This window comes from Musa acuminata, chromosome BXJ2-5, assembly GCF_036884655.1.
Source record: "Musa acuminata AAA Group cultivar baxijiao chromosome BXJ2-5, Cavendish_Baxijiao_AAA, whole genome shotgun sequence".
NCBI classification, from domain to species: domain Eukaryota; kingdom Viridiplantae; phylum Streptophyta; class Magnoliopsida; order Zingiberales; family Musaceae; genus Musa; species Musa acuminata.
Window position 1 is genome coordinate 27,093,948 of NC_088342.1, and position 72,089 is coordinate 27,166,036.

Here is a 72,089-nt window from a genome sequence, read left to right on the forward strand (position 1 = left end):
GCAGTCTTAAATGGCAGCATTAAGGTACCCAATGCTGGCTCTATTCATATATCACATATAACATTTGCAGATGATTTACTTATCTTTCTCCAAAATGATCCAACTTCAGTAAAGAACCTGGCTACTATTATGAATGACTTTGGTATGGTTTCTGGACTTCAGTTAAATCATGCGAAAAGTAAAGTATATATAAGCCCTTACGTTGAGGATAAGGTCTTTATTGCACAAACTTTGGGGGTTAGTGAGGGAAGCCTGCCAGTTCCTTATTTGGGTCTCCCGCTCATATCCATAGGCATTCACAAAACCCACTGTCAGCCTATCCTGCAAAAAATAAAGAATATAATTTCTTCTTGGAAAAATAGGCTTCTATCAAAAGCAAGACGACTCGAACTCATCCGTTCTGTATTGCACTCCTACTCTATATATTGGTGTAATGCATTTCTTCTGCCTGCTGGACTTCTCCAAGATATTGAACGGTTATTAATGAACTTCTTCTGGAATGACACAAATGATAAGGCAATGCATATGGTAAATTGGGATAGCATTTGCAAACCGAAAGATGAAGGGGGGCTAAACTTGAGAAATACTAGAGATTGGAATCAAGCATGCCTGGTACAACAATTGTGGGATCTTTTGCAAAACAAATGTTCCTTATGGTTACAATGGGTTTCTACTAGGTATCTTTCAAAGGAATCAATCTGGGAAATTTCAACAAGAACATACCACTCTACAGCTTGGAAAGGAATTTTAAAGGCAAGGAATTGGCTAATCAAACACATTTCGTATGTAATCTCTTCTAGAACTAGTACTAATATGTGGTACGATCCTTGGGTGAATGGGAAAAGTATATTTCAATTATATGGCGACAGAATACGAAAAGATCTTGGGGCTCCCAAAGATTGGAAGGTTTCCGAGTTCATTGCTAACGGTACCTAGTGTCTCCCTAATCCTATTTCTCCCGAAATGTTATCACTTTGGCCGACTATCATAGCTATTCCAATCAGGAACAACTCTTCAGATATACTTATTTGGCCTCATGACAATAGCAAATTTAGTGCCACATCCGCATGAAATCAAATTAGGCAAAGAAATAACAAGTGGGTCCCAAGCAGTTGGACATGGGATCGATCGGGATCACAAAGACACTCCTTATGTACATGGCAGGCCCTTCTCAATAAACTACCTACAATAGACAATATGAAAAGAAGAGGTATCTATCATATTAACCGATGCTCCCTTTGTTTGCAACAAGAAGAAACTATTGACCACCTCTATTTTGCTTGTAATTATACAAAATGGATATGGAAGGAGATTCTCCAGCGATTTGAACTCAATAGACTGCCGCAACCAAACTTGCACCAAGAACTAGGCGACCTTATACAATGTTTCTCAAGAAAAGGGCCTCTTACACAACTGGCAAAGGTTACTTTCAGATGCGCTATTTGGTGGATGTGGAAGGAGAGATATAATAGAATCTTTAAACGTCAACACACAAACAATGCTCAGCTCTCGAAAGAGATTATTAGAGACTCAAGATCCTGTATGGAGCATGATCTCAAAACCGAGCACTTCACCCAAAGAGAAAAAGATATTTTTATCAAATTTAATTTTGCTATTAGCTAAAGATCTTGGGAATGATGCCAAATAATGTACCCACAGGTAGTTATAGTCTACAGTATGTGTAGTCATAACTATCGCATTCGCACTCTATGAGTTACTTGGCTTTGTCTATGACTTATATAGATAAAGCTATTTGTAGAAACTTTACACATAATCAATTTACTTTTACTTACCAAAAAATCATGATTTGAAATATTTATGATTTGTATATCGCATGATATGATTGAATCATTATTGTAAAAGAAAAAGGAGATTGTTAGCTTGCACATTGCAAAAGAGAACAAAAAAATATATGCTAGCTTGAATGATAAACATGAGATTATGTTTATAATGTAAATTTATTGTTCTCATAATGTGAAAATTGATGTAAAGGGAAAAAAACTACAAAATTATATTCTTCCCCTCTTTTTGCCAATGACAAAGGGGGAGAAGCTAATGTGCACATCTCAAAGAGAAAGATGCTGGCTTGCACAATTCAAGAATGAAGCAAAATTTGCTAACTTGCGTATCACAAAGAAAAGCAACAGTTGCTAGTTTGCCCATCATAAAGAGAAGCAAAAAGCTTGCTTATCTCAAAAGATGCAAAACTTTGCCAACTTTCATATGTGTAAAATTTGCTAGCTCACAAATTGTAAGGAGAAAATCTTGCAACTTGCATATTTCAAAAGAAAAGCAAACATGCTAAACTGGCACATCTCTAATTACTACTAGCTTGCATGATGTATAACTTGTTATCTTGAACATTTCAAAATTGCTAGCTTGCATGTTTTAAAATATTTTAAAATTATTGCTAGCTTATATGATGATAAAACTAAAGACGACGTTTATTATGCAATGATTTGAACTTGTATGTTTAAACACTTGATAGTGGTATATCTCCTTTTTGTTGATGACAAAGGGGGAGAAGTATGATTTTTGCATAAGTTTATGATAACATGTTGCTTGGATTTTTTAATCCAAGAGTTTCTATCAATATGGCATATTGATAGGAGGAGTTTGTTTAAACTCCGGGAGTTTAGTTAACTCCGTCATCAATTGGTTGTCATCATCAAAAAGGGGAGAGATTGTTTAAATCTCGAATTTTGATGATGAAACCAATTGATGAGTGTTTATGATTTAATTTATGTTTTGAGTGATGCAGGATGCTTCGATCAGGATGAGATAATTAAAGCAGGAAGAATCATGTTGGGTCGGTGGAACATGTTAGAAGATTGAGCGTCGAGCCGAAGGATCGGTCGACGTATCGACAGAAAGCTTTGGGCTAGGAAGAGCGGATATTGCACCAAGGATATCGGAGTTGCGGAGCCAACTGGCCGATTGGGCAATAGGCCACAAGAGAGGATGATGCGCCGAAGAATCGGACGAAGCGTCGAGGGACCAATGACATGCCGGACAACATGATTAATGCTTAGTATTAATTGTCTAGATCGAAGTGTGTTTTTACATGTGTAGGATTAACTACGATAGCAAGGTATAAAGCAAAATGAAGTCCCAGAATCAAGAATATAATTTCATTGGGAGTTCGAGAGTTCGTCGGAAGTCCAAACGTTCATCAGAAGTTCTGTAGGAACCAACTGAGAAGTCTCAAAGCTTGCTAGAGAAGCTCATTAGAACTCACCAAGAAGATCGTCGTGAAGTCTAGGAGCTTGCCGGGAGTCCGCTGGAACATTGTTGAGAGATTATCGGAAGTTCGCTGAAAGATTACCCAAAGCTCACCGAAAGAAACTAGACTTACGGACTTGTTTAGCTTAGAATATGTCTTAAGAATTATAGTTAGTACGTAATTGGGTTTGGATTTGGGCCAACCCAATTAGGAGACAGTTGGGCCCATGTAAGGACTATGTTGGGCCCAATAAAAGGCCCAAATAGTGTTGAACCTCGTATTTTGATGATGAAACCACTTGATATGTGTTTATGTTTTAATCTGCGTTTTGAGTGACGTAGGATGCTTCGATCAAGATGAGACAATTAAAGCAAAATAAATCATGTTGTGCTGGATGAATATGTCAGAAGATTGGACGTCGGGTCGGTGGATTGGTCGATGTATCGGGTATTGTGCCAAGGATATCAGAGTTGCGGGGTCAACTGGTCGATTGGGCAATAGGCCGCAGGAGAGGACAATGCGCCGAAGAATCGGACGAAACATCGAGGGACCAATGACATGCCGGACAACTTGGTTAATTGATTAGGATTAATTGTCTTGATCGAAGTTTTATTTTACATGTGTAGGATCAACTACGATGGAAGAAAGACATGCAGCAAGAGTTGTGCTGGAGTCAAGACCATGATCATGTTGGGGGTTCGAGAGTTCGACGAAAGTCCGGACAATCGTCGGAGGTTCTACGAGAACAAATCCGAGAAGTCCAGGAGCTTACCAAAGAAGCTCGTCGGAACTCGCCAAGTGGATCATCACGAGTCCAGAAGTTTGCCGGAAGTCCGTCGGAGCATCACTGAAGGTTCGTCGGATGTTCGCCGGAAGCTCGTCGGAAGAAGCGATTAACGTAGTAGAACATGTTGCAGTAAATGTCTTAAGAAATATCGCAGTTAGTATGTAGATTAAGTTAGGAATGAGAGGTGATCCTATTAACTTAATCTGGGGGCAATTGAGCCATTGATAGACCCAAATTGGGCCAAATGGATCAATCCATTCGGACTAGAATTCCTGCCAAGCGATGGCACCGCTAGGGTCGGCGGTGGCACCGCCCAAGAGATGGTCTCCTAGAAAACCTGGGTGGTGTAACTGCCCAGGTCAGGAGGTTGCACCGCCTGGGCTCAGTCTCCAAGCGAGACTGGGCGGTGCAACCGCCCTTGTCAGGCGGTGAGCTCTGTCGAGCGGTTGCATCGCCCCAATCAGGAGGTAGTACCGCCAGGACCCCGAAAATCCGGGAAAAGACACTTTTGAGCTCCAAATTCAAACCAGTTTGGGGCCTGTAGAAACCCCACCCTTTCCTGTATGAAAGGGCAACTAAAAGCACCGTAAATCCAATCTTACTCTGTGATTTTTAGAGCTCAAAATTGTTGTAAAGGCTAGAAGTTCTCCTCCCTTTTTTCTTCCAAGTTTTGAGCTTTCAAGAGAGGAGAGAAATTCTGTAAGGGTTGTCTCCTAAGCCCATCAAAATGAGTGAAACTGTAAAAGGGTGATTGGCCTTCACCTATTGAAGGAAGGCCTCTAGTGGACGTCGGTGACCTCGTCGATGGAGGAAGCTAAAAGTGGATGTAGGTCAAGATTGACCGAACCACTCTAAATCTTGGTTTGCATTTACTTTGTGCATCTTATCTTTACTGCAAACCTCCTCAGTATCTTACTGCCTTCTGTTCATTTATGAACGTGTTTCATAGTTAAGTATTTTTCGAATCGGCATTAAGATGGAAATCGATTTTATCGTACGAATGACGTATTCCAGTTTGCTATTACATTATGTTGTCTTTCTTAACTGCAAACTGTCTTTATACATTTGCTTTAACTGCATCTCACTTAATCACAAGTTAAAGTGGTTTACGAATCGACTTTCTTACCAAAATCGCTTTTATCGTACGAATGTAGTTTTAATCATCGAAAGTTTTCCGCTGCACTAATTCACCCCCCCCCCTCTCTTAGTGCTCTTGATCCTAACAATTGGTATCAGAGCATGGTATTTCTCATTTCAGATTTACACCTAAGAGAAATGGTTCTTCATGGCTTTCAAGAGGGCTTATCGGTTGTTCGTCCACCGTTGTTTAATGGATTGGACTACACTTATTGGAAAACTCGAATGAGAGTTTTCTTGATTTCTATAAATTTGGATTTATAGAATATTATTGAAAATGGTTTTCAACTTCCCTCTAAACCGATGAATGAATGGTCGGATTTGGAGAAAATGTATTTTTCTTTAAACGCAAAGGCTATAATTGCCTTATTTTGTGCTTTGGACAAAAATGTGTTCAATCGGATTTCTACGTGCAAAACAGCTTTTGATATTTGGTGAACACTTGAAATCACACACAAGAGAACTAGTAGAGTCAAATACTCGAAAGTTAACATTTTATTGCAAGATTTTGAGCTTTTTCGAATGCAACCAAGTAAGACTATAGTCAACATGTACACCCGTTTCACGGATGTCGTCAATAATCTAAGAGTTCTTGGTAAATCTTTTGAATAATGTTTATTGAGTTTGTTTAGTCCAACCGTTTATTGAGTCGGTTTGGTTCAGTTAGAGTCAAGTAGAGGTTTATTTAATATTTATTTATTATTAGAGTTAAAGTCTTGATGGATTCTGGGTGGAACTCTATAAATAGGGATGTAACTACTTTTTTTCAGTTATCTATGAAAAATACTATTCTGTCTTTTGACAAACCCTAGGAGGCCGATCCCCTCGAAGCAATCAAGGAGGGCCGATCCCCTCGAAGTGATCAAGGAGGGCCGATCCCCTCGAAGTGATCAAAGAGGGCCGATCCCCTTGAAGCGATCATTATCATTCCCTTTTCTCCTCTTTTTTCCACGATAAGACTTTAGGGTCTTATCATTTGGTATCAGAGCGACGATAAGACTTTACGGTCTTATCATTTGGTATCAGAGCCTATAATAAGACTTTAAGGTCTTATCATTTGGTATCAGAGCGGTGATCTTTGGCGTTCTCGTTGTGTTGCCATAGCTATCATTCAAAAAAAAAAAAAAAATTTGTGAGAAAGGGTGAAGCCAGCAGCCCCGCAGGCTGTTCCTTCTCAACCGAGAAGGAACCTTTGCTTCCCTGCGACGACCACCACTGCCTCTTCTCCACTGCCGGCGCTGCTTCCCGGCCGACGACCACCGCCGCCACTACTCCCTACCCAGCGCCCAGCGCCACCGCTACGCCCCGGCCAGCAACCTCCTCTCCTCACTTCCCCATCTCGCCTGAGCAAGAAGGTCGCGACCGCTGTTTCCCAGCCAATGGACCGCTCCTCGTAGCCGTCCGTCGGCGACACTGCCTTACCGGACTGCCACTCGCCTCCCAGTTGCCGCTCCCCCTTGCTCTGCATCTTTTGTAAACGAAACAGGGCAATCACGGGCAACTCACATCTTCTGCCATTGTTTCCAACCGCCGCTATCGCCTCGAGCGCTGTCACCGTCGCCTTCCAACCACTGCTCCCCCGTGCGACGACGACCGCTCACCTCCCAGCCGCTGCTCCCGCTCGCTTCCCAGCCACTACTCCCCCTTGCTCTGCATCCGTGGTGACTGAAACAGGGTAGTTACCACCGTCGTAGTCGCGGGTCCCCTTGCTGCCGCAGTCGCGGATCCCCTTGCTACTACGAACATCGGTTGCCACCACCGTCGCCACTGCTGCCTAGCCAGCGACGATGCCGCTCGCCGCCTAGCCTGCACCTTCGTTGCCTCCTTCTCCACCGCCATCGCTGTGCTCCGGCTAGCAACGACTGCTGCTGCCAGCCACCGCAGCCTTCACCTCAACCCCCTTGATCTGCACCGTTGCTGCAGCCCCCTTGCTCTGCATCTTTGCCACCGCCGCCAGTTGCCACCACTGCAGCTTCAACCCCGGCCACTTCAACGCCACCTCCTTCTTGTTCTGCCTCCGCTGCTGCAGTTGTTGGTTGCCATCACTGTAGCCTTAACCTGGCTGCTCGGCGATTACTTCCTTGGGTCACCACAGTCACAACCGTCGCCTTTCAGCCTCGGCGCTCTCATCGCACACAGAGACAAAAACACAGGGCAGCAACTCTTCCTCCATCGCAGCCACCATAATAGCGAGTCCTTGCCAGCGCTGCCCCCAACCACACCACCATCGCTGCCTCCCAGCCCTCAGTAGCAGCGATCCCTCCACGCAGCAACTATAACAAGCATCGTTGCCTCTCACCAACGCCTCCTTTTGTAGTGTGACAGAAACAGAGCAACGCTGCCTTCTATCCATGCCATCGTAGCCATCACAGCGGTGAGCCCTAGCCGCACCACCATCGTTGCCTCCAAGCCCTCCGCAACAGCAATCCCTCTACGCAGCGACCGCAACAAGCATCGCTGCCTCCCACGCGGCGACCACAGCTACATCCCTGCATCCTCGCAGCAACCCTTCATTCCCATAGTGTTGCCACCGATTGCATCACAACAGCAGCACCAAATAGGGCAGTGATTGATGCCCTTGACCAACACCAAAAATAGGAGTTGAGATTACAGATTTGTAGTCTTACGAAATGGCCACCGATAACTCAGTGAAAGCACAAATGGAAGCATTGAAAATTAGAATTAAGAACCAGTTACAAGAAGTACTTAATGATTTCAAACAGGACTTACTGGGGAGCCTTAGTAAATTTCAACAAGGTGGGAGCTCAAGTTCTACATTACATAGATCTGGAAATACTAGAAAAGGGCTCCAAGATTGTGACACAATCTACTCGTACATGAAGGTGGATGGACAGCTCGCCAAAATTTGTCAGACTTCTATAGTGTTGGAATATCAGAGTAGGTTTGAAAGATTATCAAATCAAGCTAGAGATTGGTCGGAACGATAACTTCTGGATACATTTATTGAAGGGCTTATTCCAGAGATTCGGTGTGAAGTTAAGGCTTGTCAACCCTGTTAGGATCGAAGCGACACTAAGAGGGGGGGGTGAATTAGTGCAGCGGATTAAAACGTTGATTTCGACAAATTTTTCGTACGATAAGAACGGAACTTGAAAAGTTTAACTTGAAAGCGTATTCTTAAAGTTGCGCAGCAAGGGTAATAAGGAACTAAAGCAGTAAGAAAATTTGTAGTAATGTAAATGACAATAATGAAATGCAAACCAGAGATTACGCCGATTTAGAGTGGTTCGGTCAAATGACCTACATCCACTTGCGAGGCCCCTCTTCGATGAGGCTCCCACCTTCCACTAGCAAATCTCTTGAAAGTGAAGGGTGAATACCCCTCTTACAACTTTTACAAGTGGTTCACTCTCTTACAGATTTTCAGCAAGAAAGAAGGAGGTGAACACTAGCAAATTGAAAACAAGACAAGCTAACACTTTTCTAAGGCCTTTCTCTCAAACACTTGCTGCTCAAAAAGTTGTTCTCTCAACTGATATTTGAGGGGTATTTATAGGCCTCAAGAGGATTCAAATTTGGGCTTCAAAATTTGAATTCTCTTTGGGTTCCCGCTGCTGGAGGTGCCACCGCCCAGCCAAGCGTTGCCACCGCCCAGCACTCGGGTGCTGGGCGGTGCCACCGCCTAGCCAGGAGGTGTCACCGCCTAGCTCTCGGGTGCTGGGCGGTGCCACCGCCTAGGCTAAATCAGCTCATTGGTTGGGCTCCAAACTTGGCCCAAACCAGTCCGAACTCGGGTCCAATTGGCCCCTACTTGGGTTATAGGATTAACACCTAATCCTAACCCTAATTAACATGCTAACTACGAATTTAAATACATTTTCTAGGCTATTACAAAGTCCGTAAGTCAAGACTTCTTCCGGCGAGCTTCTGGCGAACTTCCGGCGGTCTTCCGATAAACTCTCGGAAACCATTCTGCGGACTCCCGGCAAGCTCCTAGACTTCACGATTTGATCTTGGCGAGTTCCGATGAGCTTCTTCGGCAAGCTCTGATCTTTCTCGGCGAGCTCCGCGAACTTCCAACGAACCTTCCGGCGAGCTTCCGAAAAACCCTTCGGCGAGCTCCCTACTCATTCTCGGTTAGTTCCGACAGCATTCTCGACGAACCTTCGGACTTCCGTCGAACTCTCGAACTCCCAACGAATCCTTCGCTCTTGACTCCAGCACTTTGTTTTGCTTTATGTCTTTGTCGTTATCGTAGTTAATCCTGCACACACAAGCAAACACTATACTCCGATCTAGACAATTATTATAACGCAAATTGACATTCTGTTGCCCGGCACGTCATTGGTTGGCGCTTCGTCCGATTCTTCGGTGCATCGTCCTCTCTTGCGGCTTGTTGCCCAATCGGCGGTTGACCTCCGCAACCCCGATATCCTTGGCGCAATTTCGCTCTCCTTGGCCCGATGCCCGATGCCCGAAGCCTTCTACCATCCAATATCCTGACGTGATCTCCTCCGACGCAACGTCAATTCCTCCTGCGTTAATTGTCTAATCCTGATCGAGTAGACCTGTATCACTCAAAATGTAGTCAAACATTTAAACACAATCAATTAGTTTCATCATCAAAATTCGAGATTTAACAATCTCCCCCTTTTTGATGATGACAACTAATTCATGACTACTGGAGTTATCCTTAACTCCCCGGAGTTTAACTAAACTCCCCCTATCAATATGCCATTGATAGAACACTTGGATTATCCCAAATCCAAGTAACATTCATCACATGTTATGAAAAACATTTAAACTATCATGCAAATATATAAAATATTTAATTCAATTCATGAAGTCATCAATATACTTCTCCCCCTATGTCATCAACAAAAAGGAGAAGTAGCTCTAGCTATTTTAAAAGATATGCAAGTTTTTGCAACATAAAGCTAGATTTTCATCACAACATATAAGCACAAAAGTATAGCAAGATTCTTAAGTTCAATCATGGCAATTCAACACTTGCTTCTTGTGCAAGATTGCACTTTGCTTTTCTTTGCAATGTGCATGATAGTATTTCTTTGTAATATTCAAAATAGCAAATTGTACATCATGCTAGCTAGCATATTAAAGATGTTCAAGACAGTAAGTTTTTCTTTTCTTTTGAGAAGTGTTATTTTTGCTTCCTTTACAAAGTGCAAGCTAGCAAAGTATTTGAAAAAGTGAGCAAGTTTTGTAACATACAAGCTAGTAAAAATTTCAAAAGCAAATACAAGATAGCTTTCTTGTTGAAGTGTGTAAGCTATCGATTCTTACTTCCTATTGCAATGTGCAGGTTGCAAGTCTTGCTTCCTGAGATGGGCAAGATAATGATGTTCAAGAAGACAACTTTTGCTTCTTGAAATAAGCAAGTTAGCAATCTTTGCTACTTAAGATAGGCAAGCAAGCAATCAAGTTTTTGCATCTTCTTGACTTGTGCAAGCAAGCTATCTCCCCCTTTGTCATTGTCAAAAAGAAGGGAAGACCCATTACATCAATTATGACAAAGGTAAGTATCAATCTTAATTGTGCATCATCATATTTTCAAATTAGAATATGCACATTTTCAAAAACCTTATATTCATTCATGCATGATATTGAATAAATCGATCAACATTATAAGGATATCATACATGATACTAAAATTTTTAACTATTTGTCAACATTTTGATCATGATACCAAATATTCATCATTTAGAGTATTCATGATACAAAACATTAAATCAATATTTATAATACATCATTTTAGCGACAACTCATAGTATTTTAAATCATGATTTACATCATATGTAATACATCACATCATAATTAGAAAGCACAAGTATTGCATATATCATTGCAAATCATAAATGTTTCATATCATGATGGTATCAATTTGTCAAATTATATCCTACCAAAAACTTATCCCCATTTGTATTTCATGCATAATTTCACTTCATCACATTAGGAGTATCAAGAGGAATTAATTGGGTGATGAGATTAATATTTCACGAATACATGGAATTGTATAAAAAATCATATCATAAGTGTTTCATACATTCATATCATCACATGAAGGAATATAAACAAAAATTAGTGATGAGATCTTACTTCATGAATACAATAAAATTCATATAGCATATCATGGTTTATTAGAATTAGTCTTCCTTTTGGTGAATAGCAAAAAGAGTGGTAGGAGAGCAAGATCTCAATTAATGCATATCAAATATTCAATCATCAAAATCATGAACCATCTAGAAAATTCTCCTCTTTAAATATGCAAAGAGAGAATCATGATGAACATTCTTGGTTTACATAAAGTTTCAAAACATAATTGTCAAGATTATGAATACTAAAAGACTATGAAACATTTCGACAAATCTCCTTTTAAATAGAAAAGAAAATGTTGATTCATAAAGGATTTCATGTTATGAATTTCAAGAGATCAAGATTATGATTTCAATAAAAAATTATTCAAATTTAAATCATCAAAATCATTATCAAAATCCAAGAGATTCACAAAGATGATACAAATGGATTCATCAAAATCAATAAGATTGAGCAAAATAATTTTCAAGAATGTTATCCTCTTTTCGATTATTTCAAAACATATGATTTTGTTTCATTTATACCAAATAAAAACATTTATCATGTTTAAAACCGAAAGAGTAAGATTTATTACAACAAAAATCAATAAGGTACTTTCATTATGGTAAAAATCAATGATCCATAAATCGTAAAAGATTCATCATCCATCATTTCGAAATTTATTAAGCATGATCATTATGCATGACACTAAAACATGGTTTCAAAATGTTTAATATTTTCATTGCACAATTTAATCATTATGCATCATCATATTTTCAAATTCGAACATGCACAATTTCAAAACTATATCTTTTATTTTTCATGCATGATACAAATAAATCAATCATCAATATCGGCATATCATACATGATATTCAAGCATTCATGATAAATCATTTTGGCAACATGATCATAGCTATTTAAATGATAGTATCTAAATGTCAAAATTCATTACATCCTATCATGCATGATCATTAACTTCTTATTTGAATTTCATGCATTATTTTGTTTCATCACATAAGGAATATCAAGAAGAGTTATTGGGTGATGAGATAAATATTTCATGAGTACAAGGAATTGCATGAAAATCATATCATGAAAAGATAATAATATAAGACACGTTTTGTTTTGAAAAATCTCCTCTTAAATAATCAAGAAAAAATCTTAGGAGATCATGATATAGATAAAATTCATTCAATCTTAGAATAAGATATTAATTCAAGCATATAAAATTTCTCAATTCATTATGAATCATAAAAAGAATTGTGGTTCCGAAATATCACGATTCATTTAGAAAAATTTTCTCTTTAGTGCACGATAAGAAGAAATATAGCAATGATACCAATCATAATTCATTTGGATAATAGATGCTAAAAAGGAACATTGAGGATACAAGATCTTGATTTTTATAGAGTAAATCTCAAGTTATAAATCTCGAAAAATCAAGATAAAGCTCATTCAAATTCAAATCATCAAATCAAAATCATTTTCAAGATATTCATAAAAAGATGATAAAATAGATTCATCAAACCAAGAATTTTCAAGAAAAATACTTTTATCTATTTAGTTGTTTCATATAAGTATGCCTTTGTCCTTTTTGTGCCAAAAAATATATATATATCATCAATCATTTAGGATCGAAAAACAAATTTCTTCATAACAACCATCAAGATCATTATGTATAACTTTTAAAATCTCATGCATAAAATGGTATTAAAACATTTAATATTTTCATTCCATCATTTTGTATTTTTATTGAACATAATTTTAAATGATTCTTATAGATAACTAAAACCTCTTTAGTTTTAATTTATATGATTAACTTTATCTTAGCATCCTCAAATTTTGTTCATATGTCAAAACCATACATCATGTTTGAAAACCAAAGACAAGGTTAAAAAAAAATCATCAAGCCTTCCATTCAAAAGTCATGCATCGTCATTGAAAATCAATATGGAAATCGTCAAAATACAAATTCTTGCTTCTCAATCACATATATAAGATTAATCTTGCTAGGTGTATAAGCATTAGATTTATATCTAACATTTTACTGCATTAACATAACACATGCAATTTTCAAGAAAATTAATCCTAAACTAAATTAAAAATAACTCAAGAAAGTATTATGTAATATCGAAATAAATTAGTGGGATTTTGATTACCTCATTGTTGTAAGAGGGTGAGGCATAGTTTGCCACCTCGCCTTTCTTGATTTTCTCCTCGTCTTCGGAAGAGCTCAATTCATCCCAACTTTTATTCTTCTTGCGTTCAAAGCAAGTAGTTCCATTCTTTTTGCTTTTTAATTTTTGTTTCATTTGTAGTTTAATTTCACCATCACTTGAGCTTATGCTCGAGTGGTATTCATGCGTTCTATGTCCCAAATCCTTCCTATCATTTGGAAGGTTGTTCTCGAGTTTCTTTTTTGTCACATTGTTCATTTCGTAGGTCATTAGAGACCCAATAAGTTCTTCGAGAGGGAATGTTTTAAGGTCCTTGGCCTCTTGAATGGCCGTAACTTTTGGATCCCAACTTTTTGGAAGGGATCTTAAGATTTTAGTGACTAGTTCAAAATTAGAAAAACTTTTACCAAGAGCTTTGAGTCCATTGATGACATCCGTGAACCGGGTGTACATGTCTCCGATGGACTCACTTGGTTTCATCCGGAAAAGTTCGTAAGAATGCACAAGAATATTAATTTTGGACTCTTTCACTCGACTAGTGCCTTCATGAGTAACCTCTAGAGTTCTCCAAATATCAAAAGCCGAGTCACACATCGAAACACGATTAAATTCATTTTTGTCAAGTGCATAATATAAGGCATTCATAGCCTTTGCATTTAGAGAAAACATCTTCTTCTCCAAATCATTCCAACGATTCATTGGGAGAGAAGACATTTCAAATCCATTTTCGACTATGTGCCATAAATTCAAATCCAAAGAAAGTAAGAAAACTCTCATTCGAGTTTTCCAATAAATGTAGTCCGTCCCATTGAAAAAGGGAGGACAAATGAGAGAGTGACCCTCTTGAAAGCCGTAAAGAGCCATTTCTATTTGGGTGTTAAACCAAGGTAGAAAAACGTGGCTCTGATACCAATTGTTAGGATCAAAGCGGCACTAAGAGGGGGGGGTGAATTAGTGCAGCGGATTAAAACGTTGATTTCGACAAATTTTTCGTACGATAAGAATGGAACGTGAAAAGTTTAACTTGAAAGCATATTCTTAAAGTTGCGCAGCAAGGGTAATAAGGAACTAAAGCAGTAAGAAGATTTGCAGTAATGTAAATGACAATAATGAAATGCAAACCAGAGATTACGCCGATTTAGAGTGGTTCGGTCAAATGACCTACATCCACTTGCGAGGCCCCTCTTCGATGAGGCTCCCACCTTCCACTAGCAAATCTCTTGAAAGTGAAGGGTGAATACCCCTCTTACAACTTTTACAAGTGGTTCACTCTCTTACAGATTTTCAGCAAGAAAGAAGGAGGTGAACACTAGCAAATTGAAAACAAGACAAGCTAACACTTTTCTAAGGCCTTTCTCTCAAACACTTGCTGCTCAAAAAGTTGTTCTCTCAGCTGAGATTTGAGGGGTATTTATAGGACTCAAGAGGATTCAAATTTGGGCTTCAAAATTTGAATTCTCTTTGGGTTCCCGCTGTTGGAGGTGCCACCGCCCAGCCAAGCGGTGCCACCGCCCAGCGCTCGGGTGCTGGGCGGTGCCACCGCCCAGCCAGGAGGTGTCACCGCCCAGCTCTCGGGTGCTGGGCGGTGCCACCGCCCAGCCCAGGCGGTGCCACCGCCTAGGCTAAATCAGCTCACTGGTTGGGCTCCAAACATGGCCCAAACCAGTCCGAACTCGGGTCCAATTGGCCCCTACTTGGGTTATAGGATTAACACCTAATCCTAACCCTAATTAACATGCTAACTACGAATTTAAAGACATTTTCTAAGCTATTACAAAGTCCGTAAGTCAAGACTTCTTCCAACGAGCTTCTGGCGAACTTCCGGCGGTCTTCCGATAAACTCTCGGAAACCATTCTGCGGACTCCCGGCAAGCTCCTAGACTTCACGATTTGATCTTGGCGAGTTCCGATGAGCTTCTTCGGCAAGCTCCGATCTTTCTCGGCGAGCTCCGTGAACTTCCAACGAACCTTCCGGCGAGCTTCCGAAAAACCCTTCGGCAAGCTCCCTACTCATTCTCAGTTAGTTCCGACAGCATTCCCGACGAACCTTCGGACTTCCGTCGAACTCTCGAACTCCCAACGAATCCTTCGCGCTCGACTCCGGCACTTTGTTTTGCTTTATGTCTTTGTCGTTATCATAGTTAATCCTGCACACACAAGCAAACACTCTACTCCGATCTAGACAATTATTATAACGCAAATTGACATTCTGTTGCCCGGCACGTCATTGGTTGGCGCTTCGTCCGATTCTCCGGTGCATCGTCCTCTCTTGCTGCTTGTTGCCCAATCGGCGGTTGACCTCCGCAACCCCAATATCCTTGGCGCAATTTCGCTCTCCTTGGCCCGATGCCCGACGCCCGAAGCCTTCTGCCATCCAATATCCTGACGTGATCTCCTCCGACGCAACGTCAATTCCTCCTGCGTTAATTGTCTAATCCTGATCGAGTAGACCTGTATCACTCAAAATGTAGTCAAACATTTAAACACAATCAATTAGTTTCATCATCAAAATCCGAGATTCAACAAACCCTGCACTATGATAGCTGCGATCTCATTCGCACATCTATATGAGAAAAAAATCAACAGGGAAAATCATGGAAACAGAAGTGACAACAACCGGATGATTAGTAAGCCACTGGCCCCATCTATTACCAACGAAAGCCTTAACACCAAAGACTAACCAAAGAAGAACTCAATGAAAGATTAGCAAAGTGTTTGCACTATGATGAAAAGTGGAGTATGAAGCACCAATGTAAACAAGGGCAACATATGATGATTGAGCCAATTGGAGAGGAACTAAAAGCAGAAGAGTTGGACTCCGATTATGAAGGTGTGAAAACTGATGAAGATATTGAAGCCATCACACATACAGTGCATGCATTGGCTAGCTATGCTAACCCACAAACTATGAAAATCAAAGGAACTTTGAAGCATCAGCCTGTCACTATGTTGATTGATACGTGCAGCACTAATAATTTTATGGACAGGAAAGTTGCAGCCCAATTAGCTTACCGCATTGAAGGCCGTGACAGATTCGAAGTAAAGAGTACTGATGGACAGATTTTAACTTGTGATAGCAAAGGCTAAGAGTTTCTTGCAATGATTACTACACTAAAAGATCGACCTGTTGCTTATACTATCAAAAAGTGGAGACCATACTTACTTGATCAACGGGTTGTGATGTGTTGCAGATAGCTTATGATTGAAGTACTGAAAGAGAAGCTCCCCAAGATTGATGCTGCTCAACCTTGAGGACAAGGCTGATTTGAAGAGGGAGGAACTATTAGAACCCTTTTTCTGAGCTTTAAATAATGTTTATTGAGTGTATTTAGTCCAGTTGTTTATTGAGTCGATTTGGTTCAATTAGAGTCAAGTAGAGGTTTATTTAATATTTATTTATTATTAGAGTTCAAGTCTTGATGGATTCTAGGTGGAACTCTATAAATAGGGATATAACTACTTCTTTTCAGTTATCTATGAAAAATACTATTCTGTCTTTTGACAAACCCTAGGAGGCCGATCCTCTCGAAGCGATCAAGGAGGGCCGATCTCCTCGAAGCGATCAAGGAGGCCGATCCCCTCGAAGTGATCATCCCTTTCTCTTCTTCTTTTTTATGATAAGACTTTAGGGTTTTATCATTTAGTATCAGAGCGACGTTAAGACCTTTAGGGTCTTATCATTTGGTATCAGAGCCACGATAAGACTTTAGGGTCTTAACACTTCCCTTCTTTAGAAAGGGTCTTCCCTTCTTTTTGACAATAACTATGGGGGAGATAGCTAGCTTGCACAATTCAAGAAGAAAGCAAAAATTACACTTCTCAAAAGAGAAGAAATTGCTATCTTGAACATCACCGAGAATTGTTAGCTTGAAATCTTAAAAAAATGAAAAATGTGCTATCGTGCCTATCTCAAGAAAAGCAAATATGCCAACTGTTAGGATCGGAGCGGCACTAAGAGGGGGGGGGTGAATTAGTGCAGCGGATTAAAACTTCGGTTTTAGAAAAATCTTTCGTACGATAAGAACGGAACTTGAAAAGCTTAACTTGAAGGCGTATTCTTGAAGTTGCGCAGCAAGGGTAATAAGGAACTAAAGCAGTAAGAAGATTTGCAGTAATGTAAATGGCAATATTAAAATGCAAACCAGAGATTACGCCGATTTTAGAGTGGTTCGGTCAAATGACCTATATCCACTTGCGAGGCTCCTCTTCGATGAGGCTCCCACCTTCCACTAGCAAATCTCTTGAAATGGAAGGGTAAACACCCTTCTTACAACCTTTTACAAGCAGTTCAACCTCTTACAAATTTTCAATAAGAAAGAAGGAGGAGAACTCTCTAGCAAATTGAAACCAAGACTTGCTAAGACTTTCTAAGACTTTTCTCTCAATCAAATGCTTCTCAAAAGTTGTACTCTCAGCTGAGAATTGAGGGGTATTTATAAGCCTCAAGAGGATTCAAATTTTGGGCTCCAAAATTTGAATTTTCTTAGGGTTCCCGAATGCTGGAGGTGCCACCGCCCAGTGCTCGGGTGCTGGACGATGCAACCGCCCAGCCAAGGAGGTGTCACCGCCCAGCCAGGCGGTGCCACCGCCTGGCTCTCCGGTTCGCTGATTTGGCTTGATTTTAGCCCAAACCAAATCGGACTTTGGGCCTAGTTGGCCCCTAACCAGGACATAGGATTATCTCTTAATCCTAATCCTAATTACAAGTGAACTACATAACAAAACACATCCTAAACAAGTTTTCTACCGCGAACGTCGAGTCTTGTTCCGGCGAGCTTTCCGACGAACTTCTTCCGACGGACTCCCATCAAGCTCCCGAACTTGTGATGACTTTAACGAGTAGCCGAGCCTTCTCGGTGATCTCCGTGAACCTCCGATAATCTCTTCGACGAACTTCCAAAAATTCCGACAGGTTCCCGATTTCTTCTCGGTTGGTTCTGGCAGCATCTCCGACGATTCTTCGGACTCTTAAACTTCCATCGAACTTGACTCCGGAATCCTTGCTTTATATTTTCTGGTTATCGTAGTTAATCCTGCACACTTAACTCAATAATATGGATTAGATCAATTAACCCACCAATTGATTATATCATCAAAATCCGAGATTCAACAATCTCCCCTTTTTTGATGATGACAATCAATTGATGACGGAGTTAAACATAACTCCCCCTATCTATATGCCATATTATGAGAAGATAAAAAAAAAACACTTGAATTCCATCCCATTGGATTCAAGCATAACCCGATAAGTTCTAATCATAGAGCTTATCGTTATCCTCATTAAACAATAGTAAGTACGAAACTTCGATGAAAATCATAAGTTAAATGATAAGGGACGAATTTTGCTATGACAGAAGATAAAGATTTTCCATATAAATTTCATGATATAGATGTAAGGCATGCTTTCAATATAATCAATCTTGTGATATTTTCAATGATTTGCAAGGCATATAAGACATTCATATCACACAAGTTTTTGAAATTTATATAAGTCATGCTATCGTTATGATGTAAGTCATCACTTAGTCATCACTTCTCCCCCTTTGTCATCAACAAAAAGAGACAAGTCAGCTAATTGATGATCATAGAAAAAAGGTTTAGCATTTAACAAAGTTAATCATTCAAATTTGCCAGAAATAGTTTATCCAAAAGACATCATCATTTATGCAGATTAAAACAGTAGTTATCTAAAAGGAAGGATCAGTTTTCGTTCAAACGATGACAAACTTGAACTTGTTGTTAAAAGCAAACAGAACAGAATAAAAAGATACATCAATTTAATCCTTAGGAGGTAATCCACAGTGCTGATACATGATATCTATTTTTTCATTCATCTGTCATAGTGTCTTCAAAATTTCAACTTGTTGATTCTGAATTTGTTCTTGCTGTGATTTGATCTGAGACAATTCCGCCATAATGATATCTTCAGAGGAGGAAATATGAGCTGAAGGTGCTGCGCCAAAGGAACTAGGAGGAGGAAATTCATTTCCCATAAGAATTGGTGTTTCGGGGTGTTCTATTGGTGGAGGAATTGGATCAGTCCTTCTAGGCTGCCTAACCCATATGCCATTGCTAAAAGTGCACCTAAGTCTTTTCAGTAGGTTTTTATTTATTATGTTATATCAATCATTTTGAATAGATTCTTCATCGGGTGGGATGCAAATGTCATAGGCATAAAGAAATCTAGTGATTAACCTCCCATATGGCAATATAGTATCTTTAGCCATAATATCCTACATGTGTTGCCGAATTGAGTACCCAAAACAATTATGCTGACCGGTCATAATCCAATACATGGTACTTATCTCTATTTGACTTGTTTCGTCAAGATGAAATTGTTTTGGGAATATGATGCTTGTGATAATGTGATGAAGGATTTTAGAGTTGAAAGGCAGTAAGTGTTCACAACTCTTAGGTAGGAAGTCAAGGTTTGGATTTGCAAAAATTGTTTCTACGGCTTCGGTATAGGTTGCTCCTATTGTTTTGACGTCCCATTTTCCTTTAAAATAGCATCCCCTATCTTTTTCAGTTATGCCAATTAGCTCACAAATGGTGCTGTCAAATATTCTAATGGGTGTTCCTAGAAGGTAAGTGCTTAGGCTATCATTGTCTTCATATAGGTTGGCATAGAACAATCTCACTAACCGTGAATAGATTGGTTCCTCTATTTGTAGTAGAGGTAGAGCTTCTAGGTGTGCAAACCACCTAATGGGATCTAAGTCCTCTAGTTCATCCAGATCAACGTATTTTCCTTTATGGACACATCGTGTTTCAAATTTTGGAAAGCTAAGGGCTACCTCTTTTGATCTAAAAAGGTCATGGTTATATGAATCTCCTTCAATCCTTTTTCCTTTTGATCTCTTAGGAGCCATTTTCTAGACAAGATGATGATGAAATTGTGAAAAATAAGCAAGAGAAAGAGAAAAGAAAAAAGGGATTTCAAGTGTTACCTTGTGGAAATTATGTTGAGAGATGGAAAGCTTGGACCACCAAGAATCCTTCTCCAATGCTTCTAAGAGTTAGAATGAGGGTTAGAGGGAATGGGAGAGGGTTTTTTGAGAGGTTTTTCTTCGGGTTGGGGGCGGTGTCACCGCCGGCCCTAACCCCTCGGGTTAAAAGGGTCGCTCGGTCAGTGTCATCGCCTGGCGCCCGAGCGCCAGGCGGTGCCACCGCTGGCATCCCGCGGAGGAATAGAAAAAAAATTTTTCTTCCTCCCTTTTGTTTAGCTTCTTCCCTCAAGATTATAAGTTATACTTTAATGGATCATTTTGAATTGAAGAAGAAGGAAGGAAAAGGACGAGTCATTTTTCGTGAAGCTCATTTTAGGGACAATTTAACATGCCTAATTCCCTTCTAATGAATTCAAATTGATGTTCGTTCAAAGCTTTTGTAAATATATCTGCTAATTGATGCTTTGTGTCAATGAATTTTAGAACAACATCATTGTTAAGGACATGATCGCGTATGAAATGATGCCTAACGTCGATGTGCTTAGTTCTAGAGTGCAGAATTGGATTTTTAGTAAGACATATGGCACTAGTATTATCACATTTTATGGGAATATTTTTAAAGTGAATTCCATAGTCTTCTAATGTATTTTTCATCCAAATGACTTGTGCACAACATGCACTTGCAGCAATGTATTCGACTTTTGCCGTAGATAGTGCAACTGAATTTTGTTTCTTGGAAGTCCAAGAAACAAGTGCATGTCCTAAAAATTGGCATGTTCCGGATGTACTTTTTCTATCTATCCTGCATCTGCCAAAATCGGCATCTGCATAAGCTACTAGATCGAATTTTTCAGATTTTGGATACCACAATCCTAAATTTGGAGTTCCTTTAAGATACCTAAATATTCTTTTAACACTCTTCAAATGAGACAATTTAGGATTAGATTGAAATCTAGCGCAAAGTCCTACACTAAACATAATATCTAGTCTAGTCGCGGTGAGGTAGAGTAGACTATCTATCATTCCCCTATATGTTTTTTGATCGAAATTTTCACTATTTTCATCCATATCTAACTTAGTCGCAGTACTCATAGGGGTGTTTATTGCTTTTGAATTATCCATGTTAAAACGTTTTAACAATTCTAATGTATATTTGGATTGGTTAAGAAATATACCATCACTAAGTTGTTTGATTTGTAATCCTAAAAAGAAGGTTAATTCACCCATTAAACTCATTTCAAATTCATGACTCATACATTTGGCAAATGATTCACACAGTGATTCATCCGAAGAGCCAAAAATAATATCGCCAACATAAATTTACATAATAAGAAAATTATTTTCAAAATGTTTAATAAACAATGTAGTATCAACCTTGCCTTTGGTAAAATTATTTAAAATAAGAAAGGAACTAAGCCTTTCATACCAAGCTCTAGGAGCTTGTTTCAAGCCATAGAGAGCTTTAGTCAATTTGAATACATGATTAGGAAGAAGAGAATTTTCAAATCCGGGAGGTTGTTCGACATATACTTCTTCGGAAATAAAACCATTCAAGAAAGCACTTTTGACATCCATTTGAAATAGTTTAAAATTATTACTACTAGCATAGGCAAGGAGCATCCTTATGGCTTCTAATCGAGCCACGGGAGCGAAGGTTTCTTCGTAATCGATACCTTCTTCTTGGTTGAAACCTTTGGCCACTAATCTAGCCTTGTTTCTAACCACGATACCATTTTCGTCTTGCTTGTTTCTAAAGACCCACTTAGTACCTATGACTGAGTGGTCACTTGGTCTAGGAATAAGCTTCCATACCTCATTCCTCTCAAATTGGTGAAATTCTTCTTGCATTGCAATGACCCAAAAATCATCTTTTAAGGCTTCGTCAATGCATTTAGGTTCAATTTGAGAAAGGAAAGCGGCGTTAGCACAAAAATTCTTGAAAGAAGAACGAGTTTGAACCCCTTTTGTTGTATCTCCTATAATTAGCTCCTTTGGATGAGCATCTACATACTTCCATTCTTTGGGTAAAGAAATTTCGGAAGAAGATGCATTCAAATGGCTATTTTGATGAGGGGGTTCGTTTAAATTTAGATTATCAAAACCAAGATCATCATCAAAATCATTTTTCTTTAAATCAGAAATTTCATTAAAAACTACATGAATAGACTCTTCTATTACTAAGGTCCTTTTGTTAAAGACACGAAAGGCCTTAGAAACGGAGGAGTAACCAAGAAAAATGCCTTCATCGAATTTAGCATCAAATTTACCTAGGGCATCCTTTTCATTTAAAATGAAGCATTTACAACCAACAACTTTAAAATAAGAAATGTTTGGTTTTTTGTTATTCCATAATTCATAGGGAGTTTTTGATAGAGATGGTCTTATTAGGACTCTATTGATGATGTAACAAGCCGTATTTACGGCTTCGGCCCAAAAATATTTGGGAAAACTATGTTCATTTAACATAGTTCTTGTCATTTCTTGTAGGTTTTTATTTTTCCTTTCAACTACTCCATTTTGTTGAGGATTTCTTGGAGTTGAGAAGTTGTGATTGTGTAATATCCCCTACTTTTAAAAATGTATTAATAAGGATTTATATGTAAATTGGGGGACCTATATGTAAATATAGAAATTACAAGGACTAAACTGCTAAGTTTATCCCACCGCCTCCCACGGTATTATCCCACCTATATAAAAAAGAAAAGGAAAAATCGAAAATTCGGTATTATCCCACCGCCTTCCAGAAACAGAGAGAGCGGTGGGGCATGAGGAGAAGAAGGAGAGTGGTTGAAGAAAAGAAAGAAGAAGAGGGAAAAGAAGAGAGGAGGAAGAAGAGAAGAAGATGAAGAAGAAGAAGAAGAGGAGGTGGCTGCAGCGAGGGCTGCAGCGAGAAGCTGTGGGGCGTGGGGAGAAGAAGAGAGGAAGAAGAGGGAGAAGAGAAGAAGAAGAAGAAGAAGCAGAAGAAGAAAAGAAGAAGAGAGGATGATAGCTGCGGCAAGGCTGCAGCGAGGAGGTGTGTGGGGTTGGGGAGGAAAAGGGAAGAGGAGAAGAAAAGAAGGAGAAGAAGAGGGAAAAGAGAGGGAAGAGGGAGAGGAGCGAGAGGTGGCAGCAGCTAGGGCTGCAGCACCTCTGTTTCCTGCAGGTGGAAACAGAGGAGAGGTGGGGCGTTCGAAGAGGAGAAGAAGAAGAAGAGGAAGAGAAGAGGAAGAGGAAGCAGGAGAAGAGGTTGTGATACCTCTGTTTCCTGCAGAGGAAACAGAGGAGAGGGTGTGTGTGACGTCGGGGAGAAGAAGGGGAGGAAGGAGAAGAAGAGAAGAAGAAGAAAGGAAGGAGAGGAAGAAGAGAAGGGAAAGGAGGAGCTGCGGCTGCGGCGGTGGCAGCTGCAGCTGGAAGAGAAGGAGAGGAAGAGATGGTGAGGAAGAAGAGAAGAAGTAGAAGCGGGTGAAGAGGCGGCACCTCTGTTTCCTGCAGGAGGAAACAGAGGAAAGGAGGTGCTGTTCGTCGGGGAGAAGAAGGGGGCTGCAGCTGCGGCGATGGCAGCTGCAGCTGGAAGAGAAGAAGAAGAGGAAGATGAGCAGGGGAGGAGGGAGAGGTTGCGGCCGTGGCTGCGGCCGCGACTGCAGCAGTTGCAGCGGGGAGAGAAGAAGAAGAAAGGAAGGAGAAGGAAGAGGAGAAGGGAAAGAAGTAGCTGCGGCTGCGGTTGTGGCAGCTGCAGCTGTCGCAGGGAAAGAGGAAGAGAAAAAGGAAAGGAAGAAGAAGAGAAAGGGAAGGAGAGGAAGAAGAGAGGAAGAGGAGAAGGGGCTGCGGCTGCGGCGATGGCAGCTGCAGCTGTGGCTGGGAAAGAAGAGAAGGAAAGGAAGAAGAAGAGAAAGGGAAGGAGAGGAAGAAGAGAGGAAGAGGAGAAGGGGTGGCAGCTGCGGCAGTGGCAGCTGCAGCTGGAAGAGGAGGAGGAAATAGAGCAGGGGAGGAAGAAGAGGCTGCGCCGTGGCTGCGACTCCGGCTGCGGCTGCGACGTTGGCTGCGGTAGCTGCGGCAGCGGTGGTGGCTGCAGTAGCTGCAGTAGCTGCTTTTGGGAAAGAGAAAGAGTAGGAATGAGAGAAGGGAAGAAGGAAATAGTGCAGTGGATGGGGGCTGCGGTTGTGACCGCAGTTGCGATTGTGGCAGCGGCAGCGGCGGCGGCTGTGGCAGCTGCGTTTGGGAAAGAAAAAGAAGGAATGAGAGTAAGACAGAGCAGGTGACTGTGCCTCGATGTTCGACACGTGATGTAGTTACGAAGAAAGGAAGAAAACGGGAGCACAAAACGAAACAGAGAGAGGACACGGAGGAAAAGTAGAAAGATTGGACTGGCACCTTCCTTAGATATTCAGATCAAAATATTTGAAAGGCAAGTTACCTGATCGTTTCTCCTATAATTGCTCTGATATGTCTTATTGCAAGTTCCCTGATCGTTTCTCCTATAATTGCTCTAATCTTTCATATTGCAAGTATCTTGATCGTTCCTCACTGCCATTTTTCTCTACATTTGCTTTGAATATGAGGAACTCTGAATTGTTCTAGCCTTGCATTTGATATATCTCCTGTTTAGACGTAACGATTCGAATCTGTGCAACTTCTGATATTCTGACCTTTTGATACCGAGTTGCCTATAAGTCTTTGTTGGAAACCCTGATTTGTTCAAAATTGATTTCATTGGAAACTAGACTCGAAGACCTTTCTTTGATATATGGATTGAAAGATTTTGGAATCCAAACACCTGTCCAGCTATCTGTTGAATCTGACATTAGGAATTCTGCCAACAGAGATTTTGTTCTACGACACTTGCTTACCAAATTATTTGTAACTCTCTCTGTTGGACAGTTCAATTCATATGAAGCATGTCTTATCTGAAAGTATTATCCAATGATTATTTCTGAGTAAATTGGAGCACGTTTGATAGTTTGAATCATTTGTTCAATGTGCCTTCTGTATTCTGCCAGAAATCGAGCTTTGGTCGATTTCTCATATTCTGGTTTCATTCCTTTGGAAATTGATATCCTTTAGCTTTCTTATTCAATTGAGCTTTATATTACTGCTTTGAATTCTTGTATGTTCTTGTCCTTAAAGTTATTGCATTCTTGAAAACTGTTGTGTAACGTTTATGCTATATCGTATTGACTCATATAGGCACATGTATATCTTATTGTTCCGCATTTGCTTTCGATATGTGCCTATTCCAGTTTCATTCCTTTGGACATTGAATTCATCAAATCTTCTTATTGAATTGAGTTATATGTGATTGCTTGGATTCCATATGTGCCCTTGGTTTCAATTCCTTTCAAATCTGAATATGCTTGTGAAATATTATTGCTTACTTCGGATTGACTCGTAAAGGCACATGTACGCTTCGTTGTTCCACGTGTGCTTCCGACATATGCTACTTGTTGTTGAAACTGCCCTTTTGTACTCTGGTGTGTGGGATTGTCTGGACCTTTGCCAGAAATGGTAAAGGGTATGCGCTGATTTGCCCGCTTTGTGGGATATTCTGGTATGCGCTTATTTGCCCGCTTTGTGGGGTCCCGCTTTGTGGGATATTGCTTAGAGCCTGCGATGCTCTGCCGGCCCCCTTTGACTTCACCTAGACGTGGGTGGATGGAGCTCCCAGACGTGGGAGACTTTTGTCAGGTGGTCATTCAGAAATGGATGAATCACATTCTGACTGAGATCCCACTACACCCTCTATGTGTTTGATATGACATCCAGAGTTTTGGTGAGTTTGTTTCTGTTCATACTCTGGATAAGATTGATATGATTGCAACGTCAAGGACGACGTTTGAGCTCTTGTACGATATGTGTACTAATATGCTCTGAAAGGCTTCATTCCCTGATGATTTTGTTTCGAAATGTTCCATATGCCGTTGATATGCTTCGGAACATTTTATATGCCATTGATAAGCTTGATATGTTTCCTTTGCTTCTGATATGCTCCAATTACGCTGTGCTCCATTTGCTATGAACTGATATGTTCTTATATGTCCTATTTGCCATTGATATGCTCCAATTACTCTGTGCTCCATTTGCTATGAACTGATATGTTCCGAAATGTCCTATCTGCCATTGATATGCTCCAATTACTCTGTGCTCCATTTGCTATGAACTGATATGTTCTGAAATGTCCTATCTGCTATTGATATGCTTCAATTACTCTATACTCCATTCGTTATGGATCAAATATGTTATGAATGACATGATACGTATGATTTGGTATCTATTGAGATGGTATCCTTGAGAATTCTTGTATTCTGCCTTACATTATGATACCTTACTCGTTTGAATCCGTTCCTTTTGTTCTGAATATGCTTTGTCACTTGCTGAGCCGTTTTTGGCTCACTCCGTTGTTATATAAATCTTTCAGGTCAGCTTGTTACTCTTCGAGATGTTTGATTTGGGCTGAGGCAGTGGATAGCTATTCAGAATGATGGGCAAGTCTGGTTGGTTATTATGATATTGTTGTATAAGTATGTTTTGTATGTAATGAAATGTTGTCGATGTTGAATCTCGGATTTTGATGATATAATCAATTGGTGGGTTAATTGATCTAATCCATATTATTGAGTTAAGTGTGCAGGATTAACTACGATAATCAAAAAAACACAAAGCGAGAATACCGGAGTCACATTTGACCGAACCACTCTAAAAATCGGCGTAATCTCTGGTTTGCTTTTTATTATTGTCATTTACATTACTGCAAATCTTCTTACTGCTTTAGTTCCTTATTACTCTTGCTGCGCAACTTTAAGAATACGCCTTCAAGTTAAATTTCTCAAGTTTCATTCTTAACGTACGAAAGATTTTACTAAAACCGAAGTTTTAATCCGCTGCACTAATTCACCCCCCCCTCTTAGTGCCGCTCCGATCCTAACAAGTGGTATCAGAGCCACGGTTTTCTACTTTGGTTTAACACCCAAATAGAAATGGCTCTTTATGGCTTTCAAGAGGGTCACTCTCTCATTCGTCCTCCCTTTTTCAATGGGACGGACTACACTTGTTGGAAAACTCGAATGAGAGTTTTCTTACTTTCTTTGGATTTGAATTTATGGGACATAGTCGAAAATGGATTTGAAATGTCTTCTCTCCCAATGAACCATTGGAATGATTTGGAGAAGAAGATGTTTTCTTTAAATGCAAAGGCTATGAATGCCTTATATTGTGCACTTGACAAAAGTGAATTTAATCGCGTTTCGATGTGTGACTCGGCTTTTGATATTTGGAGAACTCTAGAGGTCACTCATGAAGGCACTAGCCGAGTGAAAGAGTCCAAAATCAATATTCTTGTGCATTCTTATGAACTTTTCCGGATGAAACCAAGTGAGTCCATCGGAGACATGTACACCCGGTTCACGGATGTCATCAATGGACTCAAAGCTCTTGGTAAAAGTTTTTCTAATTTTGAACTAGTCACTAAAATCTTAAGATCCCTTCCAAAAAGTTGGGATCCAAAAGTTACGGCCATTCAAGAGGCCAAGGACCTTAAAACATTCCCTCTCGAAGAACTTATTGGGTCTCTAATGACCTACGAAATGAACAATGTGGAAAAAAAGAAACTCGAGAACAACCTTCCAAATGATAGGAAGGATTTGGGACATAGAACACATGAATACCACTCGAGCATAAGCTCAAGTGATGGTGAACTTAAACTACAAATGAAACAAAAATTAAAAAGCAAAAAGAATGGAACTACTTGCTTTGAACGCAAGAAGAACAAAAGTTGGGATGAATTGAGCTCTTCCGAAGACGAGGAGAAAATCAAGAAAGGCGAGGTGGCAAACTATGCCTCACCCTCTTTCAACAATGAGGTAATCAAAATCCCACTAATTCATTTCGAAATTACATAATACTTTCTTGAGTTATTTTTAATTTAGTTTAGGATTAATTTTCTTGAAAATTGCTTGTGTTATGTTAATGCAATAAAATGTTAGATATAAATATAATGCTTATACACCTAGTAAGATTAATCTTATATATGTGCTTGAGAAGCAAGAATTTGTACTTTGACGATTTCCATATTGATTTTCAATGTCGATGCATGACTTTTGAATGGAAGGTTTTATGATTTTTTTTATGAACCTTATCTTTGGTTTTCAAACATGATGTATAGTTTTGACATAAGAACAAAAATTTGAAGCATGCTAATATAAAGTCAATCATATAAAGTAAAACTAAAGAAATTTTAAATATCTATAAGAATCATTCAAAATTATGTTCAATAAAACCTTACTTGATGTTGTAATGAAACTATTGAAAGTTTTGATGCTATGATTTGATGATTTTATGCATGAGATTGTAAAGTTATACATGATGATTTTTTGGTCTTGATGGTTTTTATGACAAAATTCATTTTTCGATCCTAAATGTTGATGCACATTTTTATCTAGCATAAATGACATGAATTTAAATAACTAAAAAGAGAAAAGCATTGTTCTTGAAAATTATTTTTCTCTATCTTGTTGATTTATATGAATCCCTTGAAAATGATTTTGGTTTGATGATTTGAATTACAAATGAGTTATATCAAAATCATGATATTGATTTGACTTGAAGTAATGAGTTGAAATCATTTTTTTTTGGAATTATGTGTTGCACTTTTTTATCTTGATGATCTTTGATTTTTTTTTGTTTTAAAACGATGATGCATGGATTTGAAAGAAAAGGAGATGCATGCATGGAATCAATCAATAAGTTGAAACAAAAGGAGGAAAGATTTTTTATTGAAAATTTTCTTTTTCTCTATCTTATTGATTTATACCTAAGAGACCAATAAAATTATTTATGTCATTTTGAATCTCTTGAAAGAAATGTTGAGATTTTGATGATTTAGACGATTTGAATTTGAATGAGTTTTATCTAAAATCATGATCTTGATTCCGTGATATTTACAAATGAAGATTTATTATGAATCAAGATTTTTCATTAATCGATCTCCTAAGATTTTCTTTTGATTATTAATGAGTAGGTTTTTCAAAAAGAAATCATGTCTTCTAGTATTCACATGTTCTAATCCTTCATGATAAAATTTTTATGTAATTCCTTAAATTCATGAAATGTTTATCGCATCACCAATTATTTTCTTCTTGATATTCCTTTTTTGGTGATATAAAATCATGCATGAAATACTCTTGAGATTATTTTGATGCATACAAATGAAAAGTTATGATCATGCATGGTAGGATGCAATTTGACAAATTAATACCATTATGATTTGAAATATTTATAATTTGGAATGATGCATGCAATACTTATGCCTTTTATTATGATAATATATGTGATGTATTGCATATGATGTGAATCATGAATGCTTTAAATGATAAATGTCTTGATATCATGATTGATGATTTTGTTCTATGCATAAGATTTTTAAAATTATGCATAATGAATCTTGTAATTTACAGATTATCGATTTTCTTTTTACCATAATGAAAGTGCCTTATTGATCCTTGTCATAATAAATCTAGCACTTTCGGTTTTAAACATGATACATGTTTTTATTTGACATAAAAAAAAAGGGAGGCATGCTTGAATGAAATAAATTACATGAATTGAAGCAACTAAAAGAGAAGAACATTTTTCTTCTTGAAAATTATTTTTTTCTATATTATTGATTTTGATGAATCTATTTGTATTATTTTTATGAATCTCATAGATTATGAAAATGATTTGAATTTAATGGATTTTATTGAAATCATGATCTTGATTTCTCACAATTTTCTATTGAATGAATCAAGTTTGTTTTCTATTTAAAAGGATATTTATCAAAATTTTCATGGTCTTTTAGTATTCATGATATTGATAATTATATTTTGAAACTCTATGTAAATCAAGATTCTTCATCATGATTCTCTCGTTTTATAAAAGAGGAGATGTTCTATGTGAATCATAAGATTTTATATGCATGAATTGAGATTCTTTTTGCTATTAACTAGCAAGAAACTTGTTTTTGTAAACCATGACATGCTACTTGACATCTTGATAATTTATAACTTGAGTTTTCTTTTTGAATCAAGATTGTTTCCTATCATGTTTTCTATCTACAAAAGAAGAAATTTGTCAAAAATGTTATATGTCTTTTGACATTCATTTTTCATCTTTATTATTTACCCTTATCATGATTTGAATATTATAGTAAAGAGAAATGAATTACATGATTGTATTGTTATTCCCTTCTATTTGACACTGACAAAGGGGGAGCAAAACTTGCTAGATAGCAAATTTGCTAGCTTGCACAATTTGAAAAGAGGCAAAATAGTCCATCTTGCACATCTCAAAAGATGTAAAATTTTGCTAACTTTTTATGTGCAAAAGTTGATAGCTTGTATACTATAAATTTGCATACCAAAAATACAATCTTGTTTATCTCAAGATGCAAAACATACTAACTTGCACTTTGCAACGGAAGCAAAATTGCTAGCTCAAACATTGCAAAGGAAGCAAAAATTTGCTAGCTTACAATTTGCATATTTCAAGAAGCAAGAGTTGCTTTCTTGAACATCTCAATATTGCTAGCTTGCATGATGTAGAACTTGCTATCTTGAACATTACCAAAAGTGCTATCTTATATGCTGTAAAACTTGTATATCTAAAACTTGATAGCTTGAATGTCCCAAGCATGATGCATTACTTGCTAAATTTTCTATCTTCAAAATTGCATGATGATAAAAATTTAATATTATGTTTTTCATGCAATGGTTTGAACCCATATAATAAACACATAAGAGTAGCTACTTCTCCTTTTTGTTGATGACATAGGGGGAGAAGTATATTGATGACTTCATGCATTGAATTAAATATTTTATATATTTGCATGATAGTTTAAATGTTTTTCATAACATGTGATGAATGTTACTTGGATTTGGGATAATCCAAGTGTTCTATCAATGGCATATTGATAGGGGGAGTTTAGTTAAACTCCGGGGAGTTAAGGTTAACTCCGTTAGTCATCAATTAGTTGTCATCATCAAAAAGGGGGAGATTGTTGAATCTCGGATTTTGATGATGAAACTAATTGATTGTGTTTAAATGTTTGACTACATTTTGAGTGATACAGGTCTACTCGATCAGGATTAGACAATTAACGCAGGAGGAATTGACGTTGCGTCGGAGGAGATCACGTCAGGATATTGGATGGCAGAAGGCTTCGGGCGTCGGGCATCGGGCCAAGGAGAGCGAAATTGCGCCAAGGATATCGGGGTTGCGGAGGTCAACCGCCGATTGGGCAACAAGCTGCAAGAGAGGACGATGCACCGAAGAATCGGATGAAGCGCCAACCAATGACGTGCCGGGCAACAGAATGTCAATTTGCGTTATAATAATTGTCTAGATCGGAGTAGAGTGTTTGCTTGTGTGTGCAGGATTAACAAGAATCGGATGAACCGAAATTGATATACTGTGTCAAAGTGTTAGGAGATCTCTCTTATTTGGAGTTTCTGAATGTTAAGCCTAATTTATTATGATATGAACTTGTGGTGAATAGTTGGAGTTCTGATTGTATAAATTATTTAGCTTGTGGATTTATAAATATTGTTCATGTTTGTCAAGTTGGCTTGGGTTGCCATAAACGTGAATTTTTGAGTGATGTGATATATGATTATAACCTGCACAGGTTTTATGGATGTGAATATGAATAGAATGTTTTTTAGTGTCCTCAAACGTTAGTTTGGATCCTGGATTGGTCTGTGATGAAAAATTTTAAAAATCATGGATATTTTGAGGGGCGTGACAGAGGTGGTATCAGAGCATTGCTTGAGGATTACTGAAATATTTGATATGTTGACGTGCAAAATATATTGAGGTCTAATGAACTATAGTGATTGGTGGAAATTTTCTTTGATGTATTTTAGGAATCTGGGATGATGAGGACATTTGGTCCTCCTATTTCATTGTTTCTGATTAATTAAGGGGAATGAAATGATTGTTTGGGGATATTGAATCAGAGTGGCGCAGCGGAATTATGGTGGACCTAATTTCATTGGTGGTAGAAAAATGGATGATGCAAATGGAGAAGATATTTGATATACAAAATTGTTCTAATGATCAAAAGATTTCTTTTGCTACGTTATATTGGAAGTAAAGACTTATTATTGACGGCAACAATGAAAAGAATTTTTGAAGATCAATGGCAAGAATGACAAGAACAAGTTTACCAATAAAAATATGATTGGAAATGAATCAGTAAGTAACAACAAGAGGATCAAGACATTTGGATTTGAAATTGGAGGTCATCATAAAAGACTCAATCATGTGTGAATTATAAGTTAAATTATGAAACAAATTTGTGTTTTCGGATGATTGGAGTATATTTTGTTTGTAGAAAGTTGGATCATAAAATAAAAGACGGCACTCATTCCGGTCCACTCACTTCGTTCGCCCTTATCTCCCTCCATTCGTGGCCCTCCTAGGGCCACTCATTCCGGTCGGTCCCTAATATAGTCCTATCGGGTCGAATTGTCGGTAACCCGTAGGGTTACCTCCAATTCTCTGCTTACTTGAAAAGTAAGAAGAGAATTAGTAAAGACAAAGAATAAAAGAAATATTAAAGAAAAAAGAAATAGAAAGCTTATAAGAGAAGAAAGAAAAAAGAGGGAGGTTGGCTGCCGCCAACCGAACGATGAAAGCCTTAACCCTTTGAACAAAAAGAAAGAGTCACTGCCTCATAAATAATCTGCCCATATCAGAGTGTATGCTATCACTGAATATGATTCTAAAACTTCTGAATTAGTGATCGAAGGTATTATGCATGATTATGAAAGAATGTAAATATTTGTTTGACCATGGGTCCTATCTACGATTTGATTCGTAATATTTTGCTTATCACTTGGGTATGAAACCTAGACCATTGCAATATGAGCTATATGTAAATACAATCATTGGAGATTTTTTTGATAACGAACTTGAATCTGGTCCTCTTGTCTGATTTTTATTGGAGAACTTGAACTTTTGCTGATTTAGTTCTCCTAAAGATTTGGAGTTTTGATATCATACTTGTTATGGATTGACTATCTTCCTATCATACCAGTATGGATTGGTATATAACAAAGGATCACTTTTTGCATATTTGATCAGCCCATCTTTTATTTGAAAGTATTGGATATGATTTTATCTCCTTGCCTAATATATCCCAAGATGACTTGCCTGGATTACCTCCAAATGTGATTTTGCTTTTGATTTGGTCCTTGGGACAATCCCTATATCTAAGCCTCTCTGCAGAATGATATCATTTGAGTAAGTGGAATTAGAAAAACAACTACAACGATTATTAAATGAGGATTTTATTTGGCTTAATATTTTATCATGGGGTGCTCTGGTGTTAGTTAAAAAGATGGATGGAACATGGAGGCTTTGTATTGATTATGCATAGTTGAATCAGGTGATCATCAAAAACGAGTATTTTTTGAAGTAACGATTTGCTTGATTAATTACAGGGTGCGCAAGTATTTTTGAAAGATTGATTGAAGGTCGGGTTTACCATCTATTGAGAATCAAGAAGGAGAATATTTCGGTCACTCTTGGAAAATTGTGTAATTGTATTGAATTGATGAAATTATTTAAGAGTAGGAGGAGGAAATAAAGAAATCATAATCCTCATCTTTTCATCGATTGAGCTATGACCAATTTAGAGGACTAAATTTTCTTTTAAGGGGGGGAGAGTGTAATATCCCCTACTTTTAAAAATGTATTAATAAGGATTTATATGTAAATTGGGGGACCTATATGTAAATATAGAAATTACAAGGACTAAACTGCTAAGTTGCAAAAAGAAAAAAAAAAAGAAAAGGAAAAACCGAAAATTCGGTATTATCCCACCGCCTCCCACGCACTCTGTTTCTTTCCAGAAACAGAGAGAGCGGTGGGGCATGAGGAGAAGAAGGAGAGTGGTTGAAGAAAAGAAGAAGAAGAGGGAAAAGAAGAGAGGAGGAAGAAGAGAGGAAGAAGAGAGGAAGAAGAGGGAGAAGAGAAGAAGATGAAGAAGAAGAAGAAGAGGAGGTGGCTGCAGCGAGGGCTGCAGCGAGAAGCTGTGGGGCGTGGGGAGAAGAAGAGAGGAAGAAGAGGGAGAAGAGAAGAAGAAGAAGAAGAAGCAGAAGAAGAAGAAGAAGAAGAGAGGATGATAGCTGCGGCAAGGCTGCAGCGAGGAGGTGTGTGGGGTTGGGGAGGAAAAGGGAAGAGGAGAAGAAAAGAAGGAGAAGAAGAGGGAAAAGAGAGGGAAGAGGGAGAGGAGCGAGAGGTGGCAGCAGCTAGGGCTGCAGCACCTCTGTTTCCTGCAGGTGGAAACAGAGGAGAGGTGGGGCGTTCGAAGAGGAGAAGAAGAAGAAGAGGAAGAGAAGAGGAAGAGGAAGCAGGAGAAGAGGTTGTGATACCTCTATTTCCTGCAGAGGAAACAGAGGAGAGGGTGTGTGTGACGTCGGGGAGAAGAAGGGGAGGAAGGAGAAGAAGAGAAGAAGAAGAAAGGAAGGAGAGGAAGAAGAGAAGGGAAAGGAGGAGCTGCGGCTGCGGCGGTGGCAGCTGCAGCTGGAAGAGAAGGAGAGGAAGAGATGGTGAGGAAGAAGAGAAGAAGTAGAAGCGGGTGAAGAGGCGGCACCTCTGTTTCCTGCAGGAGGAAACAGAGGAAAGGAGGTGCTGTTCGTCGGGGAGAAGAAGGGGGCTGCAGCTGCGGCGATGGCAGCTGCAGCTGGAAGAGAAGAAGAAGAGGAAGATGAGCAGGGGAGGAGGGAGAGGTTGCGACCGTGGCTGCGGCCGCGACTACAGCAGTTGCAGCGGGGAGAGAAGAAGAAGAAAGGAAGGAGAAGGAAGACGAGAAGGGAAAGAAGTAGCTGCGGCTGCGGTTGTGGCAGCTGCAGCTGTGGCAGGGAAAGAGGAAGAGAAAAAGGAAAGGAAGAAGAAGAGAAAGGGAAGGAGAGGAAGAGGAGAAGGGGCTGCGGCTGCGGCGATGGCAGCTGCAGCTGTGGCTGGGAAAGAAGAGAAGGAAAGGAAGAAGAAGAGAAAGGGAAGGAGAGGAAGAAGAGAGGAAGAGGAGAAGGGGTGGCAGCTGCGGCAGTGGCAGCTGCAGCTGGAAGAGGAGGAGGAAATAGAGCAGGGGAGGAAGAAGAGGCTGCGAGTGTGGTGGCTGCGGCCGTGGTTGCGACTCCGGCTGCGGCTGCGACGTTGGCTGCGGTAGCTGCGGCAGCGGTGGTGGCTGCAGTAGCTGCAGTAGCTGCTTTTGGGAAAGAGAAACAATAGGAACGAGAGAAGGGAAGAAGGAAATAGTGCCGTGGATGGGGGCTGCGGTTGTGACCGCAGTTGCGATTGTGGCAGCGGCAGCGGCGGCGGCTGTGGCAGCTGCGTTTGGGAAAGAAAAAGAAGGAATGAGAGTAAGAGAGAGCAGGTGACTGTGCCTCGATGTTCGACACGTGATGTAGTTACGAAGAAAGGAAGAAAACGGGAGCACAAAACGAAACAGAGAGAGGACACGGAGGAAAAGTAGAAAGATTGGACTGGCACCTTCCTTGGATATTCAGATCAAAATATTTGAAAGGCAAGTTCCCTGATCGTTTCTCCTATAATTGCTCTGATATGTCTTATTGCAAGTTCCCTGATCGTTTCTCCTATAATTGCTCTGATATGTCTTATTGCAAGTTCCCTGATCGTTTCTCCTATAATTGCTCTGATATGTCTTATTGCAAGTTCCCTGATCGTTTCTCCTATAATTGCTCTGATATGTCTTATTGCAAGTTCCCTGATCGTTTCTCCTATAATTGCTCTAATCTTTCCTATTGCAAGTATCTTGATCGTTCCTCACTGCCATTTTTCTCTACATTTGCTTTGAATATGAGGAACTCTGAATTGTTCTAGCCTTGCATTTGATATATCTCCTGTTTAGACGTAACGATTCGAATCTGTGCAACTTTTGATATTCTGACCTTTTGATACCGAGCTGCCTATAAGTCTTTGTTGGAAACTCTGATTTGTTCAAAATTGATTTTATTGGAAACTAGACTCGTAGACCTTTCTTTGATATATGGATTGAAAGATTTTGGAATCCAAACACCTGTCCAGCTATCTGTTGAATCTGACATTAGGAATTCTGCCAACAAAGATTTTGTTCTACGACACTTGCTTACCAAATTATTTGTAACTCTCTCTGTTGGACAGTTCAATTCATATGAAGCATGTCTTATCTGAAAGTATTATCCAATGATTATTTCTGAGTAAATTGGAGCACGTTTGATAGTTTGAATCATTTGTTCAATGTGCCTTCTGTATTCTGCCAGAAATCGAGCTTTGGTCGATTTCTCATATTCTGGTTTCATTCCTTTGGAAATTGATATCCTTTAGCTTTCTTATTCAATTGAGCTTTATATTACTACTTTGAATTCTTGTATGTTCTTGTCCTTAAAGTTATTGCATTCTTGAAAACTGTTGTGTAACGTTTATGCTATATCGTATTGACTCATATAGGCACATGTATATCCTATTGTTCCGCATTTGCTTTCGATATGTGCCTATTCCAGTTTCATTCCTTTGGACATTGAATTCATCAAATCTTCTTATTGAATTGAGTTATATGTGATTGCTTGGATTCCATATGTGCCCTTGGTTTCAATTCCTTTCAAATCTGAATATGCTTGTGAAATATTATTGCTTACTTCGGATTGACTCGTAAAGGCACATGTACGCTTCGTTGTTCCGCGTGTGCTTCCGACATATGCTACTTGTTGTTGAAACTGCCCTTTTGTACTCTGGTGTGTGGGATTGTCTGGACCTTTGCCAGAAATGGTAAAGGGTATACGCTGATTTGCCCGCTTTGTGGGGTCCCGCTTTGTGGGATATTCTGGTATGCGCTTATTTGCCCGCTTTGTGGGGTCCCGCTTTGTGGGATATTGCTTAGAGCCTGCGATGCTCTGCCGGCCCCCTTTGACTTCACCTAGACGTGGGTGGATGGAGCTCCCAGACGTGGGAGACTTTTGTCAGGTGGTCATTCAGAAATGGATGAATCACATTCTGACTGAGATCCCACTACACCCTCTATGTGTTTGATATGACATCCAGAGTTTTGGTGAGTTTGTTTCTGTTCATACTCTGGATAAGATTGATATGATTGCGACGTCAAGGACGACGTTTGAGCTCTTGTACGATATGTGTACCAATATGCTCTGAAAGGCTTCATTCCCTGATGATTTTGTTTCGAAATGCTCCATATGCCGTTGATATGCTTCGGAACATTTTATATGCCATTGATAAGCTTGATATGTTTCCTTTGCTTCTGATATGCTCCAATTACGCTGTGCTCCATTTGCTATGAACTGATATGTTCTTATATGTCATATTTGCCATTGATATGCTCCAATTACTCTGTGCTCCATTTGCTATGAACTGATATGTTCCGAAATGTCCTATCTGCCATTGATATGCTCCAATTACTCTGTGCTCCATTTGCTATGAACTGATATGTTCTGAAATGTCCTATCTGCTATTGATATGCTTCAATTACTCTATGCTCCATTCGTTATGGATCAAATATGTTATGAATGACATGATACGTATGATTTGGTATCTATTGAGATGGTATCCTTGAGAATTCTTGTATTCTGCCTTACATTATGATACCTTACTCGTTTGAATCCGTTCCTTTTGTTCTGAATATGCTTTGTCACTTGCTGAGCCGTTTTTGGCTCACTCCGTTGTTATATAAATCTTTCAGGTCAGCTTGTTACTCTTCGAGATGTTTGATTTGGGCTGAGGCAGTGGATAGCTATTCAGAATGATGGGCAAGTCTGGTTGGTTATTATGATATTGTTGTATAAGTATGTTTTGTATGTAATGAAATGTTGTCGATGAACCGAAATTGATATACTGTGTCAAAGTGTTAGGAGATCTCTCTTATTTGGAGTTTCTGAATGTTAAGCCTAATTTATTATGATATGAACTTGTGGTGAATAGTTGGAGTTCTGATTGTATAAATTATTTAGCTTGTGGATTTATAAATATTGTTCATGTTTGTCAAGTTGGCTTGGGTTGCCATAAACGTGAATTTTTGAGTGATGTGATATATGATTATAAACTGCACAGGTTTTATGGATGTGAATATGAATAGAATGTTTTTCAGTGTCCTCAAACGTTAGTTTGGATCCTGGATTGGTCTGTGATGAAAAATTTTAAAAATCATGGATATTTTGAGGGGCGTGACAGATTGTACCCATTAACTTCGCAAAAATTTTGAAAGTCACGGTTTTGGAATTCACCACCATGATCACTCCGAATTGATGAAATCATGAAGCCTTTTTCGTTTTGAGTGAGTTTACAAAATTTAGAGAAACACTTGAAGCAATCACTTTTGTGAGCTAAGAAATAGGTCCAAGTGTATCTAGAGTAGTCATCCACAATCACAAAAGCATATTTGCTTCCACCTAGACTTGTTGTATCAATTGGTCCAAATAAATCCAAATGGATCAATTGTAATGGTCTAGTGGTGCTAATTTGATTTTTTGGTTTGAAGCTTGTTTTTATTTGTTTGCCTAGTTGACAAGCATCGCATACCTTATCCTTAATAAACTTCATATTCGGAATCCCTCGTACTAGTTCTTGAGATGAGATTTTAGATATTGTTTTCATGCTTGTATGACCTAATCTCCTATGCCAAAGCCAAGCATCATCATTTACGGCGGAGAAACACATTTCATTACTTAGTTCATCAAGATTGATGGTATAGACATTATTTTGTTTTAAAGCAATCATAGTCATGTTATGATTTGGATTTTCAATAATGCACATATTTGATTCAAATCTAACGATATAACCTTTATCGCATAGTTGACTAATACTCAAGAGATTATGTTTCAATCCATCAACTAGTAAAACATTATCAATAGAAAGACTAAATTTGTTACCAAAAGTTCCCTTGCCAATGATTTTGCCTTTGTTGTTGTCTCCAAAGGTGACGTACCCTTCTTCTTTGCTAGTGAGCATAGAGAAATGAGATGGATCTCCAGTCATATGTCTTTAGCATCCACTATCGAGATACCATCTCTTGCTCCTAGCTTGTGGGTTTGTCTACAAAAGAGGATGATTTTTAGGTACCCATTTGATTTTGGATGCCTCAAAAATTGACCCACTAACCTTGTTATTTATTTTTGAATCCTTTATAGTTCCTTTAGGAACCCATATTAATTTTTGTGAACTAATTTTCCTAAATGGACATTTGTAGGCAATATGTCCGGATTTGCAACAGAAGTTGCATTTCATATAAGAGGAAACATATAATGTAAGTCCTTTTATGAAAGTGGTAGGATTTTGATGTAATCATTTTACAAATCCAATTCCATTTCTATTTGAGATGTGACCCTTGTGTGCAAGGATCATATCTAATCCTTTGCTACCAACCTTAAACTTGTTTAAGGTTTCCTTAAGAAGCAAATTTTCGTTTTTTATTGCTTCTAAATGCTCACACTTAGAGCATGGAGAAGTTTGAAGACTATCAAACTTATCTTGTAGCAAAGCATGCTCTTTCTTTAAGATACTTAAGTTCTTGCTAACAGTTCTACATTCATCAAATAATTCATGAAAAGCGATAGAGAGTTCTTCAAAAGATAAATCTTCATTAAGTAAATCACATACCTCTTCTCCTAAAGCCATTAGCGCGTAATGAGCAACTTGCTCGGTGTTGGACTCCTCTTCTTCGGACGCGCTTGAATCATCCCATGTTGCCTTGAGCACCTTCTTCTTTGTTGTCCTCTTTTTGGCTTGAGGACAATAGTTCTTGTAGTGTCCCGGTTTTTTGCATTCATAGCAAATCACTTGGTCCTTCTTTTGTTCAAATTTATTTTTTATATTATTTTTAAATTTGTTCTTTCTTAAATATTTTTTAAATTTTTGAGTCAAAAGTGCAATGTCATTGTCACTGTCCTCATCACTTGATGTTCCTTTCAAGTGGTCTTCTTGTGATTTGAGTGCCATATCCTTCTTGTTCTTTGGAAGGGTGTTCTCGAGCTCGTCATGAGCTTGACATGTCATTTCGTAGGTCATTAGAGACCCAATGAGCTCTTCAAGAGGGAATGCTTTAAGGTCTTTGGCCTCTTGAATGGCCGTAACTTTTGGATCCCAACTTTTAGGGAGGGATCTTAAGATTTTAGTTACTAATTCAAAGTTAGTAAAATCTTTACCAAGAGCTTTGAGTCCATTGATGACATCCGTAAACCGGGTGTACATGTCTCCGATGGACTCACTTGGTTTCATTCGGAAAAGTTCGTAAGAGTGCACAAGGATGTTGATTTTCGACTCTTTCACTTGGCTAGTGCATTCATGAGTGACCTCAAGAGTTCTCCAAATATCAGAATCCGAATCACACATTGAAACACGATTAAATTCGTTTTTATCTAATGCACAAAACAATACATTCATAGCCTTTGCATTTAAAGCAAAAACCTTCTTCTCCGATTCATTCCATTCGCTCATCGGAAGAGAAGATTTTTGAAATCCATTCTCGACAATAGACCAAAGCTCAAAGTCCATAGAAATGAGGAAGATCCTCATGCGAGTCTTCCAATATATGTAATCCAACCCATTAAACAAAGGTGGTCATGCAATAGAATGACCCTCTTGCATGCCGGAGTAAGCCATCTCTCTTGGGTATTAAACCAAATATGAGAGATAACCTCGCTCTGATACCACTTGTTAGGATTGGAGCGGCACTAAGAGGGGGGGGTGAATTAGTGCAGCGGATTAAAACTTCGGTTTTAGAAAAATCTTTCGTACGATAAGAACGGAACTTGAAAAGCTTAACTTGAAGGCGTATTCTTGAAGTTGCGCAGCAAGGGTAATAAGGAACTAAAGCAGTAAGAAGATTTGCAGTAATGTAAATGGCAATATTAAAATGCAAACCAGAGATTACGTCGATTTTAGAGTGGTTCGGTCAAATGACCTATATCCACTTGCGAGGCTCGTCTTCGATGAGGCTCCCACCTTCCACTAGCAAATCTCTTGAAATGGAAGGGTAAACACCCTTCTTACAACCTTTTACAAGCAGTTCAACCTCTTACAAATTTTCAATAAGAAAGAAGGAGGAGAACTCTCTAGCAAATTGAAACCAAGACTTGCTAAGACTTTCTAAGACTTTTCTCTCAATCAAATGCTTCTCAAAAGTTGTACTCTCAGCTGAGATTTGAGGGGTATTTATAAGCCTCAAGAGGATTCAAATTTTGGGCTCCAAAATTTGAATTTTCTTAGGGTTCCCGAATGCTGGAGGTGCCACCGCCCAGTGCTCGGGTGCTGGACGATGCAACCGCCCAACCAAGGAGGTGTCACCGCCCAGCCAGGCGGTTCCACCGCTTGGCTCTCCGGTTCGCTGATTTGGCTTGATTTTAGCCCAAACCAAATCGGACTTTGGGCCTAGTTGGCCCCTAACCAGGACATAGGATTATCTCTTAATCCTAATCCTAATTACAAGTGAACTACATAACAAAACACATCCTAAACAAGTTTTCTACCGCGAACGTCGAGTCTTGTTCCGGCGAGCTTTCCGACGAACTTCTTCCGACGGACTCCCATCAAGCTCCCGAACTTGTGATGACTTTAACGAGTAGCCGAGCCTTCTCGGTGATCTCCGTGAACCTCCGATAATCTCTTCGACGAACTTCCAAAAATTCCGACAGGTTCCCGATTTCTTCTCGGTTGGTTCTGGCAGCATCTCCGACGATTCTTCGGACTCTTAAACTTCCATCGAACTTGACTCCGGAATCCTTGCTTTATATTTTCTGGTTATCGTAGTTAATCCTGCACACTTAACTCAATAATATGGATTAGATCAATTAACCCACCAATTGATTATATCATCAAAATTCGAGATTCAACACCAACTTGCATATTTTTGAATTTGCTAGCTTGTATATTGTAAAACTTGTATATTTCTAGAAGCAAGAGTTGCTTTCTTGAACATCTCTGAATTGCTAGCTTGCATGTTCTAAAATGTTGTAACATTGCTAGCTTGTATGATGTAGAACTTGCTATCTTGGACATTACCAAAAATGCTATCTTGTATGCTATAAAACATGCATATCTAAAACTTGATAGCTTGAATGTTCTAAGCATGATGTAACACTTGCTAAATTTTTTAGCTTCAAAACTGCATGATGATAAAACTTGATATTATGTTTTTCATGCAATAAGTTGAATTAATACTACAAACACATTAGAGTTGGAACTTCTCCTTTTTGTTGATGACAAAGGGGGAGAAGTATGATGTTATGCATAAGTTTATGCATAAGTTCATGATGACGCGTTGTAAGTATTCATGATGAATATTGCAATGACTTGAATTCAGTTTGAATTCAAGGTTCTATCAATATGGCATATTGATAAGGGGAGTTTGTTTAAACTCTAGGAGTTAAGTTTAACACCGTTATCAATTGGTTGTCATCATCGAAAAGGGGGAGAATATTAAATCTCATATTTTAATGATGAAACCACTTGATATGTGTTTATGTTTTATTCTGCATTTTGAGTGAAGCAGGATGCTTCAATTAGGTTGAGATAATTAAAGCAGGAAAAATCATGTTGTGCTAGAGGAACATGTAAGAAGATTGGACGTCGGGCCGGTGGATCGGTCGACGTATCGACATAAGGCTTCGGGTCATGGACTTGGGCATCGGGCCAAGAAGAGTGGATGTTATGCTAAGGATATCGGAGTTGCGGAGTCAACTGGCCGATTGGGCAATAGGCCGCAGGAGAGGATGATGCGCCGAAGAATCGGACGAAGCGTCGAGGGACCAATGACATGCCGAACAACTTGGTTAATTGCTTAGGATTAATTGTCTCGATCAAAGTTTTATTTTACATGTGCAGGATTAACTACGATGGAAGAAAGATATGCAGCAAGTGTTGTGTCGGAGTCAAGACCATGATCACATTGGGGGTTCGAGAGTTCGACAGAAGTCCGGACGGTCGTCGAAGGTTCTACGGGAACAAATCCAAGAAGTCCAGGAGCCTACCAAAGAATCTCGTCGGAACTCGCCAAGTGGATCATCGCAAGTCTAGGAGTTTGCTAGAAGTCCACCGGAGCATCGCTGAAGGTTCATCGGATGTTCGTCGGAAGTTCGCCGGAAGCTCGCCGGAAGAAGTGATTAACGCACCGGAGCAAGTTGATATAAATGTCTTAAGAAATATCGTAGTTAGCATGTATATTAAGTTAGGATTAGTAGGTGATCCCATTAACTTAATCTAGCGGCAATTGGGCCCTTGACAGACCCAAATTGGGCCGTATGGATCAACCCATTCGGACCAGAATTCTTGCCAAGCGGTGGCACCGCTAGGGTCGGTGGTGGCACCGCCTAGGAGATGGTCTCCAAGAAAATCTGGGCAGTGCAACTACACAGGTCAAGCAGTGGCACCGCTTGGGCTCAGTCTCCAAGCAAGACTGGGCGGTGCAACCGCCTCTGTCAGGTGGTGGCACCGCCAGAGCTCGGTCTCCGAGCTCTATCAAGCGGTTGTACCGCCCCAGTTAGGAGGTAGTACCACCAGGACCCCGAAAATCCAAGAAAAGACACTTTTGAGCTCCAAATTCAAACCAGTTTGGGGCCTATATAAACCCCACCCTTTCCTGCATGAAAGGGCAACCAAAAGCACCGAAAATCTAATCTTACTATGTGATTTTTAGAGCTCAAAAGTGTTGTAAAGGCTAGAAGTTCTCCTCCCTCTTTTCTTCCAAGTTTTGAGCTTTCAAGAGAGGAGAGAAATTCTGTAAGGGTTGTCTCCTAAGCCCGTCAAAAGGAGTAAAACTGTAAAAAGGTGGTTGGCCTTCGCCTATTGAATGAAGGCCTCTAGTGGACGTCGGTGACCTCGTCGGTGGTGGAAGCCAAAAGTGGATGTAGGTCAAGATTGATCGAACCACTCTAAATTTCAGTTTGCATTTACTTTGAGCATCTTATCTTTACTGCAAACCTCCTCAGTAGCTTACTACCTTCTGCTCATTTACGAACGTGTTTCATAGTTAAGTATTTTCCGAATCGACGTTAAGACGAAAATCAGTTTTATCGTACGAACGTCGTATTCCAGTTTGCTATTAAATTCTATTGTCTATCTTAACTGCAAACTGCCTCTATATATTTGCTTTAACTTCATCTCGCTTGATCACAAGTTAGAGTGATTTACAAATCGGCTTTCTTACCAAAATCGCTTTTATCGTACGAATGCAGTTTTAATCGTCGAAAGTTTTTCGCTGCACTAATTGTGACATCCCATTAGTCCCACATCAGAAGTGGGCAATGTGTATGATTAGCTTATATGGGCCTAATGAGTGTACTACGTTAACTCCCGCTTAAGCATTTTGGTCCGCGATTGAAAGGACCAAAATGAAGTTATTGGCCAGTTGGCTCATCAAACTCAGGTCGTGACATTTGGTATCAAAACATTTGGTATCAAAGCCGACCTAGCATTTGGGCAGGGTGAGAGGGCTCGAGTAGGAAAGGGCTACTTGTGGATGGAGTCGAGAACTCATCAGGGCGTGGAGCCACCACTGAGTCGGCTCTGATACCAAATGTCACGACTCGAGTTTGATGAGCCAACTGGCCAATAACTCCATTTTGGTCCTTCAACCGCAGACCAAAATAATTAAGCGGGAGTTTTTATAGTACACTCATCAGGCCCTTATAAGCTAATCATACACATTGCCCACTTCCGATGTGCGACTAATGGGATGTCCAACTCAATTAGCTTGACGTACTCGTTAAGGCCCGACATAACCCAGATCGAACCCTAGCATAATGCATGTGAGGTTTAACTCAGTGGTGGCTCCACGCCATGATGAGTTCTCGACTCCATCCACGGGTAGCCTTTTCCTACTCGAGCCCTCTTGCCCAAATGCTAGGTCGACTCTAATACCAAATGTTACGGCCTGAGTCTGATGAGCTAACTGGCCAATAACTCCATTTTGGTCATTCAACCACGGACCAAAATGCTTAAGCGGGAGGCCCGACACATCCCAGATCGAACCTTAGCATAGTGCATGTGAGGTTTAATTCAGTGGTGGCTCCACGCCGTGACCCTGCCCAAATGCTAGGTCGGCTCTGATACCAAATGTCATAACCCGAGTCTGATAAGCCAACTGGCCAATAACTCAATTTTGGTCCTTCAACCACAGACCAAAATGCTTAAGCGGGAGTTAACGTAGTACACTCATCAGGCCCATATAAGCTAATCATACACATTGCCCACTTCCGATGTGGGACTAATGGGATGTTACACTAATTCACCCCTCCCTCTTAGTGCTCTTGATCCTAACAAATAGTGCCCCAAGAGGTGACACCGTCATGGCATAGTCTCCGAGACTGTCTATCACGCCCCCCCCCCCCTCGAATATAATTCTCATTCAGGAGGTGTGAACCTAACTCAAAATTGATAATATTATAATTCAACAAACAATCCAAGATCCAATCATACATTTGAGGTCACTAAGAAAAACATTCAAGTCATTCACCTCTACAATCCACAATTTACAAAACTTATGTAGTTTATAATTATACATCATGTCATTAGTTGATTCTTAAAATCCAAAGGCAACTTAACTAAACTATAACCACATCATAAATCCATAGTTGTGAGAATCTATATAATTACAAAACCAACATGTACCACATGTTTATATCATTCTGCTAGAACCCTTGCAGATTCTAAACTTGGGGTTGATCTCTTTAGGGGATCGGCCTCTTTGGAACTCTATAGGGGTTCCTCCCTCCAAGTTGCTGCTCAAAGGCTGCAGAAAAGATTCATCTATTGCTTATGAAAAGAGAAGGAATAAATGGCTATTTATAGGGCTTCTAAACCCTAACTCCTAATAGGACTCCTACTTAAGACTCTTACTTCTAACCAACTCCTAATAGGACTCCTACTCAAGACTCCTATTCCCTTACAACTCCTAATTCTTCACTAAGAAAAAACCTCCTATATGAATGCCCCTCTCAATTAGGACTCTCCTCGCTAGAATCCTAACAAAATGTCCCTCTCAATTAGGACTCTCCTAGCTAGAGTCCTAATAGTTTTACATGAATGTCCCTCTCAATTAGGACTCTCCAAGATAGAGTCCTAACAGACCCGCCCTCTTCAAATCAGCCTTGTCCTCGAGGCTGATGATTCGTGAATTCTAGGAATTTGATCTTCAAGTCGTCATAGTTCTCCTAATTGGCATCTTCTATTAGTAGGTTTGCCCATTATATTAGCACTTCATTAGTGGGTCATCGTCGTCGAGTTATGATCCGTCGATCAATAAAGGTACTTGGCTAGGTCTGGAGTTCTCCTTGGATTATCATATTTGGTGGGTGGCTTTGGGTTTTCTCCAAATACCTATTTACAACTGTCTCGCCGTCGATTTGTGGGTGATATGCCATACTTCTTTTTAATTTAGTACCCTGCATATAGAATAACTTGGTCCAAAATCTACTCGTGAAGATGCAAGTAGAATTTATCATAAGTACAATGCGTCCCTTATAGTGTAATTCTTTTGAGTCTCAATTATAATGAGCCACGGAGCTTGGTGCTTCCTCCAATTTTTTTATAATCTTACTAGTCTCTGAATCTTCCTGCCATTCCATCTTAATATCCTCAAGGAATTTGCTGGTCGGAAGTGAAACGGTCGAAACTTCAGCTTGCTCGGGTAGCTGCGAAAGCGCATCTACAAGAACATTCTCTTTCCCCTTTTTGTGAGTTATTTCATAATCAAATCCAAGAAGTTTTGTTACCCATTTTTGCTGCTCGGGGGAAGATATCTTTCGCTCCAAAAAGTACTTGAGGCTTTTATGGTCGGTTTTAATTTGAAATCGTCGACCAATCAAGTAGGGTCTCCACCTCGTTGCTGCGCGTACAATGGCGAGCATCTCCTTATCATATGTTGACTTATTTTGATGGGAGGGAGATAATGCCTTGCTAGTGTATGCAAGTGATCGACCATCTTGCATGAGAATGGCTCCAATTCTAACTCCAGATGCGTCGGCCTCAATAATGAAGGGTCGGTTGAAATCTGGTAGTGTTAGCATCGGTGTCGTCATTATGGCTGCCTTAAGTTTGTCGAAGGCAGTGGAGGCTCTGTCCGACCATTGGAAGACATCTTTTTCCTGTAAGGAAGTAAGTGGTGCACTGATCTTTCCATAGTTTTTCACGAACTTACGGTAGTAGCCTATTAAACCCATAAAGCCATATAGCAATTTTATGTTCCTCGGGGTAGGCCAGTTTTGCATTGCTTCAATTTTGAAGGGGTCCACCATAACACCTTCCTCTGATATGATATGCCCAAGATATTTCACCTTTTGTTGAAGAAAGTAAAAAATTCGTAGTGGCCGTTGTGTGTTCGAAAGACGATTTTCGGTATGACTTCTTTATGCACTCGTATTTGATAATACCCGAATCGAAGGTCCAGCTTTGTGAAGATTTATGCTCCCTTTCATTTAGCAATTCATCTGCTATTGGAATAAGGTATTTGTTCTTGATGGTTATGCCATTGAGAGCTCGGTAATCAACGCATATTCGCTATGTTCCGTCCTTCTTGTGTACAAGTAGCACCGGTGAAATGTAGAGGTTGCAACTTGGCCGAATAACTCCTGTTTCAAGCATCTCTTTTAAAATCCTTTCTATTTCATCATTCTGGAGATGTGGATACCGATATGACTGAGTATTTGCTGGAGATTTGACTGAAAAAATCATTATACAATGATCATGCCGACGAGTAAGAGGTATGTTGTGCGGCTCGTCAAATATATCTGAAAATTCAGCAAGCAAAGGAAATAGGTTTGGATCTTCAAATTCTATTGGCTCTCCTTTAATTTGCTGCTCAAGTTGTACCAAAAAGCCCCAGCATGCTTTATGCAAAACCTTCTCCATTTGTTGTGTGCAAATCATCTTTACGTCGCCCTTACGTTTCCCATGCAGTATCACCTGTTTCTCCTTAATGTAAAATTTTATAAATAGTTGCATAAAATTCCAAGAAATATCACCTAATGTCATCAACCATTTAATTTTGAGTATGGCCTCATAATCATCAAGATGGAGGAGGAAGAAATATGCAATTATCTCTTGGTCCTGCAGCAACAGTTTCACTTGCGGGCACCTATGATCACACTTAAAAATCCATCCGTTGGTGACCTTAACGACAAACCTGCAGCGATTCTCGATAGATAATGCTATCCGAATAGCAAGCTTACTATTTAGGAGTTTAGTAGTACTGCCCGTGTCGATGAGAATAGTGATCGGTTGTTGTTTGAGAAGGCCTCTAACTTTCATCGTTTACGGGTTTGAGTAGCCGGCTAGTGCGTGTACTGTAACATCAGTCGGTTGTGGCTCTTCTTCTGCATCTTTTTCTTCATGTTCAAAGCTCTCTTCTGGATGTTCAATGACCTCTTCTTCTATTGGTTCAATCATAAGAAGTCTCCCTTTACTACAGCGATGCTCACGGCTCCACGGCTCATCACAATGCCAACATAACCCCTTCGCATATCGCTCCCGAAGCTCTTCTCTTGTTAACCTCTTTGGTGTAGGGACTTGGTCGATAGTAGGGGGGGCTGAGGGCTTCAATATTACTGGTTGAGGAGCGACCCTAGTCCTCCGAGCTTCATGGTTCAATTGCTCCTCTTGATGTCGTGCGAAAGAGACGGCTGCCATAAGCGTATACGGTTGTCGCGCTTTAACTTCTCCTCGGATCTCCGGCTTCAAACCCTCAATAAAGGTCCTCAATAGCTTTTTTTGAGACCAATCATGAGTGTGATTAGATAACCTTTCAAACCTGGTTTGGTACGCTTGTATGGTGGAGGTTTGTCGGATCTTTGCTAGTTGTCCGTCAATATTCTCGTAATCGTTTGGTCTGAAGCGAATCAACAGTCCTTCTTTAAATTATCACCATGAAAGGACTCCATAAGTATGTTTAAACCAGTCAAACCACTGTATAGCATCCCCTTCAAGATGTATAGCTGCAATTTTCACCATAGATACATCCGCGGTTTTGTAGTACTGAAAATATCGCTCCGCGCGCGAGATCCAACCAATCGGGTCTCCTTCTTCCCATCTAGGGAAGTCCACTCTCATGCATGGATAGTTGGGTTCAATCATAGAGCCTCCCCTCCCTTGGAAGTCATCTCTTCGGGTTTAGTGTGATTGGGCAAAGCTCTCTCCTTGATATGATTTCTTCGGGCTTAGTGGTCGGCCCAATCTGAGTTCGGTAAAGAGCGTCCAAATCTTATCCTCCATTCGTGCCTCCAAGGCTTCGAATTTAGCATTGATTGCCTCCTTAGATGCCATAGTATATGCCCCCAAATCTATGATGTTAAGATCTCTCTTTTGTTGTTGGGTTAAAGGTATGTATAGGTTGAGAGAAGTGATGGTTGAAAGGGTTGGTGTATTGGTGGATGTAGGTCAAGTGGGAGATTGCTAGTCATAGGTGCCCAGCAAGCCAATCACGTGAGTGATGACACGTATGACTTGATACAGAATCTTTTTGCTTATTATATTTTGGCGTATATCACTTTATAACTATTGCATAAATGCATATATATATTGTAATGTCCTTGGATTTGTGCAATGGGAATCGGATCGTGATGAGATCACGATAATGAGATCGATTCACCTTTAAACACATATCCTAAATAATCCCGGTCATAGGTTACTCGAGAGGGACATCGTGATAACCGGATAGACTGGTGTGCTGTATACCCGTCCATATGATGGATGCAGCTGGTCTCATAGCTGCTCGTGTAGGGACACTAGGGATACAGTACAGGTGCTCATTGGAGAATGAGTTCACTGATTAATCCGCTTACGGAATGCTAGATGGTTGATGATGCTTTATTGTCAAACAATGATTCCGTAGTCCTAGTGGTGTATTTGGTCCTTAGACTTGAGACACCAAGGATGTCCTGTATGAGTGCTCCACTCTGATACCAGACTTATAGGTTTGGCTGTCCCCAGATCTAGTACAGCTGGTCATTGGGAGTGGTAGTCGACCTTACGAGGGCTATTGAGTGTCAATAGAGGATCATCCACTCTCGGCGTCATGAGAAGAATATCCTATGTGTTTTTGCTCAGACAAATCCCTGGCCAAGGTCATTCGGGTTGAGAGAGAAAGAGTTCTCCGGGAGAATCCGATTAGAGCGAGACTCGAGTAGAAACCGTATAGGTCTGACAGCACCATGCTCGATATACAGTCTCTGGGATATTAGATGGATGAGGGACTATAGGTACATGGTAACTGAGGACAGACAGGTCCAATGGATTGGATTCCCCTGTATCGTCTGGGGACTACGGCGTAGTGGCCTAGTACATCCGTAGTCGATGAGTCGAGTGAATTACTACAGAGATAATAATTCACTGAGTTAGAAGGAGTTCTGACAGGTATGACTCACGGCCAGCTCGATATTGGGCCTAGAGGGTCACACACATATGGTAGGCATTGCGATGAGTAGAGGTTCGGATATGAGATATCCGACGGAGCCCTTGTCTTATTGGATGCAGATCCAATACCCACTAGGGAAGGACCCATTAGGGTTTGACACGGGATCTCTATAAATAGGAGGGATTCACAGCCTCATAGGCTAGAGTCTTTGCTTGCCTTTCCTATTCTCCTCTCCCTCTCCACCTCAGAGTAGGCCTGGAGTTTTGATGAGCGTCGTCGCAACCCTGATGTGTGGATCACCGCTAGAGAGGAGGACGCTTGACCTCCTTCACCCTCTCCTAAGGATCTGCAAGAAAACAGGGATATACGATCTCCCTAGGTAACACAATCTCTATACGCAGTTTTGTGTTTTGCGGATTTTTTGCGCACCAATCTTCGCACGACGATGAACATCTATTTGGGAATCGAGGATTTTTGTTTTCTTGTTCTTCCGCTGCGCATATGATGTTGCCCCCCAATGATTTCCCAACAGAAGCTGCGGCGACGACACTGTAGCAGCGACGGTACTGTAGCGACGATGACACTGTAGCGACGACGAGATCTCCCTAGGGCGATCTGACTCCTGCAGCGTTGGCTTTCTACCACGGGCGACGATACTATAGCAACGATCTGATCTCCCTTACTGTAGTGGTGATCGAATCTCCTGCAGCGTCGGCTTCTCCCCAAGGGCGACGATACTATAACGGTGACCAGATCTCCCTAGGGCGACAGTACTGTATCGACGATCTAATATACTACGACGGTGGCTTTTCCCTATGGAAATGATTCTATAGCCGCGACCAGAAGAGGGATCAAACATGGCAGCGACGGCCCCTAGGGCTGGCGATGGTGGCGGGAGGGTTGATACGATGGTAAGACTCCCTACCGTTACCCCTCAATTGGCTCCTCCTCCATATCCTCTCCAGAGAGAAACTCCTTCGACGAAACAGCATCGAAGTAGGTCGCGCTCTAGATCGCGACAACCTGCCCTCATTTCCAGTGACCCTAGGCCTTGGACTAGCCTCTTCAAGGCTCCGGTTGGAAGTCCGGATCTAAGCTTGGAATTCTTTACTCCAGAAGTTCAGGCTGATAAGAAGATTGCTGTATACGAGACTGCTGATTCAGCAGAGCTTATTGAGACATGGTCTATGGCGATTGTTGGCTATGTGGTAGGTCTCAAAACATCTTATTTCCCACTATCATCATTTATGAAAACTCGATGGGGAATATCATCATTTGATCTTTATATGCTGGAGAACGGATTCTTTGCTTGCAAGCTATACTCTGAAGAAGATTTACAACGGGTCCTCGAAGGATTCTGGACTATTCGCGGCCATCCAATGATTCTACGACGTTGGTCTCCTGATGTCTGTTTGGAGTTAGATAGCCTATAGTCTATTCCATTATGGATATCCTTTCAAGGTCTTCCTCTACATCTTTGGAGTCGACGTTTTATTGCAATGTTATGCAGCACTTTGGGACAGCCACTCTACATCGACAACGCAACAGCTGCTCAGATGAGATTAGCATTTGCACGAGCATGTGTACTGGTTTCTTCCGACGAAGATCTTCCAAATGAGGTTTTCTATCGTGATCTTGACGGGAACACTCGGAAGGTACATGTCTCATATTCCTAGAAGTCACAACGATGTCAGCATTGCTTATCTTTTGGTCATGCAAATGGAGCTTGTCAGCTAACTCGAAAACAAATCACAAAGGACTATCGACCACGTCAAGCACCTCAGCAACAAAGCGAGTCTTCTCTAATGGCAGTAGCACCAATGGTGGCGAAGACTATTGAGCATTCCGACTCGCAAGGACAGCACCGCGGACAGAATGACAAATCCAAAACTATAACTCTTCCTATAATGTCGGAGCCTTCCACAACAGAGGTTTCCCTTGGTACTAGTGGACAGGAGAAACATAAGTCAGGAACTTCATCTCTTCCAATATCATTGGATCCGTCCACAATAACTCAACAAACTCAGGCCCAAACAAATCTCGCCAGCAAGGATATTCTTCCTCAACAAACTCAGGCCACAACAAACATCGCCAACAAGGATATTCTGTCTCAACAAAGTCATGCCCCAACAAACCTCTCTAACCAGGCAATTCCAACAAGTACTATCCAGGATATTGTGCCGCAATAATCTTATCGTGCTTCAACAAACCCTGCCAATCAAGACCACATGATTCAAGGTATTTTAAAGTTTAAAAATCTGCAAGCTGTAGATGAAGTGGATAAATATAGGAATAAAGCCATAAAAGGTAAGGATATTGAGCGGGAGGAAAATACAAAACCGAATGATAAGAAAAAGGATGGTATAGTCCATCCAAAGTCATAAGATGAATACCTTACCACCTTTTCATTTCTTTATTACTGATGAAGATAACATGTTGGAATGTTCGCGGACTTAATAAGCCGGAGAAATGTCGGGAGCTCAACAGAATAATCAAGTCTGCCGCATGTGATATTGTTATTCTAGTAGAAACGAAAATTAAACAATCACGCGTTCAAGCTCAAAAGAATTTAATATGGCCGGACGCAGAACTGTTTACCAATGACTCAAATAAAACTTTTGGTAGAATATGGGTCTTATGACATCCTAACTCTATTAATGCTTGGTTTATTTCTGCTACTGATCAATTCATTCATCTTAAGGTAGAGGACAAAAAGAATGGCTGTCAATTCAATTTCGCTGGTATATATGCTTCAAATAGTATGCAAGAAAGAAATACTCTTTGGTTTGACCTGACTAATATTGCAAATGGCTGTCTCAATGTACCTTGGATTGTTCTTGGAGACTTTAATACTGTTCGGTACACAAATGAAAAAGAGGGGGGTAGACAACTTTCAGAAAGCCAGCTTCAAAGTTTTAATGATTATATTGACACTGCAGCTTTGTTTGATATGAAATATGTGGGTAATTGGCTCTCCTGGAGTAATCAAGGTGCAGCTAACAGAAAAATAATGGTTCGACTTGATAGGTATTTGATTAATCATGAATGGTTAACAGTTTACCCAGATTCACTTCTTGAGTATGGTGCTCCTTTGTTTTCTGACCATTCTTTAATGTATATACACGCAGACAAAGCGACACCAAGAGGCAACAAACCGTTTAGATTCTTTAACATGTGGAGTACTCATCCTCAATTTCTTGATGTTATCAGATCTGCTTGGAATGTCGTGCATGGATCCCCCCCTTACATCTTATGTCAAAAGCTCAAAGCCTATAAAGCAGCACTAAAGGAGTGGAATACAAATACCTTTGGCAATATTACCACCACAGTTCAATTTTGCAGGAAGGAACTAATGTCATTGCAACATGAACTGCAACTTCAGCCAAATGATGAGAATATTATCTACAAAGAGACAGAAGCTAGAAATAACTTCATGCAAGCCTTAAAACAGGAGGAAAGTTTTGCAAAGCAGAAGTCTCGACAGCACTGGCTTACACTAGGAGATTCCAATACTAAATTTTTCTATGCTTCAATTGCTACTCGAAGGGTTGTTAACCGTATCAGCAAATGCAGAGACAAAGATGATAATCTTATTGAGAATTTAGATGAGGTTAAAGCACACACAGAGCAATTTTTTTATTCCTTACTCAATCAAGCTGGGAAAACTAATAACATTCATGTGGAGTCGACTAGAAAACTTGATTCGGAAGCTATTTTAATCCTCAATGCCCCAATTACAGATGACGAAATTGTATGTGTTGTCTTTAAGTCACCAAAGCACAAAAGCCTAGGTCCAGATGGATTTCCAGCTAAATTTTACCAAACTGCTTGGTCTATTATTGGAAATGATGTGATCAAGGCTTGCCAACATTTTTTCTCTTCAGGTCATATTCTTAGAGAGATGAATTGTACTTTTATTTCTTTAATTCCGAAGAATGCAGGGGCTGATTCACTAGAGAACTATTGACCCATATCATTATGTAACTTTATTTACAAGATCATCTCCAAAGTATTGGCAAATAGAATGCAAAAGATAATACACAAGATCATTAGCCCAAATCAAGCTGCTTTCATCAAAGGGAGAAGTATACATCATAACATTTTGCTTGCTAATGACATGGTCAAAGATTTGCATTCAAAAGCAAGAGGGACAAAAATATCTTTTAAAGCTGATTTACGGAAAGCCTTTGATTCAATTAATAGGAAATTTATCTATAAGATGCTCCTCGATATGAACTTTCCACAGCAATGGGTTAATTGGATTCAATCTTACCTGGAAACTCCAAAGTTTTCGATACTCTTTAATGGCTCACCTATTGATTTTTTTGGGAGCACGAATGGCATCCGACAAGGTGATCCACTCTCTCCGTATCTCTTTACTATTGCGATAGAAGGACTTAGCTGTATGTTGGAATATGCAGTCTTAAATGGCAGCATTAAGGTACCCAATGCTGGCTCTATTCATATATCACATATAACATTTCAGATGATTTACTTATCTTTCTCCAAAATGATCCAATAAAGAACCTGGCTACTATTATGAATGACTTTGGTATGGTTTCTGGACTTCAGTTAAATCATGCAAAAAGTAAAGTATATATGAGCCCTTACGTTGAGGATAAGGTCTTTATTGCACAAACTTTGGGGGTTAGTGAGGGAAGCCTGCCAGTTCCTTATTTGGGTCTCCCGCTCATATCCACAGGCATTCACAAAACCCACTGTCAGCCTATCCTGCAAAAAATAAACAATAGAATTTCTTCTTAGAAAAATAGGCTTCTATCAAAAGCAGGACGATTCGAACTTATCCGTTCTGTATTGCACTCCTACTCTATATATTGGTGTAATGCATTTCTTCTGCCTGCTGGACTTCTCCAATATATTGAACGGTTATTAATGAACTTCTTCTGGAATGGCACAAATGATAAGGCAATGCATATGGTAAATTGGGATAGCATTTGCAAACCGAAAGATGAAGGGGGGCTAAACTTGAGAAATACTAGAGATTCGAATCAAGCATGCCTGGTACAAGAATTGTGGGATCTTTTGCAAAACAAATGTTCCTTATGGTCACAATGGGTTTCTGGTAGGTATCTTTCAAAGGAATCAATCTGGGAAATTTCAACAAGAACATACCACTCTACAGCTTGGAAAGAAATTTTAAAGGCAAGGAATTGGCTAATAAAACACATTTCGTATGCAATCTCTTCTGGAACTAGTACTAATATGTGGTACGATCCTTGGGTGAATGGGATGAGTATATTTCAATTATATGGCGACAGAATACGAAAAGATCTTGGGGCTCCCAAAGATTGGAAGGTTTCCGAGTTCATTGCTAACGGTACCTGGTGTATCCCTAATCCTATTTCTCCCGAAATGTTATCACTTTGGCCGACTATCATAGCTATTCCAATCAGGAATAACTCTTCAGATATACTTATTTGGCCTCATGACAATGGCAAATTTAGTGCCACATCTGCATGGAATCAAATTAGGCAAAGAAATAACAAGTGGGTCCCAAGCAGTTGGACATGGGATCGACCGGGATCATAAAGACACTCCTTATGTACATGGCAGGCCCTTCTCAATAAACTACCTACAATAGACAATATGAAAAGAAGAGGTATCTATCATGTTAACCGATGCTCCCTTTGTTTGCAACAAGAAGAAACTGTTGACCACCTCTATTTTGCTTGTGATTATACAAAATGGATATGTAAGAAGAATCTCCAGCGTTTTGAACTCAATAGGCTGCCGCAACCAAACTTGCACCAAGAGCTAGACGACATTATGTAATGTTTATCAAGGAAAGGGCCTCTTACACAACTGGCAAAGGTTACTTTCAGATGCGCTATTTGGTGGATGTGGAAGGAGAGATGTAATAGAATCTTTGAATGTCAACACACAAACAATGCTCAGCTCTTGAAAGAGATTATTAGAGACTCAAGATCCTGTATGGAGCATAATCTCAAAACCGAGCACTTCACCCGAAGAGAAAAAGATATTTTTATCAAATTTAATTTTGCTATTAGCTAAAGATCTTGGGAATGATGCCAAATAATGTACCCACAAGTAGTTATAGTCTATAGCATGTGTAGTCATAACTATCGCATTCGCACTCTATGAGTTACTTGGCTTTGTCTATGACTTGTATAGATAAAGCTATGTGTAGAAACTTTACACATAATCAATTTACTTTTACTTACCAAAAAAAAAATGCGGAACAATGGGATGCATATGCCGAATCATTACGATGCAAACTTGATCTTTAGATGATAGCTGCAGATATACAAATAAATAAAGAACAAAAGTATACAGGAATTTAAGGTAATAATATAAAGCTTAACTAAAGTAAGAGTTTTTTGCCGAAATCGATTTCCGAAGAGAAGAAACAAGGAAAGCCGAAATCGACCAAAGCTCGATTCTGATAGAATTTGATTGGAATATTGTATGAACTATTTGGATAACCAATTATGCTCCAATTTATACAAAATAGGTGTTATTAGAAAGCTTTGTCAATCTAGTTTTAGACAAATCAAGTTTAACAAGAATTGGAATTTACAACAGGGAGTTACAGATAATTTCGTAGTGAAAGGTCTGAAAATATTAGCACTATTTTACTGAATCCATAGGGTCGATGAAAGCAGATGTTTCAGTTAGCAATTGTACTCCAAAAATTTCAAATTAGGTATATAAATAAATCATTTTGAGTCTAGCTTCGAATCAATCATACTTTTTATGAATCTGAGTTCACAGCAGAAAGTTATAAGTAGTTAAGCAACAAGTGGTCGAAATTTCAGTCCCTGTTTTGCAGAATCTGTAAGGTTAATTTAAACAGAAGTCTTAGTAGGCATCTAAACTCCAAATCATTCGATCTTAGTATCAAAATAAAGATTTTTTTTTTCTACTTTCAAATGGAATAGGTCTTGTCTAAATCAGAGTTTATTACAAAATGTTATGACCGAAACATTGCATAGAGGTCAGATTACCAAAAAATTACATATTCATAGCTTTATATCAAAACGAAAGAAGGTCTGGTTCTCAATTGAAATCTTTCAAATTTTGCAGAATAAAAATGGAAACAGAGATTAAGGTTACTGTGGGATGGGGTTAGAACACTTGCCTTAAAATTATTTGAATCCAAAATGTGAGAAAATTTATGAAAAACCTCAAGCTCTTCTTCTTCTTCTTCTTCCCTTCTCTTCTCAAACTCACGTTGGCTACAACTCTTCAGGTTTGTTTTCTTTAACCTTTCATCTAATTATTTGGGTTTTGGTTAATGCAAAAGTTGTAAGGTGTCATGCATGCATGAAAGGGGCTAGGTGTCATCTTTAGAGCAAAGATAAGTGGCACAAACCTTAGGTTAGTGTTAGGACTCTAGCTTGGAGAGTCCTAATTGAGAGGGACATTCATGTAAAACTGTTAGGACTCTAGCTAGGAGAGTCCTAATTGAGAGGGACATCCATGTAAAACTGTTAGGACTCTAGCTAGGAGAGTCCTAATTGAGAGGGACATTCTGTTAGGAGGTGTTTTCTTAGAGAAGAATTAGGAGTTGTAAGGGAATAGGAGTCTTGACTAGGAGTCCTATTAGGAGTTGGTTAGAAGTAAGAGTCTTAAGTAGGAGTCCTATTAGGAGTTAGGGTTTAGAAGCCCTATAAATAGCCATGTATTCCTTCTCTTTTGATAAGCAATAGATGAATCTTTTCTGCAGCCTTTGAGCAGCAACTTGGAGGGAGGAACCCCTATAGAGTTCCAAGGAGGCCGATCCCCTAAAGAGATCAACCCCAAGTTTAGAATCTGCAAGGGTTCTAACACCTGGTATCAGAGCAGCGTTCTTGGCGTCTCGCTGCCCTTCCACAGCCATCCATCAACCCTCTACAACCATCCAAAGCAATTCCCACAATTGCTTAAAAGATCGTCACTGAATTCCGTCATCATCTCCACCACCACGGATCATCCTTTGATCTCCCCGTGAATTGCAACAGGTTCTGGTTTCCTACCTTACTGCTGCTGCAATTTAGTTATCCTTATTCGAAAATCCAAAAAAAAAAAAAAAATCGTTCCTATATTGCTGCATATGTTGAATCTCGGATTTTGATGATATAATCAATTGGTGGGTTAATTGATCTAATCCATATTATTGAGTTAAGTGTGCAGGATTAACTACGATAATCAGAAAACATAAAGCAAGGATACCGGAGTCGAGCTCGATTGACGTTTAAGAGACCGAAGAATCATCGGAGATGCTGCCGGAACCGTCCGAGAAGAAATCGGGAACGTGTCGGAAGTTCGCCGAAGAAATCGTCGGAGGCTCGCGGAGATCACCAAGAAGGCTCGGCTACTCGTTAAAGTCATCACAAAGATTGGGAGCTTGCAGGGAGTCCGTCGGAAGAAGTTCGTCGGAAAGCTCGCCGGAACAAGACTCGACGTTCGCGGTTAAAAAACTTGCTTAGGATGTTTTTTTATGTAGTTCACCTGTAATTAGGATTAGGATTAAGAGATAATCCTATATCCTAGTTAGGGGCCAACTGGGCCCTAAGTCAAATTTGGTTTGGGCGAAAAATAAGCCAAACCAATGAATCGGAAAGCCAGGCGGTGGAACCGCCTGGCTGGGCGGTGAAACCGCCCAGCACCCGAGTGCTGGGCGGTGACACCTCCTTGGCTGGGCGGTTGCACCGTCCAGCACCCGAGCGCTGGGCGGTGGCACCGCCTGGCTGGGCGGTGGAACCGCCAGCACCGGGAACCCTAAGAGAATTCAAATTTTGGAGCCCAAAATTTGAATCCTCTTGAGGCCTATAAATACCCCTCAAATCTCAGCTGAGGTTACAACTTTTGAGAAGCATTTTGATTGAGAGAAAAGTCTTAGAAAGTCTTAGCAAGTCTTGTTTTCAATTTGCTAGAGAGTTCTCCTCCTTCTTTCTTATTGAAAATTTGTAAGAGGTTGAGCTGCTTGTAAAAGGTTGTAAGAGGGGTGTTTACCCTTCCATTTCAAGAGACTTGCTAGTGGAAGGTGGGAGCCTCATCGAAGAGGGGCCTCGCAAGTGGAGTAGGTCATTTGACCGAACCACTCTAAAAATCGGCGTAATCTCTGGTTTGCTTTTTATTATTGTCATTTACATTACTGCAAATCTTCTTACTGCTTTAGTTCCTTATTACTCTTGCTGCGCAACTTTAAGAATACGCCTTCAAGTTAAATTTCTCAAGTTTCATTCTTAACGTACGAAAGATTTTGATTAAAATCGAAGTTTTAATCCGCTGCACTAATTCACCCCCCCCTCTTAGTGCCGCTCCGATCCTAACAAGTGGTATCAGAGCAAGGTTATCTCTCATATTTGGTTTAATACCCAAGAGAGATGGCTTATTCCGGCATGCAAGAGGGCCATTCTATTGCACGACCACCTTTGTTTAATGGGTCGGATTACACATATTGGAAGACTCGCATGAGAATCTTCCTCATTTCTATGGACTTTGAGCTTTGGTCTATTGTCGAGAATGGATTTCAAAAATCTTCTCTTCCGATGAGCGAATGGAATGAATCGGAGAAGAAGGTTTTTGCTTTAAATGCAAAGGCTATGAATGCCTTGTTTTGTGCACTAGACAAAAATGAATTTAATCGTGTTTCAATGTGTGATTCGGCTTTTGATATTTGGAGAACTCTTGAGGTCACTCATGAAGGCACTAGCCGAGTGAAAGAGTCCAAAATCAACATCCTTGTGCACTCTTACGAACTTTTCCGAATGAAACCAAGTGAGTCCATCGGAGACATGTACACCCGGTTTACGGATGTCATCAATGGACTCAAAGCTCTTGGTAAAGATTTTACTAACTTTGAACTAGTAATTAAAATCTTAAGATCCCTCCCTAAAAGTTGGGATCCAAAAGTTACGGCCATTCAAGAGGCCAAAGACCTTAAAGCATTCCCTCTTGAAGAACTCATTGGGTCTCTAATGACCTACGAAATGACATGTCAAGCTCATGACGAGCTCGAGAACCCCCTTCCAAAGAACAGGAAGGATATGGCACTCAAATCACAAGAAGACCACTTGAAAGGAACATCAAGTGATGAGGACAGTGACAATGACATTGCACTTTTGACTCAAAAGTTTAAAAAATATTTAAGAAAGAACAGATTTAAAAATAATACAAAAAATAAATTTGAACAAAAGAAGGACCAAGTGATTTGCTATGAATGCAAAAAACCGGGACACTACAAGAACGATTGTCCTCAAGCCAAAAAGAGGACATCAAAGAAGAAGGCGTTCAAGGCAACGTGGGATGATTCAAGCGCATCCGAAGAAGAGGAGTCCAACACCGAGCAAGTTGCTCATTACGCGCTAATGGCTTTAGGAGAAGAGGTATGTGATTTACTTAATGAAGATTTATCTTTTGAAGAACTCTCTATCGCTTTTCATGAATTATTTGATGAATGTAGAACTGTTAGCAAGAAGTTAAGTATCTTAAAGAAAGAGCATGCTTTGCTACAAGATAAGTTTGATAATATTCAAACTCCTCCATGCTCTAAGTGTGAGCATTTAGAAGCAATAAAAAATGAAAATTTGCTTCTTAAAGAAACCTTAAACAAGTTTAAGGTTGGTAGCAAAGGATTAGATATGATCCTTGCACACAAGGGTCACATCGCAAATAGAAATGGAATTGGATTTGTAAAAGGATTACATCAAAATCCTACCACTTTCATAAAAGGACCTACATTACATGTTTCCTCTTATATGCAATGCAACTTCTGTTGCAAATCCGGACATATTGCCTACAAATGTCCTTTTAGGAAAATGAGTTCACAAAAATTAATATGGGTTCCTAAAGGAACTATAAAGGATTCGATAATAAATAACAAAGTTAGTGGGTCAATTTTTGAGGCACCCAAAATCAAATGGGTACCTAAAAATCATCCTCTTTTGTAGACAAACCCACAAGCTAGGAGCAAGAGATGGTATCTCGATAGTGGATGCTCAAGACATATGACTGGAGATCCATCTCATTTCTCTATGCTCACTAGCAAAGAAGAAGGGTACGTTACCTTCGGAGACAACAACAAGGGCAAAATCATTGGCAAGGGAACTATTGGTAACAAATTTAATTTTTCCATTGATGATGTCTTACTAGTTGATGGATTGAAACATAATCTCTTGAGTATTAGTCAACTATGCGATAAAGGTTACATCGTTAGATTTGAATCAAATATGTGCATTATTGAAAAACCAAATCATAACATGACTATGATTGCTTTAAAACAAAATAATGTCTATACCATCAATCTTGATGAACTAAGTAATGAAATGTGCTTCTCCGTCGTAAATGATGATGCTTGGCTTTGGCATAGGAGATTAGGCCATGCAAGCATGAAAACAATATCTAAGATCTCATCTCAAGAATTAGTACGAGGAATTCCAAATTTAAAGTTTATTAAGGACAAAGTATGCGATGCATGTCAACTAGGCAAACAAATAAAAACAAGCTTCAAACCAAAAAATCAAATTAGCACTACTAGACTATTACAATTGATCCATTTGGACTTATTTGGACCAATTGATACAACAAGTCTAGGTGGAAGCAAATATGCTTTTGTGATTGTGGATGACTACTCTAGATACACTTGGACCTATTTCTTAGCTCACAAAAGTGATTGCTTCAAGTGTTTCTCTAAATTTTGTAAACTCACTCAAAACGAAAAAGGCCTCATGATTTCATCAATTCGGAGTGATCACGGTGGTGAATTCCAAAACCGTGACTTTCAAAATTTTTGCGAAAGTAATGGGTACAATCACAACTTCTCAACTCCAAGAAATCCTCAACAAAATGGAGTAGTTGAAAGGAAAAATAGAAACCTACAAGAAATGGCAAGAACTATGTTGAATGAACAAAGTTTACCTAAGTACTTTTGGGCCGAAGCCGTAAATACGGCTTGCTACATCATGAATAGAGTCCTAATAAGACCATCCTTATCCAAAACTCCCTATGAATTATGGAATAACAAAAAACCAAACATCTCCTATTTTAAAGTTTTTGGTTGTAAATGCTTTATTTTAAATGAAAGGGATGCTTTAGGAAAATTTGATGCTAAATCCGATGAAGGCATCTTTCTTGGTTACTCTTCCGTTTCTAAAGCTTTTCGGGTTTTTAATAAAAGAACTTTAGTAATTGAAGAGTCTATTCATGTAGTTTTTAATGAAATTTCCGATTTAAAGAAAAATGATTTTGATGATGATCTTGGCTTTGATAATTTGAATTTAAATGAACCCTCTCCTCAAAATAGCCATTTGAATGCATCTTCTTCCGAAATTTCTTTACCAAAAGAATGGAAGTATGTAGATGCTCATCCAAAAGAGCAAATTATAGGAGATACATCAAAAGGGGTTCAAACTCGTTCTTCTTTAAAAAATTTCTGTGCTAACGCCGCTTTCCTTTCTCAAATTGAACCTAAATGCATTGACGAAGCCTTAAAAGATGATTTTTGGATCATTGCAATGCAAGAAGAATTGAACCAATTTGAGAGGAATGAGGTATGGAAGCTTGTTCCTAGACCAAGTGACCACTTAGTCATAGGTACTAAGTGGGTCTTTAGAAACAAGCAAGACGAAAATGGTATCGTGGTTAGAAACAAGGCTAGATTAGTGGCCAAAGGTTTCAACCAAGAAGAAGGTATCGATTACGAAGAAACCTTCGCTCCCGTGGCTCGATTAGAAGCCATAAGGATGCTCCTTGCCTATGCTAGTAGTAATAATTTTAAACTATTTCAAATGGATGTTAAAAGTGCTTTCTTGAATGGTTTTATTTCCGAAGAAGTATTTGTCGAACAACCTCCCGGATTTGAAAATTCTCTTCTTCCTAATCATGTATTCAAATTGACTAAAGCTCTCTATGGCTTAAAACAAGCTCCTAGAGCTTGGTATGAAAGGCTTAGTTCCTTTCTTATTTTAAATAATTTTACCAAAGGCAAGGTTGATACTACATTGTTTATTAAACATTTTGAAAATAATTTTCTTATTGTGCAAATTTATGTTGATGATATTGTGTTTGGCTCTTCGGATGAATCACTATGTGAATCATTTGCCAAATGTATGAGTCTTGAATTTGAAATGAGTTTAATGGGTGAATTAACCTTCTTTTTAGGATTACAAATCAAACAACTTAAGGATGGTATATTTATTAACCAATCTAAATACACATTAGAATTGTTAAAACGATTTAACATGGATAATTCAAAAGCAATAAACACCCCTATGAGTACTGCGACTAAGTTAGATATGGATGAAAATAGTGAAAATTTCGATCAAAAAACATATAGGGGAATGATAGGTAGTCTACTCTACCTTACCGCGACTAGACCGGATATTATGTTTAGTGTAGGACTTTGTGCTAGGTTTCAATCAAATCCTAAATTATCTCATCTCAAAAGTGTTAAAAGAATATTTAGGTATCTTAAAGGAACTCCAAATTTAGGATTATGGTATCCAAAATCTGAAAAATTTGATTTAATAGCCTATGCGGATGCCGATTTTGGCGGATGTAGAATAGATAGAAAAAGTACATCCGGAACATGCCAATTTTTAGGACATGCACTTGTTTCTTGGACTTCCAAGAAACAAAATTCAGTTGCACTATCTACGGCAGAAGCCGAATACATAGCTGCAAGTGCATGTTGTGCACAAGTCATTTGGATGAAAAATACATTAGAAGACTATGGAATTCACTTTAAAAATATTCCCATAAAATGTGATAATACTAGTGCCATATGTCTTACTAAAAATCCAATTCAGCATTCTAGAACTAAGCACATCGACGTTAGGCATCATTTCATACGCGATCATGTCCTCAACAATAATGTTGTTCTAGAATTCATTGACACAAAGCATCAATTAGCAGATATATTCACAAAAGCTCTGAACGAAGATCAATTTGAATTCATTAGAAGGGAATTAGGCATGTTAAATTGTCCCTAAAATGAGCTTCACGAAAAATGACTCGTTCTTTTCCTTTCTTTTATGGATTTGATTTCTTCTTCAATTCAAAATGATCCATTAAAGTATAACTTATTATCTTGAGGGAAGCAAACAAAAAAAAGGAGGGTGAGGAAGAAAATTTTTTCCTCCACGGGATGCCAGCGGTGGCACCGCCAGATTTGGCGGTTGCACCGCCTGAGCGCTCGGGCGCCAGGCGGTGACACCGCTCGGTTTGGCGGTGGCACCGACCGAGCGACCCTTATTAACCCAAGGGGTTAGGGCCGGCGGTGACACCGCCCCCAACCCGAAGAGAGAGTTCTCAAAACCCACTCCCATTTCCTCTAACCCTCATTCTAACTCTTAGAAACATTGGAGAAGGATTCTTGGTGGTCCAAGCCTTCCATCTCTCAACATAATCTCCACAAGGTAACTCTTGAAATCCCTCCTTTCTTTTCTCTTTCTCTTGCTTATTTTTAACAATTGGTATCATCATCCTGTCTAGAAAATGGCTCCAAAGAGATCAAAAGGAATACGGATTCAAGGAGATTCATATAACCATGACCTTTTTAGATCAAAAGAGGTAGCCCTTAGCTTTCCAAAATTTGAAATACGATGTGTCCATAAGGGAAAATACATTGATTTGGATGAACTAGAAGACTTAGATCCAATTAAATGGTTTGCTCAACTAGAAGCTCTACCTCTACTACAAATAGATGAACCAATCTATCCACGGTTAGTGAGATTGTTCTATACCAACCTATATGAAGACAATGATAGCCTAAGCACTTACATTCTAGGAACACCCATTAGAATTTTTGACAGCACCATTTGTGAGCTAATTGGCATAACTGAAAAAGATAGGGGATGCTATTTTAAAGGTAAATGGGACGTCAAAAAAATAGGAGCAACCTATTCCGAAGCCGTGAAAACAATTTTTGCAAATCCAAACCTTGACTTCCTACCCAAGAGCTGTGAACACTTAATGCCTTTCAACTCTAAAATTCTTCATCACATTATCACGAGCATCATATTCCCCAAACAATTTCATCTTGACGAAGTAAGTCAATTAGAGATAGGAACCATGTATTGGATTATGACCGGTCAGCATAATTGTTTCGGGTACTTGATTCGCCAACACATGCAGGAAATTATGACTAAGGATACTATATTGCCATATGGGAGGTTAATCACTAGAATTCTTCATGCCTATGACATTTGCATTCCACCCAATGAAGAATCTATTCAAAATGATCGATATAACATAATAAATAAAAACCTGCTAAAAAAACTTAGGTGCACTTTTAGCAATGGCATATGGGTTAGGCAGCCTAGAAGAACGGATCCAATTCCTACACCAATAGAACAACCCGAAACACCAATTCTTATGGGAAATGAATCTCCTCCTCCTAGTCCCTTTGGAGCAGCACCTTCAGCTCCTGTTTCCTCCTCTGAAGATATCATTATGGCGGAGCTATCTCAGATCAAATCACAGCAAGAACAAATTCAGAATCAACAAGTTGAAATTTTGAAGACACTACGACAGATGAATGAAAAAATAGATATCATGTATCAGCACTGTGGATTACCTCCTAAGGATTAAATTGATGTATCTTTTTATTCTGTCCTGTTTGCTGTTAAAAAAAAAAAACAAGTTCATGTTTGTCATCGATTGTACGATAACTGATCTTTCCTTTAGATAACTACTGTCTTAATCTGCATAGATGATGATGTCTTTTGGACAAACTATTTCTGGAAAATTTGAATGAAGAACTTTGATAAATGCTAAACCTTTTTCTATGATCATCAATTAGCTGGCTTGTCTCTTTTTGTTGATGACAAAGGGGGAGAAGTGATGACTTACACCAGAACGATAGCATGGCTAATATGAATTTGTGATATGAATGTCTTATATGACTTGCAAATCCCTGAAAATATCACAAGATTGATATCATGAAATTTATATTGAAAATCTTTATCTTCTATCGTAGCAAAACTCGTCCCGTATCATTTAACTTATGATTTTCATTGAAGTTTCGTACTCACTATTGTTTAATGAGGATAACGATAAAGTTCCACGATTAGAACTTATCGGGTTATGATTGAATCCAATGGGATGGAATTCAAGTGTTTTTTCTTTTTCTCATAATATGGCATATAGATAGGGGGAGTTATGTTTAACTCCGTCATCAATTGATTGTCATCATCAAAAAGGGGGAGATTGTTGAATCTCGGATTTTGATGATATAATCAATTGGTGGGTTAATTGATCTAATCCATATTATTGAGTTAAGTGTGCAGGATTAACTACGATAATCAGAAAACATAAAGCAAGGATACCGGAGTCGAGCTCGATGGACGTTTAAGAGACCGAAGAATCATCGGAGATGCTGCCGGAACCGTCCGAGAAGAAATCGGGAACGTGTCGGAAGTTCGCCGAAGAAATCGTCGGAGGCTCGCGGAGATCACCAAGAAGGCTCGGCTACTCGTTAAAGTCATCACAAAGATTGGGAGCTTGCAGGGAGTCCGTCGGAAGAAGTTCGTCGGAAAGCTCGCCGGAACAAGACTCGACGTTCGCGGTTAAAAAACTTGCTTAGGATGTTTTTTTATGTAGTTCACCTGTAATTAGGATTAGGATTAAGAGATAATCCTATATCCTGGTTAAGGGCCAACTGGGCCCTAAGTCAAATTTGGTTTGGGCGAAAAATAAGCCAAACCAATGAATCGGAAAGCCAGGCGGTGGAACCGCCTGGCTGGGCGGTGAAACCGCCCAGCACCCGAGTGCTGGGCGGTGACACCTCCTTGGCTGGGCGGTTGCACCGTCCAGCACCCGAGCGCTGGGCGGTGGCACCGCCTGGCTGGGCGGTGGAACCACCAGCACCGGGAACCCTAAGAGAATTCAAATTTTGGAGCCCAAAATTTGAATCCTCTTGAGGCCTATAAATACCCCTCAAATCTCAGCTGAGGTTACAACTTTTGAGAAGCATTTTGATTGAGAGAAAAGTCTTAGAAAGTCTTAGCAAGTCTTGTTTTCAATTTGCTAGAGAGTTCTCCTCCTTCTTTCTTATTGAAAATTTGTAAGAGGTTGAGCTGCTTGTAAAAGGTTGTAAGAGGGGTGTTTACCCTTCCATTTCAAGAGACTTGCTAGTGGAAGGTGGGAGCCTCATCGAAGAGGGGCCTCGCAAGTGGAGTAGGTCATTTGACCGAACCACTCTAAAAATCGGCGTAATCTCTGGTTTGCTTTTTATTATTGTCATTTACATTACTGCAAATCTTCTTACTGCTTTAGTTCCTTATTACTCTTGCTGCGCAACTTTAAGAATACGCCTTCAAGTTAAATTTCTCAAGTTTCATTCTTAACGTACGAAAGATTTTGATTAAAATCGAAGTTTTAATCCGCTGCACTAATTCACCCCCCCCTCTTAGTGCCGCTCCGATCCTAACAGCATAAACTTTTCGTCACAAAGTTTTCATCTCTACGACGAAAGATACATTGCAGAATTCCAGCCGCATAGCACCATCTGTTTGATCTTGCTACTAGGCTTTTTCTATCCAAATTTCTATGAAATTTTTATGACATCTTTGACACTTCTTAACAGTGGATTTCCCTTTGGTTTCATCAAAAAATTCTCAATATAAACTACTAATCTTTTATGTCCAATCTGCTGCACTTGAATTGCAGAATTCAAGCCGCATAGCACCATCTGTTTGATCTTGCTACTGTGCTTTTTCTATCCAAATTTCTACAAAATTTTTATGACATCTTTGACACTTCCTAACAGTAGATTTCCCTTTGGTTTCATCGAAAAATTCTCAATATAAACTACTAATCTTTTATGTCCAATCTGCTGCACTTGAAAATCTATGCTGCAGAAAATTTCAGCTGCATATCTTTGCCTTAACCCATCTATTTGCAATCTTTTTGAATGAAATTTCTTATACACTTCATAGATCATCTTGGCTTCCATCTAAGATTAATCTATTAAGAAATTCATCTCTAAAAACGATTTTATGTTGTTGCAAATTTTTATCGTAACCCGCTGAAATTTTTCGATGATAATTCTGCAATTGCAACTTGCACCAATTTCCTTGCTGTTATACTGCCAAAATTTTCTTGATTAAATTAGATATCCTTGATGTCATATAAACTGTGATTTTGCTATCAATTCCCTCCTCAATTCTCTCAAGTTTTTGGTGGAAATTACGTCGAGAAACCGTTGTTTCTTCGACGACAATTCTACTCTTACAAGACAGCACATACTTGCTGCAACTTCCACGGATTTCTGTCAAACCTTTGCTACCATCTACCATAGATCCAAAACTTTCATCCACAGCCCTAAAACTCTACCAAACCACACCCTCAAACTGCACCCAAAATAGCCACAAAACAAGCCTAAACCGCAGCCTACATCCACCAATCCACCAACACTTTCGACCATCACTTCTCTCAACCTTTACATGCCTTTAACCCAACAGCAAAAGAGAGATCTTAACATCATTGATTTGGGGCCATATACTGTGGCATCTAAGGAGGCAATCAATGCTAAATTTGAAGCCTTGGAGGCGCGAATGGAAAATAAGATTCGGACGCTCTTTACCGAACTCAGATTGGGCCGACCACTAAGCCCGAAGAAATCATATCAAGGAGAGAGCTTTGCCCAATCACACCAAGCCCAAACAGATGACTTCCAAGGGAGGATAGGCTCTATGACCAACCCCAACTATCCATGCATGATAGTGGACTTCCCTAGATGGGAAGAAGGAGACCCGATTGGTTGGATCTCGCGCGCGGAGTGATATTTTCGGTACCACAAAACCGCGGATGTATCTATGGTGAAAATCGCAGCTATACATCTTGAAGGGGATGCTATACAGTGGTTTAAACAATTTGAACATACTTATGGAGTCCTTTCATGGCAACAATTCAAAGACGGACTACTGATCCGCTTCAGACCAACCGCTTACGAGAATATTGACGAACAACTAGCAAAAATCCGACAAACCTCCACCATTCAGGAGTACCAAACCAGGTTTGAAAGGTTATCTAATCAAAATCATGATTGGTCTCAAAAACAGCTATTGAGGACCTTCATTGAGGGCTTGAAGCCGGAGATCCGAGGAGAAGTGAAAGCGCGACAACCGTACACGCTTATGACAGCCATCTCTTTCGCACGACATCAAGAGGAGCAATTGAACCATGAAGCTCGGAGGACTAGGGTCGCTCCTCAACCAGTAATATTGAACCCCTCAGCACCCCCTACTATCGACCTAGTCCCTGCACCAAAGAGGTTAACAGGAGAAGAGCTTCGGGAGCGATATGCGAAGGGGTTATGTTGGCATTGTGACGAGCCGTGGAGCCGTGAGCATCACTGTAGTAAAGGAGGACTTCTTATGATTGAACCGATAGAATAAGAGGTCATTGAACATTCAGAAGAGAGCTTTGAACATGAAGAAAAAGATGTAGAAGAAGAGCCACAACCGACCGAAGTTACGGTACAAACACTAGCTGGCTACTCAAACCCGCAAACGATGAAAGTTGGAGGCCTTCTCAAACAACAACCGATCACTGTTCTCATCGGGACGGGCAGCACTAATAACTTCCTAAACAGTAAGGTTGCTGTCCATATGAACTTACCAATTGAGAATTGCAGCAGGTTTGTCGTTAAGGTCGCCAACGGACGGATTTTGAAGTATGATCGTAGGCGCCCGCAAGTGAAACTGTTGATGATCATGAGGCCTTACCAAGAGATGATTGCATATTTCTTCCTTCTCCCTCTTGATGATCATGAGGCCATGCTCATAATTAAATGGTTGATGATATTAGGTGATATTTCTTGGAATTTTATGCAACTAATTATGAAATTTTACAGTAAGGAGAAACAGGTGATACTGAACGGGAAACGTGGGGGCGGCTTAACGACGATTTCCACACAACAAATGGAGAAGGTTTTGCATAAAGCATGCAGCAGGTTTTTGATACAACTTGAACAGCAAACTAAGGGAGAGCCAATACAATTTGAAGATCCAAACCTACTTCCTTTGCTTGCTGAATTTTCAGATATATTTGACGAACCGTACAACCTACCTCTTACCCGTCGGTATGATCATTATATAATGATTCTTTTAGGAAAACCTCTAGCAAATACTCGGCCATATCAATATCTACATCTCCAGAAGGATGAAATAGAAAGGATTGTAAAAGAAATGCTCGAAACATGAGTTATTAGGCCAAGGTGCAACCTCTATTCTTCACCGGTGCTACTTGTAAGCAACAAGGACGGAACATGGCGAATATGCGTTGATTACCGAGCTCTCAATGGCATAACCATCAAGGACAAATACCTTTTTCCAATAGCAGATGAATTGCTATATGAAAGGGAGCACAAATCTTCATAAAGTTGGACCTTTGATCCGGGTATTATCAAATACGAGTGTACGAAGAAGTCATACCGAAAACCACCTTTCGAACACACAACGACCACTAGAAATTTTTACTTTCTTCAACAAAAGTTGGGATATCTTGGGCATATCATATCAGAGGAAGGTGTGACGGTGTACCCCTTCAAAATTGGAGCAATGCAAAATTGGCTGACCCCGAGAAAAATTAAATTGCTATATGGCTTTCTGGGTTTAACAGGCTACTACCGCAAGTTCGTGAAAAACTATGGAAAGATCAGTACACCACTTACTTCCTTACTGAAAAAAGATGTCCTCCAATGGTTGGACAGAGCCTCCACGGCCTTCGACAAACTTAAGGCAGCCATGACGACAACGCCGGTGCTAACACTACCAGATTTCAAACGACCCTTCATTATTGAGGCCGACACATCTGGAGTCAGAATTAGGGTCATTCTCATGCAAGATGGTCGAACACTTGCATACACTAGCAAGGCATTATCTCCCTCCTATCAAAATAAGTCAACATATGATAAGGAGATGCTCGCCATTGTGCGCGCAGCAACGCGGTGGAGACCCTACTTGATTGGTTGACGATTTCAAATTAAAACCGACCAAAAAAGCCTTAAGTACTTTTTGGAGCGAAAGATATCATCCCCTGAGCAGCAAAAATGGGTAACAAAACTTCTTGGATTTGATTATGAAATAACTTACAAAAGGTGGAAAGAGAATATTGTTGCAGATGCGCTTTCGCAGCTACTTGAGCAAGCTGAATTTTCGATCGTTTTACTTTCAACCAGCGACTTCCTTAAGGATATTCAGATGGAATGGCAGGAAGATTCGGAGACCAGTAAGATACAAAAAAAATTAGAGGAAGCACCAAGCTCCGTAGCTCATTACAATCGGGACTCAAAAGAATTATGCTATAAGGGACACATTATGCTTGTGACAAATTCTACTTACATCTTCAAGAGCAGATTTTGGACAAAGTTATTCCATATGCAGGGTACTAAATTGAAAAGGAGTATGACATATCACTCACAAACCAAC

At 39.6% G+C, this 72,089-nt stretch overlaps 1 protein-coding gene and 1 long non-coding RNA gene across 3 annotated transcripts; both read left to right on the plus strand.

Annotated features, from left to right (window-relative positions):
* The first annotated feature begins 23,110 nt into the window (after positions 1-23,110).
* Positions 23,111-28,356, plus strand: LOC135612597 (uncharacterized). 2 transcript variants are annotated; one of them, XM_065109064.1, is made up of 2 exons: positions 23,111-24,714; positions 26,722-28,356. In XM_065109064.1, exon 2 carries the CDS (start codon positions 27,281-27,283, stop codon positions 28,199-28,201), a length of 921 nt encoding a protein of 306 aa, XP_064965136.1. In that variant the 5' UTR covers positions 23,111-24,714; positions 26,722-27,280; the 3' UTR covers positions 28,202-28,356. The 2 variants fall into 2 exon arrangements, with proteins under 2 accessions (XP_064965136.1, XP_064965137.1); XM_065109065.1 differs by having other exon boundaries at positions 23,123-24,714; positions 26,722-26,908.
* Positions 28,357-31,430: 3,074 nt separating this feature from the next.
* Positions 31,431-38,337, plus strand: LOC135612599 (uncharacterized). Its single transcript, XR_010487012.1, has 2 exons — positions 31,431-35,868; positions 38,035-38,337. It is a non-coding gene; the product is annotated as an uncharacterized LOC135612599 (long non-coding RNA).
* Positions 38,338-72,089: the final 33,752 nt, after the last annotated feature.

What these genes read in the sequence shown, in the direction of transcription:
- LOC135612597 (XM_065109064.1), top strand. Translation starts at nt 27,281, where the DNA reads ATGGCTCTTTATGGCTTTCAAGAGGGTCACTCTCTCATTCGTCCTCCC.